The sequence below is a fragment of the Melanotaenia boesemani genome, chromosome 13 (genome assembly GCF_017639745.1).
Source record: "Melanotaenia boesemani isolate fMelBoe1 chromosome 13, fMelBoe1.pri, whole genome shotgun sequence".
NCBI lineage: Eukaryota > Metazoa > Chordata > Actinopteri > Atheriniformes > Melanotaeniidae > Melanotaenia > Melanotaenia boesemani.
The window spans coordinates 13,347,548-13,419,636 of NC_055694.1; the positions used below are offsets into that span (position 1 = coordinate 13,347,548).

General features: G+C 39.2%; 1 long non-coding RNA gene across 1 annotated transcript; it reads left to right on the forward strand.

Moving 5' to 3' along the window:
- The first annotated feature begins 13,688 nt into the window (after nt 1-13,688).
- On the forward strand, nt 13,689-41,125 carry LOC121652063. The gene is made up of 2 exons (XR_006012555.1): nt 13,689-13,797; nt 40,977-41,125. It is a non-coding gene; the product is annotated as an uncharacterized LOC121652063 (long non-coding RNA).
- Nucleotides 41,126-72,089: the final 30,964 nt, after the last annotated feature.

Genomic DNA, 72,089 nt, shown 5'->3' on the forward strand with positions numbered 1-72,089 from the left:
AAATAAACAGCCCAGTATCTGCCCTGCTGTGGGAACGGTCCGAGCAATCTGGGAGTATGTGTGTCGCTCGGCACACCTCCACTAATGCTGGAGAGAGCCACGGCCCACAGGCTGCATGACTCCATTGTGGGTTGATAGACGAAGACAGACAAGGAGAGACAGACAGAAAGGGAGATGGTGAGACAGATCTCTTAGTCACTGTTGAAAGACTCCTTAACCATTTCTCATCCAGTTCCCCTTCTTCACAATCCTGAAGATGACAAAAGGAACAGTGACTCAAGCAACCGTCTCTGGTTCCTCCTTCGCTTTTACCATCCCCTCATAATCTCTTGGTTCATTCTGAAGAATTAAAAACAAAATCTACACGTGACTGGGGTACAGTTGTATTATCAACTGGTGCAAAAGCTTATTTGGCAAAGACAGAAGATTTTCACAAACTGATTTTTTTTTTTAATTTGGCATGAAGTTAGCAAGCTCAGACCATTTTAAAAAGAAGGTCCACTCATCAAAGTGAAAAGAGCTGATTGCTTTTAATATAATGCAGCAATTTAAAGTAATAGAAAACATTGACAAATTACATAAAGTTTTAATTTGTAAGACTTATAAAAATATACATATTTGTTTTTATTTATTTATTTATTTATTTGTTTGGTTTTAGTAGTGAGTTAGGGTACAATAGCGGGATACCCCACATGAGGGTGGTGTCTGTTGCTGTTTGGCCTTGATGCCATCCAAACCATACTACTGGGGGTCACCAGGACCATCCCCTGCTGCTAGTGAGCAGCATAGATGCATATGATTACAGCATGGCCAACTTAAAATGTGCAATGCCAGGCTGGTGAAGAGAGCAATTATTATTATCCTGCTAGCTCTAACTAATTATATACAAGAGTCTACACTACTAAACCCCTATACAATCATAATCATCACCAGTACATGTACATGTATCAGTGCACAATAACCGAGGTGTAAAAGTTTTTTTTAGTTGCATTTAACTTTCACTGTTTTCCTGGAGATAATTTAATGATATACTTATTTGTAAAAGGAAACACAAAGACGGGGAGTGAAGACAGACAGGGACTGAGAGACACAGAGATAAGTAGGCCATGACTCTGAATGGTGGCAGTGTCATGTCTTTGATGTCAGTTTGTGTCCATATCCCACACGCCTGATTGGACAGCTCCAAACAAACTGGCAGGAGCCCAGTTCAATGCTCTGAGCACGCAATGACAGAGAATACCTCAGAGGCACAAGTCGGTGCTTTTCGTAAATGGCTGTGAGTGGACTGAACAGCTTTCACTGATCTGAAGGGATTTACTCTGTCCAGAAATGTTGACCTGTACGTGAAAAGATTAGAAGTTAGGAGTAATCCTTTACAAACCAAGTTAGCATGTTTCTTCAATATCACAAGTCCCAGATTGTCCCAGAGTGTTTGGTGTTTAAAAATCAAAGCCTGTATGATAACTTTAATCTGTTTATTTTATACACATTTAGCTTTAAGGCAGTAAAACCACTCTGTATTCACCCAACGTATGCAGACGATACTTTTACTGTATGTTGTGAGAAAGAGAAAAACAAACTGAGTGAAATTACCTCTTGAGACTTCATGTTTAAATGAGAGCACATAAACACGCATGATGCAGGCCTCTCCAGGCATGTTTACAAATGTGACTCCCCAGTGACTGGGCTTACTGGGGGAAAAGGGCCTAAACAAAACAGTGGTCTACAGGGATATAACACACATACACGGAAATATCAATATGAATCATAACATACACACTTTTACGGCTCTATATGCATGCAAACCACCCATTTAAATCTTATGCTTACAGTTTTAGACCGAGGCATGTGTGTGTTTCTTCTTTTGTCTTCCTTTAAAACACACAAGCCCTACGGATGATGTCATTACTGGGAGTCCAGCAGTGAGCACACCATTTATAAGCATGTAAAGACATATGTTTAAAGTCATGATTCTGCACTGCAAATAAGATATGTCCTTTATAAAATATTGTTCTTTGTTGTTGTTATGTTGTTCTTTTTTGGTTTGTTTTATTATTTCATGATAAGATTGAAAATATTCTCTCAAAATATGTAAACTATAGGATCGTGTAAGCTTAAACTCTTTTTGTTTCAGCTCATGCATTCAAGGGAAATGTTTGTTTAACATACAGTAATTTATAGTAAATGTATTTTATTTCAAGTAGTTTTGTCATGAAGCAAAGTGAAACTGGCTTCCTCCTCAGTGTGGACATTGGAAGAGGAGCAATCTGTGAAATAATGTAAGACATAAAGGGTGGGAAATTAAACACACTGACTGGATCATCCAACCAAATGGACATTTACCTATATGCATTTTAACAAATCTTCAAAGGGTGCACATTTGTAGTTTCCAGAAATTACATTTAAATTTAAAACAGTATGAAGTAAAGGACCGATCTCCCAGTCTGCCCAGGCCTGAACTTTTCCCAAAAGACCATTTTAACTCAGAACAAACAGAAAAGTTTCTCACTTTTCTTTTCTTCAAATAAGTGTAGCATATATAAATGCCTTCCAGCAGAGACTGTATACGATGTTACCCTCATATGTAAATTATTATTAGATTTAATCCCCCCTCAGTGAGTGTTTTACCATGCCTTCCAGTGTTGTGGCTTAGACTTGCCATAAACATTTTCACTTTGTGGCATGTTATAAGAATTATTCAGCGCAAGCTTAGTCTGACTGTTGGGAGAATCAATCACCTAACAACAAATTTTATTCAAAGACTTTTAAGCCTTATTTTTCCACAAAATTCAGAAACAATGCAACCCTTAGAAAGAAGAATTCAACCCAGTCTATAATGAGTGCAAGGAGCAAATTATGTCACACCAATAAAATGATTAATGCACAGTTAAACTACTGATGATGTGTATTAATTCAGCTAATGGGTCTTCAACCAAACTATAAATAGAGACACAAAAACACAAGTTTCCATTCTCTGTCATTTCACTATGGCTTAAATTGCATATATGCACAGCAGAGTTATACATCCAAAATCAATACTCCACGTGCCCTGTCTTTTTGTGCTGAGACAGATGACAGGATGTATATAAATGGCAAAGTTACCTCTGTAGTAGTGATTTAAATCCCTCCCTGGGTGAATGCATAAAGAACATGCATGAGCTTTAACAGTGATGCCTATGAGTGCATGCATATACACAGACAAGTACAAGTGGTAGCAGCATGACAAATACGTAAATGCTATTTAGAGAGAGTGCTTAGCCAGCACAGCGTAGCACATTCCCTATGTCAGTCGTCCTGATGAAAATAGGTTTATAGAGGGGTGTGGTACAACAAGGTGAGGCCCAGAACAATGATTGTTTGTTTGTTCTAGTTTTATTGGCAGTGATAATTGCTCCCCCTTCTCTTAAGGATGCCTCCGTATACGAAAGCAAGATGCCAGCGCACACATGCACACACTTACATACCCACAGGAATGCATCCACACTTCTGCAGACACACACGCAGGCACATGCAATTAACAACAATAATAACACATGCATTATCATATGATTTGTAATGATCTCCAAAACCAACTGTTAAAGACATGAGAGAGCTGTTCTTAAAAAGATGAGCTGTATTAGAAGTCTTCATCTCATTTCCCTGGAAAATATAACAGCAAAGACGAAGCAGATTTTTCTTACTTTATTCTTATTGCAGTGACTAGATGAACATCTTAGCTTAACTATCCTTAACTATCCTAAATTTCCCATAACTAGTTTACTGTACAGGACCCACTGCAACCAAAGATGATTTTGTTTAAACCCACAAATTCTCCTGTGTTTAAAACAGCATCATATTTACTTCATTAATCCCTGTTACAGCACACAAACACTGACACACATGCAGAGAGGCTCGCTGTGTTTTCCTATGAGGTGTAAGTAAAGACAGGCAGGCTCCAGAGCATAATTGAACATGTAGCTACACCACCACGGGGAGTTGGCAGTGCCTGGGGAGAAGATTTGGCTCCCCCAGAGAGGCCTGGAGCCTAACTAGACCAAGCTGTGCCAGGTACTGAAACAGACACACAGTGCCTCCTCGCCTTTCAACCACCACCCACCCCTTCCAACATTACCCTTCTGCTGTATGCCATGTACACATAACTTTAGATCTCGCTCCGCTCATCACACCTTAAACTATCTTCACTCAACTTCCTCTGAAAACAGGGTCAGGGATTGACACACAACAAAATTATATCAAGAGCCATTCTCAAAGTTCTTTGGAGAAAAAAAAAAAAAAAAACTTCCCGGGGGCTTTGCCAGAACCCTGTCAGTCAGATGTGTGAGTATAAGAGTTGGAGCCTTGTTCTGTCTTGTCTGATCAGCAGCACACACATTAGAAAGCACATTTTTTCTATAAAATGGTTACAAGTAAAAATTAAATAAAGGCTTACAACAACATTCATTTAACTTGTTAATAAGTTTCACACTCACCTGTGTCTAAGGGTCTATGCATTTCTGCTCATACAGCAGAAATGCAAATAAACTAAGGTCAGTAGAACTACAAAAAGAAAAAAATGAGGGGAGGGTATTGGTCATTTAGAATAACACACTTAACCATTACAACAAGTCAAACATCATATCTACACCAGAACACACTGAGTTTCTAGGAATTTAGAGTTTGCAACTGGGTTTTTAGAAAGCACCTGAATAAGGCCGATTTTCAGCCATGCAGGTTAGTAGCAAATGGCAAAAGAATCTGCCATCTTTGTTTGTATGATGAGGTGTCAAAAATATGCAGGCATATTGGTTAGATTTTGTGCAACCTAGATTTAACTGATGTATGGTGCGCGAGCATGTCTTATGCTAGCAACGGCCAGATATTTATACTTCCTTTTCCTTGTACAGTGCACTCTTTCACTGGCTCTCTTTGAAGAGGGTTACATAAACAGGCTTCTCTGGCAGGAACCCAACTTCACCCAACCCTGGCCACTCCAGAGGCCACGGGGTCGAAAAAGGAAAGTGCGTGTATATGTGTGAGTGATGTTTAGTTGCAATAATATTTGAATGTGACATGCGGTGAGAAGGAACCGCTATGTACTAGATAAAAGTATGCTAGAAAATTAGTTCAAACAGGAAGAACAGAGGCCAAAGAGAAGCCTGTTTGAACCTGTTACGTTTCCATGATAGGACAGTATGTGGCTTGCAGTGTGCCACCCGGTCACTCCCTGATAGTCAACTTAAATAAACATGTACAGTCTAAATGTTGTTCTTTGTTCCATCTATACTCTCTTTCTTTGTTTTGAGTGGTCTAGTATTTCTCACTCTGTTCAGCAACACTGTGTAATGAGGGCCAGACTGTAATTGGGCCAGTTGTGTTATTTTAGGGTAGGAGCACAAAGTAATTACCCACCCTCTGCTGTACGGTACTCTCAAGATGATATTAGACAAACAGAATAAGAGAAGAAAAACAGATCAAAAAGGAGAGGGAAGAGCGCAAAGATCTAAATTCAATATTATTACTGTATTTCCAAGATAGCTCGCGCTGCCTCATTGACCACTCTCCTCTCTCCTTTTGTGTGCTCAGATGGGAAATGATCCAGTAACTCAAAGATTGCGAAACACTTTTCCTTCTTAACTTCTGCATCAGCTGCATCCTGTTGATGAACTTTCAAAAACCAATGTGACTATGACTCGGGCTCACTGAAGCTCTAAATAACATAAAAAAGGGGAAAGCAGGATATGGAAGTTTTAAATTCAGATTGATTCAGCACATCGAAACCATTACACAGTGGAAAAGCTACTGTACACGTGCACTCCCTCAGATCATGACACAGCTAAAGTCTTGGATGCTGATTAATGTTCTAGAGTTCAAAAAGAAGACCATGACTAAAGGATTTTTGTTGACATCAGTAGATAAAGTGTTGTTTAAAAAAATAAGATTTTTTTTCTAGCTTAAGCAGACACTATGTCAGAGTATCTGTTTACAATGCAGCCAAATAAAGTTACACAAATTAAGGGCAAATGAGGTCTTAGTCTGATAACCTCAAGGACAAATTCATAGTTTTTTCTATGACCATTTCATTACAAAACCTACATGTGAGTCATTTGGTTCACCTTGAATGTCATGAGCTAGCAAAAAGAAATGTTTTCATTTAAAATATTAGCAGTCTGTTTTGTAGATTACTTGCACCAAAGAGTACCATGAATAAAATAAAATAAAATAAAATAAAATAAAATAAAATAAAATAAAACAAAATAAATTAAAATAAAATAAAATAAAAACTTCTGAAAATCAAACAGATACTGTCTTTATTTGTTCCACATTCTTTATTTCAAAAAGTCTGTCTTCTACATTACCCACAATGCAACACTGGAAGCTGTGTTATGCTGGTAGCTAGAACTGGAGGAGCTTATTCTGAGAGCATATAACTAACTTTTTTATTCTCCATGTAAAGACAGTTTGCAAAGCATGTCAAATATTTTATAAAATGTGTCAAATTTCTGTTTCCATCGGTATGGTTCTGATATGGCTGTAGAGAATAATGTGGTAATGGCACTGATTTACTATTTCAAGATTTCTTGTCCCTGTGGAGCTGAGAGGTGATGTCTTCAGTGATATGAGTGCAGCATGCATTCAGACACTTGTGAGTCTTTTACAAGCAGTTGTGTGAGCTTCACTCCATGCGCATGGTTGTAACAGAGACTAATCCATCGTCTGATAAGATTGAACTGTGGTAAGTGGTCATAAATATGTGAGCACATTCATCCAAAGAAATGCATAAGCACAGATTTAATGTAAAAGTGTTCACAAACCTGTAAAGAAATACCTTAGTATTGTAGATTAAGGATTCATGATCAGCTTTTTGATTACATGTTAATTCCAACCCTTAAAGGTTAAAAACAGTGACCACATATTCTCTAAATTGATCTGAGGTTAGCCTGAGACTGATGCGATGATTAATTTAGTCCCCCCCCCCCCCCTCTTCTTTCTTTCCATTGTCTTTTTCAGTTTTATTTTCTTTTTTCATTAATTTTCTCATGAACCAAATGATTGGTTAACCTAAAAACTGGTGTGAGTGACTACCATTTATTGGAACCATCTTAATTTGTCCTCTTTCTCATTTGTCTTTTTTTCCTTCTTCCTCATTCTGACTCTGACTCACTTCAAGACAAGGGGACAGTTAAAGACATTTATTACAACATCGAAACTCAATGCTGGTGGCCCTCACATCATGGTTTCAGTGGAAAAATCTAAAGAAATTCACTCAGCACATTTGCTGCAGCAGGGCGTGTAGTCACGCTGCCAGAACCAGGACAGAAAAAAAAATCATGTGCACTAATGGAAAGAATGAACAAGCACTAATAGTGTGATGAGTGAAGGACTGATGAGAGCTGGTGGACAGGCCATCAGACTGACCAGGTTATAAATGAGCAGCAGGAAAAGATGTCTCAGGGCAAACTGGACTCAACTGGTTTAAGTTACTGGCAGGCGTTTTTGCAGGGTGGCATGAATACCTACAGCTCTTGTGAAGTTTGTGGCATGAGCAGGAGGATGCCTATGCATTGTAAATCATTATATGGGATTTTGCTGATGCAAATGCTGCAGTGTAAAAATAAACAAATGGGGACATCAAATCACATCTGGCTGTACATCATCAGGAAAATCTAAAATAGAACCAAGAAACAAAAACAATCACAACATGCAGACAGGACTGCTGTGCCATCACAGGATGCAGTGTAGGTGTACTTTTGTTACTTTTGTTACAAAAACTGAACTAATAATAATATATACTAATTTTTTTTTTAATCTGATGTTGCCAAAATCACTGAAAAATGTATATCTAAAAATTATTTTAGATATTTATAGAGATTATCTCTAAAGATAGAAGAATCACAGCAAAAAAGGAATAAATAAATAAATAAAAAATAATTTGTAACATACTATAAAAAATTTTTTATACATTTAAGTAAGCTGTCAGATGTCAAGATGTTTCAGTATTTGAGTACAAAAATTTGGTATTTTTAAGTATATATTTAACAAGGCTGAAGATTGTTAGGGAACTTTTGCACACATGCATGCAAGGCTTCCCCCACAGAGAGAAAGAAGAGAAAAGATGAGGAAGGCCTTCTTTCAGTTCCCTCAAATAAACAGGGCTCTTATAATATGCATGTCTATATGTGTGCATGCAAAAGTCAGTCTGCAAAGCTATTAGGGTGGGTGTGGGTGATGACTGTGGTTTTCAAAGGAATTTTAGGCTGCGCCTGCCCGCAAGTAAATGTGAACGTGCATATATATGAGAAACAGGGACAGATAAAAGGCAGACAGCCTGACAGACACACAGACAGGCAGACAGAAAGACAGAGGGAGATGTGCTCTGATTCACGGTTCCTCCTCGTAAACTGAAGTTTCAGCCGCTGTTGATGTTGCAAGCCCTTCTCACAGTTGTGTGAGGATGACAGAGGATGGAAGTCACACTCAACCCCAGATATAACCAGACAGACCTGGTTCCAAGCTGCGACCGACCTCATGACTGCATGCAGAAGTCAAGTAAACAGACAAGTTGTTTTAGGGAGCCCTGATCCTCTAAATGGGCCATAATGAGGGGGTCAAAATGTTTTACTAGCAGGCTCCAGGCACAAACGCCTCACAGGCTCCATAACTTTGAGGACCTTAGCTTACACTGCTCCTCACTTACTGTCATTCATTCAGCTACTTCCCTGCTGGCTTATAAATACGCTAATTACGTCAAGACACATGATCTGGCCTCCCTGACCTCACAGCTGGAAAACATATAAACAGAGATGTACTGTAGTTATTCTGAGGAAAAGGCTTTGAGTTATAGACACTGCTCTGAAGAAGAAGGAAAAATATGTTAATTTATCAGCATGGGTTACAATGCAGCTAGCTCTCCACCAAGCTAAATATGTTAAGTGTATGTCTCTGCAGAACTGGGCTCTGGCTCTTGTGTGGTTAAGAAAGAGTAAATACTAACAGAAAAGGTTTAGAGACACAGATATATAATAGAGTATGTTGGAGCAATTACAAAATTGATGGTGAAAAATAAACAACATTATTAGACAAGACAAGAAAAGCTCCATTCTTACCAGTTTAGTCAGAATGTAACAATGGTGAGAAATGGAATTGAGTGGGTGAGGGGGAACTTTCTGTAGCCCTGAGTACATCTGAGTCTGCACATGTATTTGAGCATACAAGCATGCACTGAGGTAGACATATTGACTCAAGAGGTCTCCACTATAATCCCTGCAAGAGTCAAGTGGAGCAGGAGTGGCGAGGTTCTTGCATCAAGTTCCTCAATGGAAGGCTTCAGAGCTCAAGAGTACGGGAAACAGACGATGCAGACAGGAAATGCACAGAGACGAAGGGTATGCAAAGTGTGTTTAGAGGAGACAGGACCTTATGCGGCAAGAGCAAAGTCAGGGGTCAGTACCATGGCTGATGAGAGGTCATACAGAACAGCTGGAAAGTGGACAAAAAAAAAGCTGAAATCCAACAGCTTTCAAATACTCTGTGTATGTCGTTGTTGGAGGTTGAACAGTAAATGAAATATGAGCTGTAGTAAGAATGTAATTATTTCAAGACAGTAACTGGACATTGCTGAAGTGAGACGAAAACCTTTTTGCTTTGACAACTCATTTTTAATATAAAGGCAACTTGTGACAAAAACATATAGAATATAAAGAATATAAAACTATGAGACAACTCCTTGCACACAGTACATTAAGTATTCCTGACTAACTGTCAGAGTAAAACAGAACAGTCACGTCAGGCCGGTGTGTCGTGAGATTAGCACATGTCTCAGGAGGCAGAGTGTCTGTGTGTGTGGGTAGGCTTGGTCATCTCTGCTCTGACTGCCATTTAGTTGAGCAGAATTAGGCGTGAGGACGTCTGTCCGGTACTGAAGAATGACATCAGCTAGTTGGCAGAGGAGGTGTGGGAGCAGGTGCTGTATGGGAACGAGGGAGGGATGGAGACATGCAGGGAGTGGGTGGACTTGGGGAAGGACAGGAGAGGATAGAGGGAGGATGGAGGTGTGGGACAGCAGAGCAGAGGGTGGTGCAGGAGAATGGGGCAAGAGCCAAGATGAGAGTCCAAGTGAAGCTATTTATAGCTCTCCATCATGGGCCACTCCACCAGACTCTGATCACCACCAGTATTATCCTTCTATTTCCCCTCTGCTCATAATCAGGTGGAGGCAGAGCCACAATTACCTTGAAATCATGACACTTCAGTCTATTCTTGGGCAGAGCCATTTAACATTATTCATAATTTATTTTAAAGATTAGACTTTTGGCATGATGCTTTTCTCTCTTGCAGACATCACATGTTCAACATAACCGATTTTATGTTATTTTTAAATATCCGTTCAGGTGATTTTAATCAGTGGTAGAAAACACCTATTTTAAATCCCCAGTTCAATATGCAACTGTACAACCTGTGTGTTTTTATACACAGCTGATTGAGCTATATTTGTCACTTATCCCAGTATTTTAGAGATACTTGCGATGTTTCACAAGTTGATGAGCATAATGGATAATTCCTCACCACAACACGATGAGAAAACAACAGCATGTGTTTAGTGAGAGGCTTCTTTATGTCTGCTCTGAGCGAAAGCCATAGGAGGTCATTCCTGCCAACAGCTATGACCCTCTGACAGCTATGAAGAGGAATTTAAATGAATAAAGAGAGAGAGAGAGACAGAGAGAGAGACTACTTCAACTTTATGACTTACCTTAATAATAAAGTAATTAATAAAGTATTTGTCATTTCAAATTGATTTATTATATGAGTAGCTTGTTAGTAATGTGGATTTTTCAGATGAGATGTCTAACAATAAGAAGCCTTGTCTGCTAATATCAATATGCTGTAAAGAATTAGCTGCTTCCCGCATGCTCAGGAAGCTATTATCTATATCTCTTCCATTTCAGCAGAAACCTTCCCTTTATGCACCTGCGAAGAAAGGTCTGGACTTCTGTTAAAAATTACGTGTGAAATATGTATACTGTCTAGTCCCTTTCTTCAGTTTTGCAAGATTACTGTATATTATCTGTAATAAACAAAGGTTCCACTGAGCTGTGTACGGCTTAGACAGACACAGAGTGGCAATGATTCGCTCTTGAGAAGCCAGATAGTTTGCCAACCCATCTCTGTTTTCTTTTTCATTAAGCAAGGTAATATTGGTTCTAAATTCTGTAAATAAAAATGAGATATCTTCATTTTGTGTTGGCTTGGGTGACATAACATGAAGCTATTTATCAGATCTCACACACCCACAAAATTATGTAAAAACATTTTTTCCAACAGTCCCAAAAACATATATATTGGTTTTTGAATGCAAAATCAGTGGTTTCCCTTTTAACTTACCCAAAGTCTTTTGATCATATTGAAGGGATAAAATAACATATTATCAGTGTTTAAACTCACAATGTTTACATTCAGTTTACCTAAAATGTTTCCTTTTAACCAGAGAAATAAATCCACAATTATCAAAATATTGCTACAAATCATGCAGTAATATCAGTGACACATAAAGTTGCTGGACATAGATCTGTGAATAAACCTTCTCCAGGCCCTTTGCTAGAGCAGGCTGAAGCAGAAAGCCATTTTGATGAGTTGTAATGTCTTTGGGCCACGTGTTACAGTATAATAGTGTCTTTGTCTACCACTTATCTGGCTGCAGCTCAGGCTGTGGAGCAGAGTGTTTCAACAGCTACTGTCTATCAGAGCTAAGGACACAATCTAACTCTCTGTGTGAAAGCTTATTGTCAACCAGTCCACACGGACAAAGTAATCATTTGAGCTGAGACAGATAAGTAGATTTTTACAAGCCCACACAGACTCCTTTATAGGAAGCTGGAGTTGGCAGAGGTTACGCATTTTCTTCCTCAGCATGTATCAAAAAGCCCTGTGCCACTAGCACTCATGCAAACATATTTCCTATTCATACTGATGAACATTAGAGTGTATGTACAAAGAAAAAACAGTAATATTATTCCATATCACTTAACATACAAGTACAATAAAGTGTACTTAAATATATACATGCATACTGCACATATTAACAGGCCTGAACTGTGTGGTGTGAACTCCAACTTAGGAAATGTCCTTGGCTTTTTGGTTGTTTGCACGGTGAATCCCAGAGTCCACCCACACAGGCAAGCCCTGCAGAGACCTTCTGTTCCTCAACACAGGACACAAACCTGCACAGAATGCACACACACACACACACACACACACACACACACACACAAATAACAGAGACACAGTCACAGAGAAACAAAAACAACAACAGAGAATTGAGTTATGGTTTCAATCTGACTTGGCATCTCACATTCTCTCACTTCCACAACAAAGCATTTTTATTTGTCATTTCATGGTTAGCTAAAAGTGTGACATTCATTACAGATTGGCTGACTAAATAATGTGCCAAGGGTAACCTCTGGAAAGAAGAATGACAGTTGAGAATGAGAAGAAATTAAAAGAGTGATTTCTCAGCTCAATAAGAAAGTAAAATACACAAATCAAATTCAATCTTGACATCTGCTAATGATCTGCATGGATTGTTTTTCTAACTTTGCTCAGATTCACTCTCCGTGGACAAGAATGAGTTAAATTAGATTTAATTGCACACATTGACACCAGCAAAACAGTTGGGCTTGTGTGTTTTATGGAGCCAGGAGAGAGTGGAGTACATATGGACGCCTCACTTAATGGCACGTATCACTATAATGTGTGTGGTAATGGCCGTGAAACCACATGTCACTGTGGATGGAAGAGAGACTCCAGAGCAGAGGCAAGGCCCACAGCCAGACCAGCACCGCATTTCACCTTCAGCCGCTGTCTACCTCTGATTTGCTCTTTCTGTTTATGTCATTTCTCTCCTTTTTTCCCCTTCCTCGATTCTTGCTCTTACTTTCCGATTCCACTCTGAAGCTCTCACCACTTTTCAAATATCTGTTCCTTTCGTGTGCTCCCTCTGTCTTTCTCATTTTTCCAGACTTCTCTACTTTGACCTGAGGGTTTCTGCCTCTGAAAGAATGTCCTGCACAGGCCAAGGCAATATTGTGGTTATTCTTTGAAAGAGTCTATTTCATGCCACTCTATAACATCAAATCAGGGTAAAACCAATGACAATCCCAGGAGCTGAACTTCTGCTAAGATTTCTGACTGCATTATGTATCAAATCTGTTTTGCTTCAGCAAAAAGTCTCTTTAATTATGCTAAAAGAAAAAAAAAAAACGGTTTAATGCCCTTTGCTCCTATACATGAGACAGCCTGTGAAGCCATACTCCACTGACAGTACAACTTGATATACATGCTTATTTCTTGTAATAAGAGATAAATGTCATTATTTTTATCATTGATTTTCTTTCTGTCCATTTCACCTTCACTTGTCCCTCTGCAATGATGCTGACAGAGCTGCACGTGCCACACCTGCCACACCTTTATCATTTCTCAGTATGACTGTTGCATGAGGTGAGAGTGTTTCTCATTGTGAGCAGGCAGACAGGCTTTGACTCTTTGTAATGTTTGTCTCCCAGTGGAAATGGCGTGGCAAAGTCCAGGGAAGCTATTGACAGTGGACTTTGGAGGGTGGTTAGAGATGAAGGCGCACGTGCCAACATACATGCACACAGAAGCATGCACTTCCAAACTCACACTTGGATCATGGGCTGGTATTCCCCTTAGCTACTACAGGATAATAAAGTTATTCAGAGGAAAATACAAGAGGAAATGACAGGAATATAAACATGCAGGTCTTACAGCTGCTCCTCTAATCGAACATATGCTTTTAATGCAGTGAGTTTCATTTTCATCTTATTTGAAATTCCTTAATAATAGCCACCAGATACGGTTTAAGGTACATATATGTTACTGCCAATAAAAAGTACTGCACTGGTTAGATGTGTTTATCATTAGTTAGTGTGAAACCGTGTTGTTGTGGGAGCCCTTCACAATCAGCCCATGGGTGGGCGACTGCTTTTTCTCCACCTTGTGCCACTGTGGCTTACCCCTCTGGAAACTCTGGTTCTGTCATTGGCACAAAATGGCAACCAGATGTAAGGTGCTGGTGTCAGTTAAGGTTGGTCACAGAAAAAACTTATTTCGAAAAGCTTTTTCACTGATAAAGTCAGTAAGTCAGATAAAGATTTATATATATATATATATATATATATATATATATATATATATATATATATATATAAAATCTAATTTAAACTGTTCTCTGAGATTTTTATAACCCACAACATGAAAAAAATCAAGATGAGACTTTAGGTGTATCAGCTACTGATTCCTTTAATCTGTGCTCACCTCAGTGTACAGTGGCTCGGCTCTTTTTCAGCTTTCATAAACATACAAGTCATTGAGACATAAAAAGACATATGCGCACACACACATGCAGCCAATACACACATGCTCACATACACACACATAAGCACAAACTGCTCATCTAGAGATCATCTACAGTGAGGGATGTTATTATAGGTCCCTCCCAGACATGATGTCAGTCAGCTCATAAGAGGTGTCTTTAAAGCTGACACATGCTGAGACTTGTGACGTACAACTTTTCATTATATACAGTATATAGAGTTGTCCTCTATAAATTTATAGGAAAGACTGTTGTGTACTGAATCAGGTTCAATGTCCGCTGGTGTCTGTTGATGTTACAGATGGCTGTGAGTCTTTTTTTTTTTTTTTTTTTTGGTTTAGCAGTTAAGTGCATATTCTCCAGAAGTGGAGTGTCCTCACAGAGAGGCAATGGAGCTGGATAATTATGGGTTTTGTGTGTGCAAGAAAGAGGTAGAGAGAGTGAGTGTGTGTTTGTGAGGTTTAGAGGACTGAGGGGAAAAAAAGAGAAAAAAAAGATGTTGTAATTTTTACAGTGAATTCCAGCTTGATAACCAGAACCAGCTGGCTTTTGTCTCTTAAGCACACACACAATCATTTGAATGAAAAAATATTGTGGAAAGTTTGATATTGAGTTGTGAATGAATATGTATTGACAGTGCTGAGATATTGCAAAACAACATGTCTGTTCTTTTTAAGAACACTTTACAGATTAAAAAAATAATGTTCAAAACACTATTAAAAGAAGACTTTGCTGTAGGAACAGTTACTACAACAACAATAACTGCATGATAATATAACTCACTTGTAGCTTTGCAACAAACTGCCAAATTATTATGACTTGGTAAAGAAGTAGAAATTGATCGCCTTCTTTGACTGCATTTCCTTGAGTTGCAATATTTAAAAAATATTTCTGTAATGATTTCTGCCAAGTGAAAAATGCTGCATTTCAAAAGATAACTAACCACCATGCACACTTCTGTCTGCCACACCCTAATGTGTGTTCTTCTGAATCACCCCGTACAGCACACAGATAAACCACAGTACGTTTCTGTGAAATTTGACAAAAATGAGAGCCACTCACATGTACATTCAAAGCACATGGAGTACAAATTGCTGGAGGCATCTTCCTCAGTCCTCATCAGTTTTAAGTAGTTTTCAGCCTTATATGCTTCACCCTTCAACAAACACAAAAGACTGCTCAGCAGATGACATCTCAACTAAGCTGCCTTCTTGACCCCAGTTGCCCTGGGCAACCCCTTGTTGTGGCAGTGTTTAAAAAGATGTGAGGTGTACAGACTCCCACTAGGATGACTCTGAAGCAAACACAGATAAAGGTCTGATTTTCTCAGAGTGGGAGCCTTCAAGGCTACACACAGAAGAACAACTGAGCATGCACGTGAGAGAGTGTGTGTGTGTGTGTGTGTGTGTGTGTGTGTGTGTGTGTGTGAGACTGCGTGTGTGTGTGTGCCAGTGAGCTCTGAGATTCTGTGATTTTGAGTTTGCACATTTGATGTGTGTTTGTAAGCAGATGCTGCTCCATTTCCACATGTGTAAATTCCTGCTTCAATCTTCCAGCTCCAACATGTATAGCCTTTAATTTTGAATGGAGACAAATGCTGTGCAAGGTCATTCCGAGGCAATGAAAAGAACCATTTCTCTCTACCTACAGATCAATGGGTTCCCATTCAATTAGAAAGTCTGAAACCATTAGCACCCAGCTAATGACTCCGTTCTGGGGAGCTGGGAACGTTTGGCCTCAGGGTAGGATGATGGCGGGTGGGGGAGCCAGAAAAAGCATCAAGACTGGGTGGGAGATTTCTTTAACTGCATGCATTATGAGTGCATTACACTTCTTTAGTGTCTTATAGTACAAGTGGTACACTTTGCAAATAGCTTATTGCAGCAGGGTGTTGACTACTTTGTCCTTTGGTTGTTTTAGCAAACACATGTAAAAATAAAACTCACTTATGTCACCATGACATGGTCTCCTTGTACACAATTTAAATTTTCTCTTTTTTTCCAATACTTACTGCTTTGTTTATTATGCTATCTTTGTCTGATTCAACTTTATGTAACTCTAAAACGAAGGGTTAACCTGCAGGTCCTCCCACTGTTGCTGTAATGATGACAGCTGTTCATTAGTCTATTATGGAGGAAGTGCTTTGGGGTGCATTGAAACTCCTACACATCCAGTTTTCCTTTTTCATCTTCAGCAGCTTTCTTCTGCAATCACTCAATCCCTTCATCCTATCAAATGAACATTCAAAGAAAGGAAGATAGAAAGAAGGAAGAGGAAACAAAAAGAGAAAAGAAAAGAAAAGAAAAGAAAAGAAAAGAAAAGAAAAGAAAAGAAAGGAGCAGACAGCTTGTAAGCGCTGAAAGTAGGCATGCAGCCAGGCAGACAGAAAAATGGGTGCATAAAGGAGGGTTTACAGGTAGGAACCATGTGGCTACAGGCAAAGGTAGGACGCCATGGTCAGAGTCCATATCCTGTGTCTTAATGATGTGTGTTGCGGCCTCAGGGGAATGGTAGCTTTAATAGGGAGGCAGTCTGCCACTGGTAAACACATGCTGGTGCTCAGTGAAAACACTGCTGGCAAGGAATTAGGTCATTTGTGATAAGCATTAGAGCAGCATAGCCTTGAAATATTTGGCTTTATGTGTGTGTTTGCATGTTATGTGGAAACTCTCCCTTTTCAAAGATTTCTTCAACTTGACATGAATTTACCTCAGCGGTCAGTAAACTTTGACAAGTCTAAGATAAATCTTCTGTTTGTTGCAGTGTAACTAAAATCACATTAGTTTCAGAACTAATTCAACACAAACAACCTGTTGCATTAAATAGATGAAATAAGAAAGAAAGAAAAAAAAATCTTGCTAACACTAAGACCCCCAGTTGCTCATGCTTGAGATTTAGACCCTATAATGGATATAATGACATTTCACAGGAGCATTTGTATGCAGTGAACGAGCCGTGACACCAGCTACATGAGGTAAGGAGTTGGCCCGGTACAGAGGTTGCTGAGGTTAAACAGAAAAGCAGGAGATGTGTCATTACTCTGTAAAAACATTTGTCATGATTCTGGTCACACTGTAATGAGGATCAAGTGTTAACATAATCACTTCTCCAGATCTTAAAGATCGTCATTCTTAGAAGTAGTGTTTAGAAGATAATATGTAGAGAAGACGAAAGAGGAGAACAGCTTTCCTCCAGTTTGATTGCTCTTGCCTGATTCCTCTCACACAGGAAGAGTTGGGAAAAGTACTCATGGCCATTTACACTCGACTAGCTAGGCCTGCTCTACTTTCATCCGGGGGCCGTCGATGAGGTGTTGTTGGGGGAGTTCACGCGGGACAGTGAAGGGGTAGGGGGTGGGGACTAGGTGAAGAAGGATGCAGTAGTGGATGGAAGGAAGGGTGGGAAGGGTGCATGGTTCTCTCCCTATGAAGTGCTAACTTGGACAGTGGGAGGAATTTTCTGTGGTTTATCCAACGAGAGCTGCTCCATCTGTATAAACTGACGCCTGCCAAAATGTAGGCTCCCTCTTTTTTCAAACACACATTCAAAGGAGAGACCATGCACACACATACACACTCACCAATAGCTTTCCGAATGTCGACTCCCACTGTCCAAAACAGAGGGAAACTCAGGGAAATCATCACTCAGTAAAAAAAAAAATACATATGTAATATATACAATTTTTAAAAAAAATTTAATTCAATGATTTGCATCTAACTCATGCACGATGTGTAGCCTAACCATCACTGGTAATTTTGAGGTTAATGTTTGGCCCAAGGACACTTTGACACATAAACACAGCCCACTCTTCCTCCTGTGCAACATCCGCCACATGTTATAAGAAGCACTGAAGAGAACACACAGAGTAGAAATAAGTGTGTATGCGTACTTATAAACATAAACACAATCCATTGAGAAGGTGAGTCCTGCGGCTCTCTTGGCTGCAGAGTACTTAAAAGAATTGTTTTTGCCCGTTCTGCTGAGCTGCTCTAATGACAGTGGTGTGGAGACAGAGGTTATGTAAGTGTGAGCTGCAATCACACTCCACGCCATTTAGACGTGACTCAGCTGGCCCCATGCCTGTTTGCGTAGGTGTGTGTGTGTGTGTGTAAGGACAGGGAAAAGTAAGACAGAGGGAGTCAGTATGTGCAAAAGAGAAATACACTGGATACAGACTAAAGAAGACAAAAAAGAAAAGCAGTACAGAATTAGAGAGCGTGTGCATGCTTTTTCTTTTTCCCGTAGTGTATGTTCAAGTTAGCAATCAGGGATATAAACAAATTTGTTCATGACTGTCATATCTTTTATTGTGTCAACTACCAACATGATAAGAAGTTAACTGCATATGCTCCTAACTGCTTTTTAACATACACTTTTTGAGTCTATGACCCACACTGTCCCCTTAGCTTCCCAACAGACCTTCTAGTAGCAGGCTGACATCTTTCCACAGGATATGAGCACTGTGTGATCATCTTTCTGAACTCCAAGCTAAGAGGAAAAACATACACTCTACAGCGCCTCCTTTCGTGGCTCAGTCTCTACTACTGTGTTCGTTTTTTTTTTGTTTTTTTTTACAATTGTACATGTCTCTTTAAAACTTTGCTCTTCTTTTGCCAAGGGGGCAGGGTTGTACTCTGAGTCACTGGGCTGTCCCTGGCACAGACAGACACATGCACATAAATGCAGGCACACATACATACACACATTTGAACCTCTCCATGTTTATGAGTGGAGTTGGCCTTATGCCCAGCTTTAGGGCTGCATGGCCCCAGCACTGTGCAGCTTAACCCTTCAGGAGCACATACTGTTCAGATTTAACCCCAAACAGAAGCAGCAGCTCAGTACATCAACACCTAACTCCTCAGGTGAAGCCACATACAGCCTACTATCTAAATATTTTCAAATAAATGTCTCATACAATTGCTCCCAAATAGGCCTGATTGATAATCTCCATTTTTAGGAAGCTGCCCCTTTAAAATTCACTACAGTTGACTGTTTAACTCTTGAGAAGGTCTCTCAAAGAAAAACTTAAAAAAAAAGTGAAATAAATTTCTGTAATTAATGACAACATTTTGTGTCCAAAATCACAACTTGTTTTTTTAACTGATGCTTTAACCTTAAAAATATTTAACCTCAGTGACACTTATACCTTTAGAAAGAGTCCACTCTCTACTGATAAACTGATACTAGTACTTCTATAACACTCCATCTGTTTTTGTGTCTTTCCCACAAAAAGGAGATCTGTACACATGTCTCCTTTTAATGAGTATGCAGAGAAGAAGACAGTCAGTATTTGAACTACGGTGTCATTGTGCTCTCCAGTAGCACACTTTGAGCTGCTGAGCAAATAGAAAAAAACTTGCTATCATAGCATGAGTACACACACAGAGACACTTTTGCCATCAGACAGACCAAAGACCAAACAGCAGGATGGAACGTGACTGAAGTGGCATGGACAGATATGGGTTGCAAGGGCATTGAGAGCTGGTGTTAAGTGTATTTAGTATGATGGGTGCAGTGACAGATGATTCAGCTGTGAGATCTCTGTGAAAGAGGCTAAACTTCTCCTTGCTGCTTCCTGCAAGACAGATCCCCATGGGGCTATAGCCGCTTCAATAACCATGTTAGCTTTAAGGCAGGGCTATTGCCCTCCCACCTTTACCAAAGGGTAACCTCTTGAGTAACCCCTGCAGGGTCCAGACTAATAACAGTAGATGGATATGATCCCACTGAAATGATGGTCTAGCACAGAATTAAATGACAGTCAAATGTATGTTAAACAATGGATGCTGATATATGTACATAAGTGTGACTAGTATGAAGTAAATGTATTGAGTTTGGGTTTGGGAGTGTCAACTACAGCTGCTGGCAGCTCCCAAAATATACTGTAATGTGAACAAAAAAAAAAACCTGAAATACAAAAATAAATATATTTATACATATAAGAGGACATGTACATACAGTTGCTGAGGAGGGTTTTGTAATTCTAGTGTGTGTTAATGAATCTCACAGGCACACTGGAGAGGATGATAAAAACTCTGGCTGTGATTTACTGTGGAGCAACGCAAGCTGGGACACGACCCAGAGATCCACACTGTGGTACACACACACACATGCACACAAACACAGCCACAGTAGGTATCATTTAAAAATGAAAGAAGGAGGAGGGTGCAAAAAAACAAGCAGCTAAAAATGTAAATTAAATATGTTTTCATGTGAGTCAGATCACAAAGCTGTATTTTACAAACCACCAATTAGCTCTTCATTGTAAGTCCTTATATTAAGGAGCTAATTGGGGAAGAGAATTGGTAAAATAGCATAACATTGTCTGCTGTATTCTGTTTGAATTGCATATTTTAATTCTCTTTATAAGGGTCACTGAGCTGTATTACAGTCACACATCCATCATGGTCAAGTCACTTAGCAGCCATTAAACCATAACGCAGTTTGTGTATACAGCTCGGTTCAGACGGAAAACAAAAACATATGTCCTAATTTCCCCACCACAATCTCATTACGGTCAAACAAACAAGTCATTTTAAATCTACCAATTGGAGACGAGAAAAAGGAGGAAGAAATCAGCGAGACAATCAATCACAAGTTTGTGGCCGGCAATTGCTGCTAAATGTATCACCACAATGTCGCACTGGACGACTTGCAATCTTCCAAATTTCTTTTGATGAACTGAAAGTAATACTAAGGGCATGAAGGACGACAGCCTGCTAACCACTGCGGAACAATGGGTGGATAGGTTTTGTTTCTTAAGAAGAAACTGTATACTTCTGCTTTGGCCTGAGCCAGACACCTGCTCTGGGTTAACTCAGAAAATGCTGGCCCTCATGGACACACAGGCCTTAACCTAAGTCACCTGTATTTACCTTGGATTTACTGAACTTCTACAGCACAGTGGTTTGATTTGTATGGGATAATATACTGAGATGAAGATTGTGCCATAACTTGGATAATATCACCACTGTAGAGTGATAGAAGACTGATGAGGTTTTCTTTGGAGAATTTTACTCCCCCACCACAGAAAGGTTTAAGTCCTGTTCCCACAGAGTACAGCTCCATGCCCTACTTCTGTCTGCTACCAAGAATAACATGTACCTGGACAACACTGACCATTTAGTCAGTGAGTGAGAAGGGAGGGGCTGAAGCCAGGAGCAAAGGATGAGGGACAAAAACCAAGAGAAATGGAAGACTAAAGGTATTCATATAGAAAGCAATGAGTCAAACGAGAAAGGAGAAAGAAAAAGAATAGGAAGATCCCATAAAGTTCTAGCAAATGAAAGAGACAGAGATATGCCCCAATCCTTTTAAAAGTTAGTTGAATCTCCGGAGGTTTAATTGAATTTGAAATGAGTTGGGAGCCAGAAAGTTAGAAGAAGCTCTGGAAGGCTTAGCAATGAAGATGAAGAGCTGGTGAATGACAGAAGAGAAGAATGAGGAGGAGAGGACTCCATAACAGTCACATACAGAAGAAGCCCATGTAAGGAAAAAGTATCGGCCACCCACAGGTAAATTGATCTCACGGGAGAATGACTAACAGTGGCACAAAAGCAATAAAGGAAGGCACTGACGAAGTGCTAAAGGTTGAAGAAAAAAATGAACAGAGACAAATCAAAGGAATAAGTAGTTTTTACCGTAAAAGTCAGAAAAAAAAAAGTTGAACGGTGAAGTTACAGAGAAGTGGACAGAGGTAGAGCTTCCGAGGAAATAGAGAAGGAGATTTATTGTGGGCCTGAGCTTCGGAGGGCGCTCTGCAGAGCAAACATTGGCTAACAGAGGAGCTGTTGTCTGGGTCAGTGTGGACCAGAGGAGGGGACAGAAACACTGAGATGTGAAATGTGACAGATCTATTTTAGGGCTTCAGCACAGGAGCCCTTCTCTGCTCTAAACCAGGTGTCGGGGGCAATGGGTCAAGGGTAGGACAGCAGAATCTAAAGTATTATTTGAACTGGATTTGCTTAACTGAGGAGGTCCTGTAATTTAATTTTTATGAGCTATGTGCAATTTAGCCCTGATTCCACAAGAGATTCAAGCAAGGAGAAAGAGCTTTGTGATTTCATGCAAATTACTGCTCACAGCCTGAAAGGAAAATGTCATGATCTATAAAAAATGTAAATCATTGTGGAGATGCCAACTTAAACTAAATTGCCTCAATAAAAACTCAGTGCAAACACAGCAATACAAACTGTAAATTTGCTATATAAACTTAATATATAAATCATATAAAATATAAAATTTTCCCATAAAAATGTTTTTCCTAAGCATACTTCAAAAATCAATTTGTCACCATATAACATCAGTCATTGCAACTCCTCATTACTCAGTTTTCCTGTCTTTAAGTGGTTTCAGTTGTTATTTTTCTATAGAAACCCCAAAAGCAGAAACATACTTCCTGTTCCTCTAATCTGCTGGTTAATTTCCCAAACTAACTCACCATGATTCTGAAGGTGTGGTCAGAAAAATGCTGTTTTCATCATTTGTAAACATCTTACATCCTCACTAATTGCCCTTTCATTGTCAGACATCCCTTAGAGTCCCTGAACTTACATCTCTCCCAGTTTTTATTCTTCATATGCATCTTTGAAATAAGCCCATACTACAATTGTAATGCAACCACCCCTCCCCGTTTCTGGTCTACCTGGGCCTATCAGGATCCAGGCAGAGCAGTTGATTATGCAGGCAGCTGTCAGCCCTTTCAGGTGAGGCCCCCCAGGCGACAGTTCAACTGCTTCAGACTGAGGCTGTGCCACTGAGCCTGACAGTAGCACGAACAACACAGAGAAAAGAATGCTAATGGATCAAATCAGATGAGTGCTGAGATGAGAGGTGGGAGTGCTGAGGCGAAGAGGAGGGCGCTAGCAGGCACTGCTGATCGGCTGTCATTCAGACAAGGCCTCATGTGTGCACTAGTGTGTATTTGTTGTGCATGTTTAAGTGAGAAGAACTGGCCGCCCAAGATTACGCCCCCAGTTACTGACATGTTTTACCTCCACCGTGCCTTGAAGTTTGAGATGAAGGAAGGGTGTGAACAGAAGGAAGGAGGGGCTGACGAAGGGATAGATGGATGGGTGTGGGAGGCTATATAGAGTACACTGCTCTGTTCCTTTATTCTTCCATCTAACATGCCTATCCCGTCTTCCATCTACGTGGGTAACACCACCTCTGTCTTTGACTATCTGTTTGCCTGCAAGCCATAACTTACTGTGGAAAAGGCAACATATCAAAACTTAACAGCATTTTCTTTTTTGAATAATGCTGAGTTCAATATTATTTTGTTTTGAACTTCACTCATGCGCTTGCGTCTTCCTCCTGCAGGGCAACCCCTTCATAAGTAGAGACGGGATGCTTTAGTACCTTCACTTACGGGCAGTCAAACAGCCTCCTGTGTGTGGGAGCTCCTGATTGAAACATAGCTAGAAGAAGACTTACATTCCTCTCTATTTTTCCCCAATCTCTAAATGCCTAATTCCCTTCACCTCCGCAGGACTACACAGATAGAAAGTTAAAGCCTACACATGCATGTGTTCATGCCATGAATGAATAATATACTCTGACAGCAGAGACAGATGGATATATGATCACCAGCTAAAGAGGATTTCTGTGACACTGAACCAGGAAGTGCCTGTCAAGTCACGTTACAACTCCCAGCAGCAACTCGCTCTAAATCTCCCTTTGTGATGCCTGAATCAACACACAAAATGAGAGTACTGGAAAGTTTAAAGTTTCAGCAAAGCACAAAATTACCTAAAATAGTTAACTGACATCTTGCTTGAACATCAAGTTGGATGACTTGGAAGCCCAGTACACCATCCACCCCTTAGCCCCACCCTCACCCCTGTCCCTGGCAGATGGCTTTAATTAATATAGACATGATAACAAGATTCCCTGTGATTAATACACACAGCAGATATGGATTTAAGTGCTAGGGATTCCAGATAATATGATTAACAGGAGTTGAAGTGGGGGCATTTGGCATTTTGCACATAGGTTTGTGCTTGTATTATGTTTGCAACTGTCCATATGAGGCATAAAAACTATAAGAATGCTAGGAGCCTGACATTATGTGATCTTATTTTTTTAATCCTCTTTTTTTTGTCTGACCAGCTGTCACTGCTGCAATGACACAAACTAAATATTTGGCCATCTCACAACAGATAAATATGCATGGGATTTCACCATAGCCTACATGTGCATGTATTGAATCCTTTCTACCTTGCAACATTTATGTGGACATTTTTAACTTTAAATTACTGTAAATGTAAGCTTTGACCATAACTTAAAATATTCTACTTTTCTTTTAAATAACTATTTGCATCAGATTACAATCATCTTCATAATAAATGTAAAACAGCATGGCACTTGTTTCTGGAATAAGAGTGACTTTTTGCTACAGACAAATGGGAAAAAAGACAGATGCAACAAATACATTCAGGGCAACTCCTAGGTCCTCTTTTTAAAATGATCAACTTTCTTTTCATTTGACTCTCAGCTGTTGACCAGTTCCTGGACACATAAATACAGAGAAAAAAGGCACAAATTACTTTAAGGAAGTTGAGAATCTATTTCGATTCTTCCTCTCTGAAGAAATCTTCCCCATTCCAAATGTACAGTTAATTTTGTTTTCGCCCGCATTCACATCTTTAATTCCTGTGTTTACCATATGATTTTATATTCAGACATGTTGCCTGTACAAAGACACTAAGCTGGATAAACTACAGCCATATGGTGCAGTCTAAAGTCCTCTTTCCCTGCCTTTTGTCTCTTGTTTACGCTGATGGCTGCGTGGATATTTGTGTTTGCATTTAGAAATGTATTGTCACGAAGAAGACTTGCACAAACAAAAGTAACAAAGTACACAAGTACTATGCCTTTTAGGGTTAACGGTGAAGGGTTATCATGTCAATCTCTGGCTTGTTCGAACTGTATGAAGTGTGTCTCCATGCATCAGTCACACTCCAGAGGATCTGTCCCATCTCCACACATACACACAAAGTAAGATGCACCCTGCAGATTAACTTAGAAGAACGCCAAGGCCAGAATTGTGTTTGGAATACTGTTTATACATCACTATATCAACACACTACTGTAGCAATAACAATTTCTTTCTTTTTGGAAATCAGGTTCCTGAATGTGTTCTTGTGTACTGTGGAAGTGGAAAGCAAAAATAAGGTCTCTCTTTGAAGATAAACAGAAACTTTATAAGAAACAGCTGCAGGATTTACCATTTGTTTTTATTTTTATATCTTATTTCAATTAAGATTTACTTTGTGAGGTGCTTGCCCTAGTGTCTCATTTCCTCCTATTTGAGATAGACATTTTCAGTTTTTCCACAGCAGCATGGTAGCTGCAAGAAAGTTAGGTTTATATATATATATATATATATATATATATATATATATATATGCTAATTTGACAGTTGAAGATATCACATTGAACTTATTTTTGCCACTTTCAAAACAAAACAATAAATTGATAAATTGATTTAAAAAGATTAAAGGTTGAATATTAACTGAAAATTATTGTTGGCTGCAAATTTCAATATGTGAATATTAAATCTCACAGTGAAGTGATATAGTTGCCACTTACCACCAAGTCCTGCTTAGCTTCCATGGTTAAGCAGACAATGGCCCTTTACACACAATTTTGAAAATCAAAAGTTTGGTTGCTTCTTCCTGCACAAATGGATAACAATCCATCTCTATACATCAAAGCAATACTACATAATGGCCGATGCATCAAAGATACACTAGAAGACATCATTAGAGGAAACAAAGAAGAGAGAGAAAGTAGAGTCAAGAGTCAACATTGGACTGACTTTTACTGGCTGGAGAGAGCTCAGAGAAAAGACAGGAAGCAAGACAGATGCCGAATTAGCCGTTCTTAGGAAGCGTCAAAGTGCAGTAGCACCACTTTAAAAGTGATTATTTATTTAAGTGATATGATTGAGCGGAAGGTCAGTTTCAAATGCCAGTTTAACAAAATTGATTTCAATTAAATGATCATCACTTGAACCTTAACTTTGGCTCAACTTGATCTGCTTATCTATCTGAATATCCCACACTCAGCAAGGGAGAAGAGGCCTGTGCTACAAACATGTTCATACAGTCATTCTTTGTAATAGTATTGGGTGTTTAATGTGTCTTATGACACATCTTCACGAAGTATACCAGTCATTTTATTCATAATCTGGAAAAGAAACAGCTTATATAGATTGGAAGGTGTGAAAAAAAATTATTAAGGACAAAATTAAGTTGCTGCCATTAAAGCAGGTATGCTGCCACAAACTGTTCTGCACATCAGTAAGTAAATGCATGCCTGTTATTTAAGTCATCACAGCTGCATAAAAAAGCTCTGGAAAAAAAAAATGCTTTCAGCTCTGACACCATATCCTAATTACTTTAGTCATTGACCAAATCAAAGTTAATTTTTGTTAGGTCCTGTATCAGAAGAAAAGATCAAACTTTTATTCAATCCAGTTTTGCCCATTCTGCATCAGCAACTAATACGTAGCTTTCTGTTCGTTATTTGACAGTCTAAAGTTTAGTCAGCATCATTTAGGTATTTTTTAAGTATGTTACGGTGTTAGACATCAACTCATTCCTTCTGCTTGAGAGTATTTAAATTTAGCTTAGTGGTGGCACTGATGTCAGTGATGTCAGTAATGACCCATATCCTCCAGATCCTCAGATAGAGATGGTAGTGATTACATTACCAAGAGGCCAAAGAAAAGTTTCAGGCTAATTGGCTCATAATATATCTGTGGCGTGAACATAATAGTGGCAACATATGCTGCTCAGTTTGTTAATTGTACAGTGTCATACCTTTAACCAACTTTGAATCACCACTCAGATGCATTTCTCACATGGGTGTCATACGGCCTATTTTAGGGGGTCTAGAGCCACATTACTAAAATGTTCTTAAGCTCCTGCTAAAAAATTGATGATTGATGAATTCATTGTTTTCATTACTGGCTTTAATGATTGTGAAGTTAGTGATCACTTGAGCTGTGTTCATCCATGTCTGGAACACAGCACAGTGAAGTTCCCAGCAGCAAAATTAAATCCGTTTATCACATTTTCATTCATGATGTTGAGTTCTGTTATTGCTATTGTTAGTTAGCCCTGAAAATAGAGTGAGCTCAGCTTGTTCCCTAGCTGTTATCAGTGAAAAATAAAAAATCTTAATAATTATTACTCCATCACTTCTGTCATCTGTATACAGACTGAGACAGGACAGGGACAAAGAGGACAGAGACATCTGCTGAGGATGTGAGTCTAAAGGCTTTAACAGGAAGTCTGCCCCTCAGAAATGTGGAGTTCTACTATTCAAGTAATTTAAACAGATGTTAACCTGCCCATTAGAGAGGACATGGAGACCTAGAGACAGAGAAGGTGAAGCAGATGTATGGAGAAAGAGACACAATCTGAAAACGAAAGACAAAGAAAACCCTAATCCAAAGTATACAAGAGAAATACTACTCTAGCACTGATTAACAGCAAACAACAAATGAGAGCTTTTAAGTCTGCCGAGCTAACATAAGGCTTTCCCAGCCTTCAATAAAACAGTTCAGCCTAGTTAACAGTTTAGCAAAACATGCAACCACAAGTCTGCATACTTCACAAATGGCATGCTGCCTTGAAAAACCACAGCTGCCCTGAATGACTATCAGACGTGTGCTTAAGTAGTGGAGCCCAAGGTGGACAGTAGATGAGTGAGCCAATCACAGGCAGGTGATGACACAGCCCGCCAATCACAGACTAGAGGTGGCACAGCCAGGTATGTGCTGCGGGGTTCCATATAGCCGGCCAGACACCTGGTTGTAACCAAACACAGTAATTTAAATACATTCACAAAGGTCAAGGATTGGGGCCATGCTATATATTTTGCATTTACATCATTGTTTCCAGAAGAACTCAGCAAGAGCATGAGATCATGGTAACTTTCTTCATGTCCCACACAGCTTTGTGTCTCAAATAACATCACAGTACCTCAAAATGATTACATTACCTGCTCTTCAACATAGCTTTTAACTAATCATTGTCATGATTTCGTTACTGGCTTAAAAGAGCAACTTTGGATGTCATCTCCTGAGGACTAAGCCCCCCATCTTTAAATCCTAATGCTAAATTTTCTCATTTGTTTAAATTATTAAAAGAGATGGATTATCCTTCTTTTAAAGCTTTACAAAAAAAAACACCAAAAAATGGTAGCTACATTAATGAAAAGGACTGTTAGAAATGCGCCAAGTCATTACAAGTACACTTGTGGAAGAAACTGACAAAGTTCTGCTAAAAGTCCTGCGTTTTCCTTAATAATGGATGAATCCATCATAGGTAACACCAAGTGACTCAGTAAGATACACAGAAAATAACAAGATCAGAACTAAACTGTTAAGGGACTCTAAAACCATGTGAACGTGGAATCAGACCACAAATAAGGATTTAGAAAAAATCAGAAATTCACTGAATAACACAGACCTCGCCAATCTAATGCTCATTTCAGAGCTTGGCCCTCCCAAGAGCTTTTTACAAAAAAAAAAAAAAAAAAAAGAGATTTTAACAAAACTGTTATCAAATTAATAGAGATTAAGTAGAGAAGTCAGAGAACAGAAAATGGCTCACCATCTGACATGGAGGAACACGATATATGTTCTGATAGAAACACGGTCAACCCAAGACTGCTAAGAGCTGATGCAGCTCCATGTTGTTTCTCCTTGTGTGGATGCATTTTAAGGAAGCAGAAAGAGACAACAAAGCTGCATATTAATATTAGGTACAAGCAGAACACTTCAAGACCTCTAATTAACTTCACCAGTAATATCCACCACAAAGTTTATAAATCCCACACACACACTTTTGAGCAATGATTTTTAGGCCCTGAATCTGATTTTGCTTTCTGAGATCACCAGAAGAAGAACTGATAAATGGATGGTGCTTTCTTTCAGATACTCAATTTAAAACTGAATAAAACTGTTTCAGTTATGTATTTAGCTGAAGTTATCATGTCCACCTGGACACGTTATAAGACAGCCACCTTGGTGACTCTGAAAATAGTTTTCTTATTCATTTTTCCTGCTTTATATTACCTCCTAGTAAGTTCAACCCAACATTAAGCCATCACTTAACAACATTCATTGTTGTACTTAGTTGTAAAAAAATAAATAAAACTTTAGAAATTAGTTAAAGTCACATTTGCCATTCAGTTGCTGGCTAACATGCTTTCCTGTCCCTAGCCTCTTTTTGCAGTCAAGCAGACATAGTAAAGAGAGTAAGGGAGGGTAATTTGACAAAGAAAGGGAAGAAGTTGGCACTAAAAGTGAATCAAGGGAGCAAAAGCAAACAGAGGAAGGAAGGAGTGGGAATGGGGGAGGAGGGAGAATATGGAGGAGGGAATTTGGCGGGGGATGGAAAGGGAATAGGAGAGGAGATGAGGGGTGAAACTGTAAGCAGAGTGCAGACAAACTCCAAGAAAAACAGAGTGTCAGATGTATCCGTTTGTACAGAACTGGAATCACTTATAACGTCTCACATCCAGTTATTGACCACGAGTGATAGGGCAATGGTTCATGACCTCAGTCACAAAGGTAGAGTTTAAAGAGCAAAAACAGAGCAGAGCCCTTGATCAATTAAATATTATTAACATCAACATATCAAAAATTAAGATACAGCTCTGACGCACAAACTGACCCACTATCACATGCTATTTTTCCCTAAACGGAACCACACAAACACAAACAAAAACCCAAATACGCAATCATTATTTCATACGCTACACACAAGAACATCAATGCACACCCAGGGTCACGTTAACTATAGCCGCTGGGACAGAAGTGCAAGACAACCATCTCTGCTTCCTGTTTTTCTGGAAATGAAACTATGTCAAAGGCAATAATGTTGGCAGTATGAAATACTGGCAGTTAGAAACTGATCCCTAAAGCTCATACAAATCCAAATCCGTCCACACATAAAGACACAGAGATGGTGCAAACTCACACACAACATTTAAAACAGGGGCAGTGCACAATAGGGGCTCTGCTAACCGTGCTCCAGCATCCCAATTTGATCCCTGGCAGTGACTACAAACAGGACATGCAAATAATGATTTTATCTACCAATTCTCTCTTCTCCAAGCTTGCTGATGATTACTGGAATATTTTCAGCAACAGCTTGCCTTCAACCCCCTTCCACTTCCCATCAAGGTGGTAGAGGAGCTATAATGGAGCAAGTGTGAAAGGTTTATAACAGAACTAACAGACCTCGTTCAGGCTCCTTTTGGAAACAGCACTCAAGTGCCCCAAACTTAAAAACATAGCTGATGATAATCTCTTGAGAAAAATAACAAACGTGATGCAATAAAGACGTCAGTGCAAGCTTTAAAAAGTTGTCAACAAAACATGACTGATAAACAAATGCTGATTTAATTCTGTCAACAGTAGTGATTTGTAGAGCTAGACTGATCAATAATTTGATTGACAGAAGATAGCAATTAACAATTTTTTATTATTGATTAATAAGCTATTCTGCTCATAAGCATAAAATTGTAAACCTTTGCTGGTTTTCTTTATTGTGTGTGTGTGTGTGTGTGTGTGTGTGTGTGTGTGTGTGTGTGTGTGTGTGTGTGTGTGTGTGTGTGTGTGTGTGTGTGTGTGTGTGTGTGTGTTGGGGGTGGGTTGGGAAGTTTTGAGTTGTTGCTGGCCTTCAGCATTAAACCTTATCCATGCTTCAGGTGCAGGGAGACGTGCAAGCAAATCTGAGTCATTGCCCTGGACATCTGTTGGTTTTTTTTTTGTTTTTTTGCAAACTTCTACTCTCCTCTGATTCACACCTACATACACTCAGCTGCTGCCTTTGGACACTTATACACCCCAACCCACTCATGGCAGCTGCCAGCAATGAACACAAATTAGAACTTGCACCAAGAGTTAAAGCATGCACAGAACTTGACATGCAGCTCATAATAAGCCTGTTACTGCTACTCTATTCATACCAAGTAGAAAAGTTTGATGCTATTTCTAGGAAGGTGTCCCATCAGCCCTCATATGTATATCCCTTTCCACCATTCACTTCTAAGACCCCCGTGGGGCTCGCTCTGTTTTGGCCTCTAGCAGCCCTTAGCTCATTGACCCCTACACGTATCACATGGCCCTTATAGGTAGTGAGGGATTGTGCTGAAGACAGGGGTGCAAGTGTGAAGATAGAGGGGGGTCAGCAGCAATAGAGAGGAGCACTTATTCAGGAAAAGCATTAAAGAGGCAGGTATTGATTTGGGATTTTAAATGTTTTTCACAGTGATATATCCAATTAGCCTCTGAACCCTCTATGGGTGTAGAGCGGGCTCCCCTGAGGCTGAGGAGAGGCCTACTATTACATTTTTCCTTAGGCTGCTTCAAATGATAAGAAATAGATAGTACCTGTTAGAGTTCAGGCTCATAAGGCACAGTGCTCAGGGGCTTTTGGAGGAAAGTGAAATAATGCCATCTATATAGTGTACATTAATTCACTGTAGGAATATTTAGAATTAAAGTTCTTTCTGACTTGAATCTCCCTTCTGTACGGGACATGGTGACTTGTTTAGTCAGTGCGGACAGCTCAGAAATATTGGTGGGCTTTAATTCTCTCAGCACATCCATGTCTCCCTCCTCCTCCTCTTACTCCTCCTCCACCTCCTCCTTCCCCCTGTTCAATCGATGGTAAGTTATTTAGCAGATAAAAGAGTTGGATCAATCCACCAGCACATATCAGAGTGCCAGCAACTTGTGTATATTATCTGGCACGTGTGTGACAGAGAGCATGAGGCTGAACACATATGTGTCAATGTGCATGTTTGTGTATGTGTGGCCTAAAAAAAAGAAAAATAAAAGCAGTTCACTCTTCTGTGTGTGTGTGTGGGTGCTAGCACGTGTATACCTGCATGTCTCTGCCAATACGTCAGAGCCGTATAGATACAGAGAGGAGAAGAAGAGAGAGTGTCCTTGGCTGTTGAAAAACAGTCACCTCTTTTCTTTGTGCATGTACAGACTACTTGCTGGGGTGTTCTGCCTATTGTAAATATTTAATTTATTCCATTTATCAACGCGCCAGTGAATCAAGGCAGTTGAATTGAATAAGTGAAAATGGCTCAGACCTGTGTGAGAACACACCTCCCACTTACAGATAAGCAAAGTGCTGCTTATAATGAAAAAGGACTGTGAGAGCGAGAGACCAAGTTTGTGTTAGAAAAGTAAGGAGCTTAAATACAGGTTGTAATGGGACAGGACAATTCTGAAGAGGTGTGAGGAACAAGCTGTTAATTTTAATAATATGAAAGTAAGATGGAAGAAAAAATTCATAATTTGTGACTGATAATTAGAAGCTAATGTAGATACATCAGAGAAGAAGCAGAAGAGTTTTACTTAAAACAGAGAAGTAGTCTTACAGGACCCGTGAGATAATATTAATAAGGTCATTTGGAAAACAACTGTAAATGTCAAAGGTTATCATTTGAAACAGAAAAACCAGCACAGCATCACCACATATGCAGATCTGCTCTTGCACACAAAGCCCATTTTTTTCATGAGACATATTTCAGAGTGATCAAATGTTTTATTGTGTCTTCACTAATTAAAACTAATCATTTTAGGGAAAATACATTTAAAAATAAAACACATCTTCTTAAACAAGCACATCCAAATTTAGACTAAGCACTTATGTGCTTAAAACCCAAGTATGAAGACACTATTTGCACCAGTCCACACTCACACACACTCAGTTGAAATTATGAGTGAGTCATTGGATTGCACAGCAGGGCCTGGGGAGTTGGGGATTTCCACACAGAGAAAAACAGGTGACATCTGCCCTGTTCCCAAACAAATCTATGTACAGTACTGCTATGGACAGCTGCTTTGTGTGCTGTAACACCTCTAGATTCAGGCCAGGTAAAAAGAGCCTTTATATTTTTCGTGTCAGTGAGAAACAAAGAGGAAAAAGAGAAATGAGGTGAGAGAAGTCAGAGGCCATGCAAGTGGTCAAAGGGTGCTGACCGCAAACTAAATCGCTTCAACAGCTGAGACACACCTGCTAATGTGATTACACACACAGAATATTGCCTCTGAAGCTTCAGCCTTCTGCTTATCCATATACACACTTAAGATGGCTATGCATGGCCTGTTTTCACCTCAAATAAAGTTCACAGAGACTGTACACAGATCAACAAACAATGCCCAAGCTTAGCACCAAACATAGCTTGGCCCTTCTTCCTGTACCACTGCTTGGGTTTTATACATGCCATGCTTCACTCTTCCTTTCAAGAACAGTTTCTAGGCAGTTCTACTGCCTTGTCTGCCTCTCAGCTCATCTGTTTTCTAGTAGAACAGGATAGAGATATGCTGAATGAATGTCAGGCCATACAGCAGCATATTTGGCAAAGCCCCGCTGATGACTCGGATGGGAAATTCCACTCATCAAATTGTTCAGGCTGCAAATTATTAGGACTGAACTTTAACTGCACCCGTTATATTGAAACGAAAATTACACAGATTTGGACACTACAAGATGTATCAAAATGAGGTTATAGTGAGGTAAAGTGAACCAACTGTAATGCATTATGATTGGCAAAGCAAAGAAAAAAAAAAAAAAACTGTGATTTATCATTTTCTAAAAGCTGCGTTTTTGTCAACTTTACAACAATTAGGAAGAAACTTATGTGATCAACACCTGTACTAATTTTATAATTTCATATAATCTGAATTGGTGAATGATCATTTTTATTGCATAAAAGAACATTGTGGAAATTGCAAAGAAATCACTTGAAAACAATTTCTCACGTTTCAGCGCACAACCGTGTGTGGTTTATTGAACAATCCAGCAACACACTGATTACAACATGGCCGAGTCCCTGGAAAAACCTTTTCTTGGAAACCCTGCATTTCAAGTAATAATGCTCCTTGGGAACCCCATAAGGGTACACCGGGGTCCCGAGAGAGGGTGAACATTCTTGTTACCACCTAATGTTAGGTGCTAATCTGTCTGGTGAATTTTGTACCTGCCCAACTACTACAACATCAAGAAATATTTTTAATAAGTTTCAGGATGATCAGAAAAAGACTGAAGTGCAAATTCATGCATCAGAAAACTAGGTAAGAATAATATCAAGGCATTGGTCTTCAGGCAGGTCAACAACCTGAAGAATACAACACTGAACAAAACACAAACAGAGAGGATAAACAGTTTGAAACTGGCCAGAAATTCCAACTAAAAACCCTCAGAAGAAGAAGAAATCTGTCATTATAAAAAAAAAAGACTCCAGCAAACTTGAAAAAGGTGGAACATGTAACAGTGAAAAAGTGACTCAAAGTACCAGCAGAAGAGCCTGTCATTGTTCTCCAAAGCTGCTCGACTATGTGGAAGCTATATTTTAATTGAAAAGATATTCTGAGTTTACAAAACTGGTTCATTTACATGTACTTCTGAAAATATTCTAAATCCTGTGGTTAAAAATGTAGAAATGGCAATAATCCCGATGAGTTTAGGGAATTTTTTGGGGTCATGTGAATTTCAATTTATTTAATGGGATGCAGGCTTATAAAGCCTGTATATAAAGCCTTCAATATACAACAATGTTCTGCAAAAAAAAAAAAAAAAAAGACAAAACAAACACTGAAAATTTAAAAAATGAGCTTCTTAACATCAATTTACCTTCAGACCACCAGCCTCAGAGAGACAATGTTCATTTCTCTCCGCCAAGCTCCCATCAGCTTTTTAACCGCATTACTTTGCTAGTTTCTGAGATATAATGTGTCCTTATTATTTTAGCTCTTTTAAGTTACAGTAAAAGGCAAAGCATTTGCATTTTTTAAAGCTTTTTTTTTTTGTCATTGTGTATACATCACTGCTTCACAGCTTTTTTGACTATACACTTTGTATGTGATAGTGGGAGCCTGCTGAACACTAATAATGCTAATCTATGAATTCTTTCAGACCTTTTGTTCATTCCTCCACTTGTGTCCAGGAGAAACTGAAAGGCTTAGGATTGATTTGAGTGTCAGTGGTGGACAGAAAGATTTGCTACCTGGGAATATTTGACACAGACCAATATTTTCATCTTGAACAATATCCTAAGATGATTAATTATGCAGACCAATTAGTGGCCTAATTGAACAATTATCTACTCAGGTGATTTATTGGCGGGAGAAAATCGATGCAGTTAACAGATAGCTGCAGTGAATGGGATACTCTTTTTATTATCCAATGCACTCACCTGCACTGCAAACAGAGCTAAGACACCCTGTGGGTTATAATCCAAAAACAAAACTTAATCATTTAATTTAAAGATTTCCAACATGTGCCTCTCTATTTGGCAGTTTTACTGGATTGTAATTTGAGTGTTTCCTAAGGGCATGTGTGTGTACAGCAGGCATGGAGGAGAAAGGTGATAGCAGATTTGTAGGTTTCTAAGTCAGTTTTGTCCCTGAAACAAATGTACAGTTAAATACACACACACACACACAAACAAGCACACAAAGCTCTTCTTCCATGTGCACAACACTGGCACCTAGTCAAAGCAACGCTAAATTGTATTAAAATAGTGCAGCGCTCGTTGCAAATTTACATGGGAATTAGGGAGAGTAGAAGTAATTACTCCAGGCTAGTGCCACTAATTGAATAAGGGTGCAGCCTTTTCTCTCCTCTCTCCTTCTCTCTTCTTTCATTGTATATAGAGAAGGCTCTGTGATTCTCTTCAATGTCATTGTGCCACAGCTTTGCCCTTTCAAGGGGCCAACATCATACATGAAGGTAAAAGAAACCAGTGGGGGTTGATGTGAATATGTGTGTCACTGTCTCTGCATTCATTTATGAATGTAAGCAAAGATGTGAATATGATGGCCTGTTGTATTGGACGTGGGATGGCCAGTGTGGTTCTGTATACCTGAGCCATGTGGGAAATCAGATGGATAAAATGTATGCACATTAAGATGTTGAAGTGTTTTTGGGTGGGTAGTGTCTTTCCTGGGGGAGGCAAATCAGAATGATGAATATAAGAAAATAGGTAGACATGACCAGAGCACAAACAGACAGCTATGTTTGAAGTAGGCCTCTGAGAGAACACGTTCCCTTTGAGGTGTGGTGAATATATGAATAACTGTCACACTGGCACATACAGACTTTTTCCCATTGGAGCATTTGCATGGCATTGTGCCTGCTGGCTAATTCCCAGGTCTGTTTAATTTTGTAATTGTAGTAAATGTTATACTAGAAAACTGCCGATGCATGAGCAGATCCCACGCAGTGGCTCAAAAGTAGTTTTTGCACGCCTATGGAAACAAACAAAAACGATTTAACTCTGTTTTTTATTCTTCAAACCATTTCAAAAAGAGAGACATAAATCTTATTTCTTTCTGTAGGTCTGTGTGTCAGCCATGCAGTGTGAAGAGAGGAGTCTGGCTGCTCTCAGGAATATCAACCTGTGGCTGTCAGCCTTATCAGATCTAACTCACTCAGGGAGAACTAACACACCCTCCCTCTCAGCCAGCCTCTTTCTCACACATACACTCAGCACAGCATACATGAAAACACAAACACACTCGCTATATGCACATGCATGCTCATGTACAAAGACTTTTTCAAGACTAGAATTCATGTATGAGAAACTTTACCAGACATGCACATACATTCCTTTCAAGTTTATTTTTTTATCATTGAGCATGTGCATGTTTAGATCAGAGCAACAAATGTCTGGAAGAATGTCCACATGCACAAAAGATTTCACTTCGTTTTCGCATATATTCTTCAAAACAGACAGAAAGTTATTTGACAGTCATTTATCTCATTAAGGACCAATACATCTGGGCTAAATCAGTCCTGAGACAACCAGAGCTATTCAGGTAGATCATGTTATTGATTGTTGTCTTGAACTGTGCATCTGTACAGTCTTTTTTTTTCTCTCATTTTGAGTTTATTTATTACCATCTTAGTCTTCTTCATGGTCACTTTGCATCCTGCCATCTGCTGTTTTGGCAGATTTAATAATTTGGTTAATTTTGTCAACTGAGTGGTTTATGCTTTTCATGCAATTTGTGTTTCTTTTCAGAACCAAGCCTTATTGGAGGCTTGGTTCAAATAGGTGATGCTCAGGCTCCTCTTGGTCATCTTTTGTCACTATAAGATAACTTTAAATGTCACCTTTTAATTTGTTTATGGATAATTGTATTTAATTTTTGTCTATTTTTCTTAATTTAGCACCATAGTGAAACCATGATGTGCCTCTTGGAGACAGTTTTATTACTTTTGACTGACTTCTGTTCTATTTTGGTTGTTGCACTTCACACTTGGGGCACTTTGTCTTGGTTTGTTGTTTTTTTTTTCCACTTTTTCAATTCTTTTTGGTTGCTGGCGCTCAATTTAATCAATCAATAAATGAAATGACTCATATTTAACACAATAAAAGAAGAGATTATTGTAGATTTCAGGAGGTGTACATTTTTGCCTTGGGAGAAGAGGTGAAGATGGTGGAGGAATACAATTTCCTTGGCGTTCTATTGCACAAAAGACTAGACTGGAAATCAAACACAGTATTTTTGTATCTTTATTTCAATATTTTCCCCACCATCTACAAGAAGGGATAATAGAGTAGATTCTACTTCGGAAGCTGAGATGCTTTTATGTCTGCATGTTTGCACCAAGATGTTGCAAATCTTCCATAAGTCTGCTGTGGACATTGCAGTCTGTTTTGAGGCCATCTGCTGGGACAGCAGCATCAGAGCCGGAATTAAAGAAATTGAACAATCTGATCAATAAGGCTGGTTCTGTTCTGGGGACTGATCTGGAGCCACTGGAGATGAATGTACAGAGAAGAATGGTGTACAAGCTGCTGGACATAATGGGCAATTCCTCACATCCTCTGTACAACACACGGTAGAAACAAGTGTGTGTTCAGTGAGAGGCTTCTTCAAGTTCACTGCCAGACAGAGAGGTACAGGAGATCATTCCTTCCAGAAGCCATCACCCTCCAGAACACGTCATTTATTTATTATCCTTTTTTAGAAAGAAAAAAAAAAGAAATTTGTGTTTCTGTGTTTTGTATCTTTATTTCAATATTTTCCCTTCATGTGGACAATAAATGCACCAGGGGCAATATTAAGTTCACTATCTTACATAAAGACAACCCCAAAACTGGTGATACCACACCTTTCTACTGGCTGATTACCATACACCTCCAGAGTCAAAGTTGTCTCAAACTTTCTGACACAACAAATAAAACAAAATCTGTCTATGAACACGATCAATCTGAACTAACATACATACACTAACATACTTATTTTGATTTTAAAAAATTTCATCTCCTCCTTTTTCAGCCCATTCCTTTTTAGATGCCATGCCATGTTCATTTGTGTACACCTCAGTGTGGTTGAGTGTGTGTGTGTTCCCTGTTGGCAATATTATGAGTGAAAATATCTGCTGACGCACAACAGCCAGACGCAGAGGTCAAACACTTCAGAGTTTGCTTTCATTGATTCATAGCCCCAGGTAGTGAAACCGCCATGTAACCAAGTGTGTGTGTGTGAGACAGAGCAACAGACGTAAAGGCGGAAGGTTTACGTGTCTACATCTTAATGTTTCGATGTTGGCATGTTTGTCTGCATCCAGTGCTATTCCCTTAAACAGAGCTTCGGGCCAGCCTGTGTTTCCTGGCTAAGGGCAAAGTAACTGCAGTTAGGGTGTTAACACAAAGGATACAGAAGGGAAGAACAAAAGATGTGCCTGGAGCTGATGCTGAAATACCTTTGAGAAACAGGAAAAAAAAAACTCTACTGGGATAAGGTGGGATGGAGTGTAAGAAAGAATGCAGGGGGACAAAGGAGTCAGAAAGATATGTTTAATATGGGAGACAGCAATGTGGGAGTCCTTGACAAAAAGGTTTGTCTCCCATTTTTTTCTCATGCACAAACTCCAGAAAAGAGAAAGATGTGTTCTGAATGTGCTTTAGAGTAAACAGAGTCCTCAGAGCTCCCCTATCAAACTAATCCTTCCAAACACAAAGAGGAGGAGAGTAGGAGATAAAGAGATAAAGGGTGAAAAACAAAGGTGAACAACAAGGGGAGGAGTTAAGGATACAGAAGTTTGGACTCTGTTCAAGGCTTCGTGATTACAGCAACAAGTCACATAAATGGGTTGAAGGATTTTGTGTTTTTTGGCTTAACAGCATCAAAACCCTTTTGTTTAGCATAATTTGCCCAAGAAAATCCAGGAGAGCTGTTCTAACACATAAAGATGCTGCTGCAGCTAGTAACTACTCAAGACTTGTAACAGGCCTGCACTCATAATGTACAGAGAGCGCATCTTATTCTCTGATGTATGACGTTTGACCATGTGCACATCTGGTGTCCACACATCCTAAAAGTTGTGATATTTGCACACATCAACATAACCCTGAATATCAAATCAAAAACAAAAACATTAGTCTGGCACATAATGGTTATATTTCTTTTTTTCTTTTCATGAACATACGAGATTCCTTCTTTGGTCATATCTATTTAGAATGGAGCCAGATATTTTTCGCTGAAATGTAAAAGTAAACACTGGTGTGGAAGTCCCTCCATTTCCTGCTGACTTCCTGTCATGGGTATTTATGCACACACGCAGACACACGCAACACACACACACATAGAACAGGGAGGGGAATGCTCTTTTGCATTTCCCAGCAAAGCTTGCCTGTCAGCACTAGTTTTTCTACACTGACCTGTCATAACCGCTACACAAACAGGTGGATCAGGGTTGAATCTGAAGTCAAAAGAAATGGGCAGAAATCTTTTACTCTGGAATGGCACAGCCACTGATTAACCATTGATATCAGAATAATTCATTTAAAGCGGCTCAATCAAAGTTTGTTTTAAGTTATGAAGTTAACCATGCTTACGGTTTCATTTAGTGTTTCATGTCCCATCAAGGCTGCCAAGCCTCAACTAGATTGCACATCTTTTCAATATTAAAGAAATCCATTCATACTTTAGCCAGCTTTAGATTAATCACAGGTCCTTGCATGATTTATCATCTGGTGTAGTCTTACAACAAAGCTGCTAAATTCATGAAGCTTATTGAAACAACTCAACTGAACTATTTTATTTTTGCACTGCTGCTGTGAAATGCGGGCTACATACTTCTCAGTATTTAGTTTAGAAGCAAAGAATTCTGCAATACACAAAAGTAACTAAATGCAGACACCCATTCCTTACAACACTCCCTAATTCACAGCATTCAGTAAAGAGCCTGCATAAGTTACAAGGATAAGATTTCATTTATCTAGTTATACTGACTATCTGCACTAGAAAAAAAGAATAATAAAAAAAAGTATTTCTGGTAAGAACAGGATGGTTAGATGTGTGAAGCTTTGAATTATGATTGGATCAGAAGGTATATGAAATATTCATCTGTGGTCTCCTGCAGGGACGGTTTGCCGTTAAAAAGGCATTGATTTGACAAGCCAAACAAACGCTGATGAGGCTTGATAATCAATGGCAGCATTGATGACAGTGTGTGGTGGCCCTGGGCTCTGAGCGATTGGATGGGCTCAGTGTGAATAATGAATGAGGAGATTCCTGATTGATCAGTGAGGTTGTCTCTTTCAGACGCTCGGCTGGCATTTCAATGGGGCCTCCAGCACCGGAGACAATGTGGCATCAACGCCTTGACACCAACTGTCCTGCAGGACTGGTCGCATCACTGCTTTCCAACAAGACGAAGGACAAGATGCGAATCAATACAGTCCATCGTGATGTAAAAAAGTAGCTTTTGAACATATGAATGATCAGGGACTCTTGAACAAATGCTGTCTGTGATCGTAAGAGACAACAAGCATGGGCTACAAGTACAACTGGAAGAGCGTATAAAAACAAAAAACCTTTAGGTCTTTATCGAGTTTGTCCTTGAGTACAAAATGTCTGGACTGTTTGTTTGGTAACCAAGGGTGCACAAACACATACACACAAACAGGCATAAAAACACCCCCACACAGGTGACAGCAGTGGTAGGCTGTGTTATGTTTTGTCATTCTGGCTTCTCCACACCAGTGCTGAATGTCAACTCTCTTTTTCTTTTGTACTTGGAGGAGGTGGGGGAATGATGAGGGGAACAAAAACACCCAACAACAAAACAGGTCCCCAACAATGCCACTATCTTTACAGCATCTACTGCTGCTGTCTCCTCTTCACCCTCCTCTTCTTCTCTCACTTCCTTTGTGCTCCCCCCGCCACATTCGCACTCCCTTACAGAATATCACTTAGCGCTGCCCTTGAATCCTCCTCCATGAGTGCACACACTGAGGTACACTCTGAAAAGGCTTGAAGATCCAAAGTGGGTAGGATGCCGTTGCAGTAATGACTCTCTCATTGACTGTAGTTTGTTGTTGTCTCAAGGTAACAGCAACAAGTTTCATGTCATTTTCATGAATGCTTTTGTGTTATTGTATGTGGGAGGTAATTAGAATACACCAATACGGATGCATGGACAACACTGCTAACCCTTTGTTTGCTTTGCGTAATTGTTCCAGTAATCTTTCTCTGTGAACTCAGAGTTTCTCTCCCACAGTGAGTATTTATTTTCGATGATAAAAATGAATATGCAAATGAGTGAAAGTGCATCAATCTGTCTAGCCAATAATAACCTGACTAATAAGCCAATTTATCTTTTTTTTTTTCTTCAGCATAAAGACGACACCTCAGCTGCTATTTTTTTCACTTGACGCTCCTTTTTTGTGCCATTTTGAAATACAAATGCAATTCTCTCACTCTTTCCTCACTAATGTCTCTGTTTTAGTCTCTTAGTCTTCTTCACACAGTCTTTAATTGCTCATCTTTGCACCCATCACTGACTCTCACAATATCCTGCATACACCTGAAGCTGTAGTAATTGCTCTACAAACCCTAAAAACAGAAGATAATTGCTGAATTTTGGTTTCAGTTGGAATTCATCATTATTGTCTGGATCTAATGTTACTTTTTCCAAAATCAGTTCATGATAACAACAACTGATGAAGTTTCTCTCCACTTCTGGAAATATGGTTTCAGGTTTTTCACCGTGTCTTAGCTTCAGTAGATGGACTCTCTTTCATCTCTTCTGTATCTGATTCAGCACTAACTTACCCACCACGTCACATCTCCCCATATAGCCTCACTGCAAATCGAGAGTCTCAATGCAAATCTATAGCGGTTCTCTACACAGGTCAGGATCACCACAGCTACTGTATGTCACTATTAAAAAATGTGGGACAGTGTGTTGCCCTGGTTCATCATATGCCCAGCAGTTAACAGCCTTTGGCAAAGACCCAGTTTCCTCCTCACTGCTCCCAAGAACCAGCCTCGTCTCTGGATTTAAGCCAACTAAATTCTCCCTCCATGGACTGCTGAAAACCTAAGCAGTCTATGCTGTAAGACAAAGCACAGAAGAGCAATGGTGAGTGAGAATAGCGAATACCAATGTTTGTTCCTCTCAATTACAGTTTTAAATGGAAATCAATGTTGCAGAGGGAATGAGCATCGCCCCAAACGTTGGGGTGATAATCACATTAAGACAGGGCTTAAATCAACACCAGACCTTGGCCTCTGGAGGGGAAAAAACAACAGAGAAAGAGTGGAGACTATTCAATTTTCTCGCTCTCTCTCGTAATCTATCCATCACTCTCATACAACAGTCGTCTCCAGCTCCCAAACCGCTGTCTGGTTGCCAGGATACCACCCATAAGTTTCACCATGGTAACATCTGGAATAAAGGTGGGTGGGCAAGCTGCCAGGACAGGCCTGGAGTTTCACTGTGACTATAAAACTAACAAAAATAAATCTTTTTTTCAACTCCTTTCCCCAGCACGACACAACTTTATGCATCCAAGCCTGTACACACACAGTCATACACATCTCAGCTAATTTAATCTAACTTAAATGTTTTTAAGCTCAACAACAGACATATAGTGAGGTCCTCTTGCTCCCTAGCTCTTCTTCTAGCCAAATTAAATCAATGAACATGGTGCTAAACTTGCAATTGAGAGGACCCCAGTAAAGTGACTTTTTCTGTAGGCATATTGAGCTTTTAATGAAGCACCTAAGTGCTACAGAACCAGTGATGACAACAGGCGGGTGCATCTGCCTTGCCAAATTTGCAGTGAATGGTACAGTTTTAGTGCACATCTGTTTTCACCAAGTAGAAACATGTAAATTACAAACATATTTAGTCTGTAGCAATATTTTCAACAAGCCACTGTTACCAGGATCCTGAATACACAGCAGCTCAAATGTATTGATCTTAATTAACTCCCTGTACTGCCATCTGAAGGTGGCAGGTGCAGCATGTCCTCCATCTGCTCTCTCATTTGAGTGATGCATATTTTTAAATGATGATTACACATCCCAGACCCACTGATTAAGTGTCAAATATTGTGTATGTAAATTCACTCTAATCTACATCACTCTACCATATTAAATTGCAAACTGGACAGCAAAAAAAAGGAATTTCAAGGTTCAAGTCATTGGCCGGCATCAAGCAGACAAAACATCTAATAAGATTACAAAAACTACTAAAACTGAGTTAAGACCTGTCCAACATATTTTTAAAAACTGGAAGGATAGTGGGGAACCATCATCTTTCCAGGAAGAAATATGTTTGGAAAAAAATCACTTAAACGTATGGTAAAATCAAATTAAAGAAAAACAACAGTAGAACTCAGGGCTGCGTTTAATAGTGAAAATAAAAGCATTTCCACACGCACAATGTGAAGGGAACTCAAATGATTGGGACTAAACAGCTGTGTAGCCATAACAAAATTCCTAATCTGGACAAAAATGCTTAACTTGCTAAGGAGCATAAATATTGGACTCAGGAGCAATGGAAGATTGTTTGGGGTGTGAAGCTATACTAATATAGGTAACATAACATTCTCTTTCTGTGCTTTGGTGTTATATAATCTATAGTATGTACTCAGGTCTGACAGGGAAAAGTAAAGCCATTAACCATGACAGTGATCTTTTCTTCTGTTTACTAAAACATACTGAAACATAATTCAACTGAAGTAAAAGGAAATGCTTATGTCTTTTGCATAGAACAAACAATAGACTGGTTTTTGCACCTGTATTAGTATCAAGTTTAATCTTTCACATCATTTTGCACCTTGTGGTGGCAATAGTGCCCAGCAATTAGCTAAATCTCAATCTCCCTCTTCTCTTTGATTTCTAATTTCACCCTCCTCTTGTGTTTTTAATTATTGTCATTACAATCCCACCTTCCCTTTGCCCATACAGTGTAGCAAATTCTAGACCCTAGTGCCAGAGGGCAGAAAAGACACACACATACACACACACACACACAAACACACAGGTCCCCCTCCTGTGCACATCCTCTATGCTTGGAGGGTGAAGATATGCAAAGCGTCATCATCATCAAAACAAAAACTGCAAGGGAATATAGGGCAGTTGAGTGAATTAAAATGCATCCCTGGAGATATGTCTTTCTTTCTTTCTTTCTTTCTTTCTTTCTTTCTTTCTTTCTTTCTTTCTTTCTTTTCCCTTTGCTCATTTCCCCACTGCTCATGCTGGAGAAAGAGACTTTTCTTCTCTATTTAATTCAGATTACATGGCTCTTTTCTGGCCAGATGCCAGTTCAAGTTATAGTAACTTGAAAGGCATCTGTGATTATTTTGGATTTGAAAATTAAAAACAGAGAAAGTTAAAGTTTTAGTAATTTATCACTCTCTTTCACCGACGTGCTGACAACCATTTTGATGTGATATCAGTTCAACTGAGGACACATAATGCAAAAACCATATTTGTAATAAAACTGACTAAAATATTGCATGGGAGGAGTGGGAAGGAGAGTGTTCAAGGCCAAGACCATGGTTCAGTCCCACAACAATAAAACCAAATTTGCATGGAAATATGAAAATAAAACGAACAATAAAAATATAAACCACAGGATGTGACAAGCTCTTGTCTTGCCCAGAAATTCTATACTGATCATAGCTGTACTAAGCGACTTAGTGGCTCATTCCTTCATTCTTTACTTTGCTTGTGCTGTGCAGAGTTGACAAGAATTTCTGAAGCAACTGTTAAGTCACCAGCAAGGCAAATCACATTTTACACTGAATCGGTACAACACTTGTTCCCCACCAAAACTTTGGGCAGACTTAACACCAAGTGAGTAATAATAACCTAATGTACATTTTTAATGTTTGAATTGATTACTGTCAATAAATGTACCTGATCATTTCATAATGCTGAAACAGATTCTGTCTCCACATCGTTTTGATTCCCCTTAATAAGTATTGTGATCACAGCAAGACGTATGCAGTACTAGAAAGAAACAAAAGGGAAACGACACATTCTTGTAAAGGGCAGAAGGTGTTGGGTAAATCACGGTAATAGCATGTGGTGCATGTCCAGCCGATGTCTAGTCAATAAACCAATGAAGAGGTCATACAACCAGGTGGTGTTGGTAACCGCTGCAAGTTAACCCTCATCCGATCAGCTGGACTAGCACTGGGTTCAAAGAACACTGCTGTCCATATTTTCTCAGTAAGTTTTCTTTGCTCTCTGGTGAAATACCTATAAGCTACGCCGCTAGCACAAAACCTTTGCTGAAACTGAGACAACACTGAAATACACTACAGCAAATGTACAGAAATCTTTCAGGGATTCAGATGTTTGTTTATTTTTGTTATTGTTTGATTTTTTTAACCAAACTTGGGTGTGAATGGAGATAGGACTCCAAGACACTTGGGTTGTTTTGAAGTAAATCGCTACTGTAAATGTTTTTGTTTGAGCTATAATAGCGATTTGATTCATCTTCACTGGGGAGAAAGAAAAGCAACCACCCGCATGTTCTGCTTTAATCCACAGTACTTAATCTTTGTGGAAAAGGCTCCGCTTATCGTGTTTCCCGCATGTAAGTCTGTTTTTATCTGCTCCTCTCCTCCTTCGACACACCCGCACACACATACATGCACTTATGAAAACACTCACACATGTATGGATAAGACAAAGGCGCACACCGTGAGTAAAGCAAGTGCATGTAATTACCTCAGTACAGCGGTGCTACAAAATGCCAGACAGTGTTTGCATCAGCGTGTATGTGTTTAGAGTTTTGTAATTAGCAGAATACATTTAAATACATTTGGCTGAAACACTCCTGGGAGAGTTTCTGTTTGCTGTGTCTGCCTCAATCTCTTGCTCCCTTTATTCTCCCTCCTTCTATCTCACTGTGCCTGCAGTGCTGATTTCCTTTCAAATTTACTGATCAAACTCTTCACTTTATGCACTTTTCTTCTGTTCTCTGGTTCATGTTGCACTTAAACAGATCCCAGTTGGTCAATGTGCAAAACTACCCTGCTGTGGTCTTTGTAGAAAAAGTAAACTACTATCAGCTGAGCTGCCATCTGTAATATACTGTGCAAATACTGGAGAACTTGACTCCCTTGAGGTCAGGTGACCATATAATCTGGATTCATCATGAGGTCTGACTCACAGTTTTGTAATATATTGTCTACAAGTAATCAGAAAATTTATTTTAAATGGTGAATACCACACAAGTACACATTTATTTACCCAAGGTTGCACATTTAATATCACTGGACTCATTTAGCTAGCAAGGAGTTACATTCAGCCTTCCCCTGGAGCTCCACCCTGCTCATCAAACCAGTCTTAATTATTCAGCAGGCAGCCTGGTGTCTTTCATCTCTGTTAATTGCTGCGGTCGACTTCTCACTGGGACCATTGCTCCCAATGAAAGCTTCCACTCGTGCTGCACTGAACCACCAGAGGATGCATGCAGAGCAGTTTTATGTGTGTATGTGTGTGTGCTGGCTGAAACTGAGAATCAGGTACAAAAGGTTAAATTATAAATTTAATCACAGAAAGTGACTTAAAGAAATATCATGGATAACAGCACCTTTAGGTTTTTATGAGCAAAAATGTCACAACTGTTTTTCTTACTGCTAATACTGTCCTGTACATGTCTAGAGCTGAGCAGTGTTGCAGCTTTTTTTTTGTAATCGAAAATTAAATTGGCTACTACTAATGCTACACTTCTATGACAATTAAAGATAGTTTGCAAAGAAAGCATCTAAACCTGAGGTTTTAACCCTTTAGGCACAGTATATAGTCATATAACTATATATGATGACTGGCCCTCAACCACATCCAGAAATTCTCATTAATATTGGAATTATGCCTCCCCGACCTCGGTTAGGTAAAGCCGCAGAGTTGTCATCGCACACGTGCTGCTTCAGGTACATTATTATTATGGACGGATGCACCATGATTTCCAACAGAAGCATTGCTTTCACTGTTGCTAGATGACCAATCATCATCCTTAGGAGGCAAATGTTCCCCTCCAGAGTCAGAAATGGCTAATAACCTAGAAAGTACTTAAATAGTGAAAAGTGTTGTAATATGTTGTGTGCACGCTCTGTAATCCACTCTGCCTCGCCAAGTATGTGTGCTTCCTCATTGGCTCTGTATGATGTCTTTCAGTTGAGATTTCCTCATGAACTTTGAATAACCCCCCTCCCTTACCTCCTCCACCCTCTCCTCCCTACCAATTGTGTTACATTGACGATTCACATGTCTGCTATGTCACGGTGAAAAGTGGTTTAAACAGGTTTAAGTTCTCTTTCTGGCCTGGTGCTTGTTGCAATTTTGCAACTTTGGCACTTAGAGGGTTAAAAGAATAAAAACAAAACATGAGGGGGGGGGGGGAGGGGGGTCTTTAAGTTACATTTTTAAATGATTTAATGGTGTCCATGACTTGTTTCATTGTAGAGTATCTGGATCACTATGTTAAGAAAATATCTTTTTGGAGAATGGACACTATAGTTCTGATTTGGCTCCAAAAGTTAGCAACACAGCTTTAGCTTGCATGATGTTCCTATAGTTGGCAGCTACTAGGTGTTTTTCATTCTCCCCAAGCTGGGAATATGTGAAGAGGTTTCTCATGTTTCCATAATACTTTAGTTTCATTCATGAAAGCTAATGTACTTTCATAAACCAGTATCTAATGCTTAAGGGTACCAGTCGGATTCCTCTCTCAGCTATCTTGTACATGCTACCGACTGGCTGGGTGCTTCACTTCCACTTTTCCAATTACTCTTAGTGCATCAGTTAACATGTAGAAAAACTAATCTTGACATTTGTGAACTGATTTAGAATCGTCCATGTCTGGCTCTTGATGCATCTACAATTTTAGTACCATCTCCAATCCCTATTTTGTATCTTAAGTGAATGTAGCTGTATGGTATAGCATGGTGACTATATAATTAACATGGCACACCCTAAACTAAGAGAGTGCTTGTATTCACTTCTCTGATTTTCACATTAATGCACTACTGAGGAGGGTCAATGCAAGAAAGGATTCTTTAAAAGTGCTTTTAAAGGCTCTAAAAAGTTGCTAACTTTAGCAACAAAAAGCTAAGTGGGCAACAGTATATCCCAAAACTTCTTACTGCCCCGCACGATTCTGATCATGCTGTAATTTAGTGTGGTGGTGGTAATTTCCATTTTGTCAATGAAAATGTGATCACAAACAGGGAATGCCAAATACACTTGTTCAGCTGGTATACCAGAACAGTCTCTGTGTGGGAAAACACTGCTTGCAAATCTGTTGACAGATCTGTAGCTGTCTTTTTAATTTGAACGTTGAAATAAATCAGTTTGATGCGTTTACTTGATGGCAAGAGATTACATAACAAAGGGGGCAAGGGTCAGTAACTGTCAACACCTCATTTTCAATCAAAGCTCCCAAATAAAATAATTCATCCATTATGTTAGATAATGTGTGCAACGTCTTTGACCACACTGATGACATTTCAACTGTTAATTTTAAGCATGTGTGCTTGACTTTGTTTTTCAAACACTGACTGCATTTTAATTACTATACACTGACAATCATCTGCCACAGCAACAAACAATGATTTGACATATAAATTAGCAGAAATTAGAAAAATAAATATAGATAACTTTCAGAGAAGAAAAACATTCCTGAAATTGTAGTTTACAGATGAATCTCAGTTGGCCCATCAGCTCGGTAATCTGCGAACAGACATTCTGGCACAGGAGCACGCAGAGGAGGAAAGGGAGTGCTGGTTTGAAAAGTGATGGATAAAGAGGGAGAAGAGTTGGGCAGCTATGGCCGATAGCACAGGGATAAATGTGTTATACCTTTGGTCTAAGATATACTGTTTGAAAGATGACTGCCTTGGAGGACAGGCTGCAAGAAGGACATGCATAAAATGGAAGATGGAAATAGTAAGGACAGCTTAAACTAGCTCAAATATGTGGTTTATTCAAAAGGGTCAGAGAGACAAAGAAAGAAAGATGGAAAGGGGGGAAAAGGGAGTTAAGAAAGTCAAATTTAGAGAGAGAAAGCAACTCCTGTAAAGGAGATAGTCCATTCTGAGAGGACCTTCGCAGAATTACACACAGCACATGTGCACACAAACTCACACAGTTACTGCAACATACATCAGTGGGCTGGAAACAGCACATGATAAATTCTGAACACAATACATTTTGTCGAAAAGATTTAACATCTAATTCAGCTCTGACAGCTCGTTCCATCTCAACGCCAGACTGGTTGCATTGATCCCCACACCACACAGAGACGGCCTTGGACTTCAGAGATAGACTAACACACACACAAACACGGGGCAAAAAGAAGTACACAAACTGTCTTGCAGATCAACAAAACCAGCCAGCACTTAAAGTACAGAAGTACGGAGGAAAAGAAGTTAGCAGAAGTATTCCAGGTATAAACTGTTAAGACATTGCTGTATGTTGATAATGATTCCAAATTACAGAGAGTTTATCCATCTGCATCAGGGACTTGATTTCCCCCACTCTGCTGTTTTCTTTAACTACTTCAAGCCTTCCTTGTGCTCCCTCGGGAGTGTTCAGGTCTCCTCTGCTCGGAAGACTATTTGGAAAAGTAATCAATGTAATGTGTGTTTGTGTGTGTGTGTGTGTGTGTGTGTGTGTCAGCACCAAATGTGTTTGTAGTGTTGTAGACAGGTCAATGAGGAAGCTTTCATATGCAATGAGCGACAAAGAAAACACACACACAAAAAAAAACACACCCACAAACAAGAACGATAGATAAGCAAGAACATAGAATGTGTCACTTAAAATATGACTGGCAGCGATGAGAGCTTAGTATGATGTACCAAAAACGTGAACTTTGACCAGTGATTCTGATGGAGAAACACACTGTATTGACTGCAGAGAGGATAAGGGGGATGGGATGTCTCCGTGAGGTCCATAGGTTCACAGTTGTCACAGTTTGTGCTTTCTCAAGCTAATGAATTGCAGCGTCTTACATTATGAGTTGGCTAGATGCCACGTTGCCAGTTTAGCTACATTTTCCTCCTGAAGTTCTAGACTTCCAGTTCTAGGACTACACCCCAACGGTGCAGAGGCCAGAGCAAACAATGACATATTTAAGTCAGCACTGAGGGGGTACAGGCAAGAAAACCGTGTAGATGTGAATGCTTGTTGACTGGAGAGAAAAATAGGTGTACCTTTAGGAGGAGATGCAGTATTCTTTATTAGAAACTAAATTATGGCAGTAGCACCGACAATCTAAAACATGCTCGTCACAGTAGATAGCAGCAGTAGACAAAGAGGTCGGACTCAAATGAAGAGAACACAGGTAAAAGTAGGGGATATTTTAAAACTACAACAAGCAGGAAGGTCCAGAGCTAAACATAAAGGCTACTGGGAATAAAAGGACTGAGTGGCAGACTCAAGATTAACACAAGCTGACATAACAAACTAGCTATGAATAAAGGAAAACCTAGAGCATAAATACTGAGGGACTAATTACAAAACAAGAAGCAGATGTGATAATTAACCAGAATCAGGAAGCAGAAAGTAAACTAAACAGAATAAACAAGGGGATATATTCTACAAAATGAATTAAGAAACACAGAGAACCTGAAAGACAGGACCAGAAACTAAAGGGCAACTGAAATCCACAAGAACTCAACCAAATCCCACAGACCAGTGGTTCCAAAACCTTTTCTAAAGGATGACATTTTCATTGAAGACACAAAGTCAACCCCCCATCCCACCACATGCACCCCAACATGTACAATGTAACATATGAAAACATGTGCTTTATTATGGTTTGGCAGAGAAATAGTCTGGTATCTTTAGTTTATTGGTTGCTAGTTCATTATAGTTAATTCCTTCTGCCACTGATATGGTTTTAACCAATTTCTCCACTATAATATGAGGCTTTTTAGACCTGGAAACAGTGCTCACTACTTTATATGAGGTAAGCAGAGTGTTGTAACTTGTTGCTTTCATACTGTCAGATGCAGATATTTTGAGACTTTTGACACACATTAGAGGGGGGGGGGGGGGGGGGGGGGGGGTTCTTGAAATGTCTGATTCATCATTGTTTGCCTATTGGTATTTTCACAAAGTTTAATTTATTTTGCCTTTCTGGGCCAACCCCTGTGCTTTGACATGATTCTAATCATTCTGTTGTCCTACTGTTTCAATATCATAAAACAGTGTACACAAGACTTGTATTTCAACATTTAAATGGAAAAATTCCACACTAGTGAAAAATGGGAAAAAGATAGTGTCAGAAAGCCGAGCACAGATGAAGAAAAACAAATCTACGGGTTCATTATGACATGTATAAAGGAGACTTGACTCTCAATATTTATAACTGAGACATGCAAGGAAGTCCTATTTCTCCGACATTATTAGCAAAAACTATCACCTTAGGGACTTATTTACTACTGTTGACAGGTTAACAAAACTTCCTGTGTCAGTAGCATCAGAATTTGATTCAACCAAGACCTGCAATGATTTTGCTAAATTCTTCACAGACAAAACCCAGAATATCAGACAAGCAGTTGGTTCATCAACAGCATGTTCAAGAGACCTACTGTGTCCATTGAAAACCAGTTTAAACACCATGACAGTTTAATCCCAATAACAGCAAAGATCTGGGGGACATCTTATGTCAGCTGAACTCCTCTTGCTGTTTGGAAATCCTGCCCACAGGTTTTTGTAAAAAGTTCTCAAAGACTCTGAAGTCAGATCTGTTACAGATTGTGAACTTGTCTTTAATTTCGGGCATCTTCCCAGAGCTCCTAAAAACAGCTGTAATCAAGCCTCTGCTAAAAAAAAGGACAATCTAGACACGACAGAAATGAACAACTGCAGGCTAATCAAAATTTTCTGTCCCTAAGTAAGATCATCGAAAAAGCTGTTTTTCATCAGCAAAATAATTTTTTAACACAAGACAACTGCTATGATGTCTCCCAGTCTAGTTTAGGCAGCACCACAGTACTGAGACTGCTCTGACCAAAGTGATTTATGACATACAGTATGTTTGAATACAGACAATGGAAAAATGCCAGTCTTAGTCTTACTGGACCTTAATGCTGCATTTGATATAGTTGACTACAATATATTACTCAAACGACTAGAGAACTGGGTGGGCCACTCTGGCACTGCACTGCACTGGTTTAAACTTATTTAGAAAACAGAAAGTACTCAATTGGTAACTTTACATCTGAGCAGACAAGAATTACATGTGGAGTTCCCCAAGGTTCCATCCTGGGTCCTCTTCTGTTTAACATCTACATGCTCCCACTGGCACAGGTCATAAAGAAAAACAAAATTAGTTACCATAGCTACGCAGATGACACACAGGTATATATTACAATGTCACCGGGAGACCAAGGCCCCGTACAGGCTCTTGGTAAAAGCACTGAGGAGATTAATGACTGGATGTGATTTAACTTTTTTAAATGAAATAAAATAAAAAAAAAAAAACAAAACTGAGGCGATGGTCTTTGAAGCTAAAGAGAAACGATTAAAGGTCACCACAGAGCTTCAGTCTATACACCTAAAAACCAACAACCAAGCTAGAAATCTGGGTATATGGATGGATTCAGACCTAAACATGAAAAACATTAAGGGAATCACAAAGTCAGTTTACTATCACCTTAAGAACATATTAATGGTAAAAGATCTGATGGCTCAACAAGATCTTGACAAACTAGTCCATGCTTTTATCTTTAGTTGGCTTGATTATTATAACAGTGTTTTTACAGGTTCTACCTAAAAGATCAATTATACATTTGCAACTTATTTAGAACTCTGCTGCTTGAGACCTTACTAAGACCAAGAAAGTGGACCACATCAGTGCAGCTCTGAGGTCTTTACACTAGCTGCCTGTTCATCAGAGAATAGACTTTAAAGTTCTGCTGCTGAATGGTTTCAGACCTCTTCACCCAGTATGAACCTACCAGACCCCTCAGGTCACTTAGATCTAGTTTTTTATCAGTTCCCAGAGTCAGAACCAGACATGGAGAAGCTGCATTCAGCTTCTATGCTTCACACGTCTGGAACAAACTCCCAGAAAGCCTCAGATCAGCTGAAACACTCAGTTTATTTAAATCCAAGTTAAAGACCCACCTGTTCTCTGTTGCATTTGAATAGTTATTTTTAAAAGTCCAAATCTGCATCTGTTTCTTTTAAACTTGATTGTTTAAACATGATCATTTTTTTAATATGGTTTTCATCCAATGTTCTTTCTTTTTCCTTTTTCTTATAATGTTAAATCATCCTTGTATTCTGTAAAGCACTTTAAATCATCCTGTAGTTGAATTGTGCTATACAAATAAACTTGTCTTGCCTTTAAAAAATAACTTTGGGTGTTTAATTTGACACTGATTAAAAATCTGTACTTTTAAGAGAGTAATGAAGATACAACGGGTGTGAAAGGGATTATCTAACTATGCATTTCCCTTGACAACATACACAACTGTTTATTTGTTTTCACCATCCTAATGCTGTTTTTCTTATCCTCTTCTCTCCTTTAGTAATTCGGTCACGAAATGCAGTGGGACTATAATACTATATACAATTTTTGCAGTGAAACCATTCTTTAAGATTGAGATTTATAAATACATGTCAAGTTAAAGTAGGTTTGTCACTGGTTTGTTTCCAAATCTTAAAACCATAAAGACCATTGTTATGAGGAGTCTTCATGGACACCACCATTAAAAAATTTTACACCTTTACAAGTCCTAGTGATATATGTGTAGTTGTAGACATACACACATTTCTCCCCAGGTCTTGGGGGACCATGTCAGAACATGTTACTGACAGCACCCCACACTCAACTAAAGCAAGGTAACACCAGCCCAATTTGTTTCCCTAATGGCTGGTATATTATTCACCTAGTCATTCATTCTCCCACCTACCTACAACCACGCACACATACACGTTTGGCTTATTATTATACAGGTATACCCTTGAACAAGACTCAAGTTCATCTACTGGGGGTGTAGAGAGAGCCTGGCTGATATTAGGAGAGAGGTCACATTGCACTGTAAACACGCTTTGTCTGCTTATTCATTTATTTACTATGCTCTCCCATCACACCACTCAGCTTGTCAGCAATAGGGGGCTGGGTGAGTTTGGTGGGATGGACTGGACATGGGCAATATTTGTGTCTGCGGTTCAGAAACACTATGCGTGATGGATAAATCATGGTCAACGTCATTTTCAGGGACAAAATATTCATTACAAGAGTCAGTTACTTTGTTTGACCACCAGTTTTAATTTCTGGAAATCCTGCAAGAATATGTATTAAATGCACCCACCCATGCACCAACCCACCATCGTGTCCCTATGTTGACTATAGCAGCACTGTCCCCTGTATCGACCCCATATGCTGTTTAATATTCATAAAGTCTATTTCAGCAGCTTCAGTCGCTGTAGTGGTGCGACGCACCCACCCTTCTGCTAAATCCATTCTCATTGATCACCATTGGCTTTCCCAAACGCGCATCGATCCTGTTCAAACTCACGCTCAAGGTCCCCTCAAAACACATTCACTTCACAATCCACTTACAAATGAAGTCCTTCCCCCCCTGGCGTTTCATCAAAGAGATTATTTTTTTATCTTTTTACCATTGTGCAATTACAATTCTCACTGAAACCAATAAAACTTGATGTCTGCGCTTGAGTCTGGATGTGCTATGAGATGTGTCACTTTTTGATATTAGTTTCAGATGTTTGGGATGATCAGGAGATATTTTGTATTGGAGTGACCCAGTCTAAGTTCAGCACAAGAAATAAATAAAAGAAACAATTTCTCCTTTTAAAATGTTATCCCTCCATTTCCCTCTGTCTCTTTAGGGTGCCTGTGGCCACTGGTCTGCATCGCTAATCTTACCATTGTGCTAATTATCCCTTCATAGCTAGCCCTAAGGAAAGACATATACAACATCATACATACATAAACACACACTCCTCCACTCTTTTTTTTTTTTCTCCACATACTCACTGTATCATCCTTGGCTATTGCCCAAACTCAGATTTATTTTGTCTAGGAATCTATTTGCTAAACTCAATTACACACCTGTATTTTACCTTTTTGAGCAAGCTGTGTTCACTTAAACCAAGCATTATGAAAACACACACACACACACACGTTGAGGGTTGCATTATTCATTCCTCTAAATTGGGAACACCAGTTGTGTGCTCACACACAATAAATAGAGATGAATTCATCAGAAATCTCCCAAGTGCTGAAAATATGAAAAATTTAATCATTCCACAGAATAAAAATTCATAAGGAAATGTACAAAATCAATATTTTATGCTACTTACTGTACCTATTCTTTATTACAAACCTATTCAGGAACAAGCATTAAAAATTAAAGCTGGCAGTAAAGACAGGAGGGAGGAGAAATGATGGGTTGAGAGAGAGAGAGAGAGAGAGAGAGAGAGAGAAAGGGAGGAGGGTACTGCAAGGGACCTGCAAGTTCAAAAGCAATACAGTTTCATTCATGTTTAAAGGCACTTTTTGTTTCTGTAAGAGCCACTGAAGCAGTTTTTTGAAAAAGGCAGAAATGCTTTGATAGATTGAATGTTCTAAGCCACTGAGATGCTGTCAACATAAGTAGCAATGAAAAAAAAAAAAGTGAGGAAAATGTTTTCAACTGGAGTTTTCAAGGGCATGGCCCATGGCGATGACTTGAAGGCGCCGCTTGCTCCGCAGCATTAGTAGTTATGCATGGACAGTTGGGTGTCTGTCCACAACGACTTAATGAAAACAGTCAAGTGTGCATATTCATGCAGCTGGACTCTTATGTTTTGCAGAAAGCATTGTTTGAAGCGTAAGCACTTATGAGGGACATGTGCAGGCTCACTTAAACTAATGCAGGACACATGCTGTGTATGTTATTGGTAGCTAATGTCTATTACTTCATATTATTTATGTTTGCCTGTTTTAACAGCACTTAAGATGGCAAATGCTGTCTCTGGCATTAAATCCTTTACTTTTACAATACATCCAACTCCTGCTCTTAACCAAATCATAAGTCATCTGGAGGTCACAGTAATAACATGTTATTACTCTAAGCCTACCCCCTCCCTTTTTTTTGAAAAAAATGAAAAAAAGAAAAAGAAAACAGCAGTCGACAGAATCTGTGGCCAAATATTAATATAAGAATTGGATCTGTAAGGGAATGATTAGCTATGTTGTTCCTCTCGTTATTTGTAATTGCACTGTAAGGTCATATAAGGTGACAGTGGAGGATGGTGAGGCCAGACACTTGAATGTGAAGAGAAAATCATTCCATACTCTCACCAAATAACAGCTTCATTTTTACAAAAATTGAGGAAATATTTGATATTGCCAATATATCCTTTACAGACCTAAATATATAGCTTTTTAAGGGGGTTTCTCTCTTCTGATAAAAACTGACAAACAAGGATTTGTGCTTCAAATTTAGACTTCATTTCAGTAAAAAGTTGTTGTTGATTAATCATTAACCTAATATAGAGCTTCATAGGTAGATTAAAGCCATTAAAATTTATTGATTAAAGTTATCTGTATCGGAACCAACAAATACATAAATAATTATTTCAATTTCCTTCTGGACAGGACAATCTTGGTAGCCTACTGTTTTAAATTCAACACTTTATATACCTTTACGGCATGAGTCCAGTAACTCCAGAAATTTTGTCATGCTTCTTAAGTCTGATAATTTCCTTTGATAGGAAGTGCATTGGATGGGAGCATAATCCTGATGACCACATAAAAGTGTCAGTCATATATATGTTTAAAGTCTATAATGGAGGTATGAAAGGTCATTTTTTTATGGTGTTCAATCAATAAATAAATTAAGTCTGATTGATTTATTGATTATGACTAAGCTTGGTTTGATTGTTTAGTTTGTTGCAATAATTTTCTAGACACAAATGAGGTCCTTAAACATCAGCCAGTTGAGGTCACTTCGTAAGTGTTCCTTTGAAGTTATTTCAGGTATGATACAAAGACAAAAGCAAGCTAAATGTATTCCATCTGAAAATTGTTCTGCTTTTTTTTGTCTTCATCTGTGTTTGGTTTTCTTGCAGATAACTTTAGAAAATCCTGTGAAAGCTTAAACAGGTGAGCACTTGGGTTTGTGGTTGCTGGGTGCCCAGTGCTGGCATTTCCTTGTGGTGCATTTAGTGTTTTACATGACTGTTCAGTGTGGGTTACATGGATAAAAACGGCTATAAATATACATACATATTCAAATAAACATATACAAACATACACACTATCATAGATAGAATATATATATATATATATATATATAACAGACTAATTTAACAGAAACAGAAAAGCAGAGATGTTCCACCTCCTGTGGACTTTAATTGAAGAAAGCTGTTTTGCCCCACAGAGATCACCTTTAGACTGTCAACTCACAACTGCACCTGTGTTCACCTGGATTCATGATTTAAATTATCCATTAATAATGGCCCTACAGACATTAGATAACAAGCACCTCTCAAACATGCAGAAAAATATGGATTCATTATCCAAAGAATGCAGCTGTTGTGTGTCAGCATGACATCATGTGACAGTAACTGTGACCAAGTAGTACCAAACAGTGTCATTTTTCCCAACGCTACACCAGTGGGAGTAAAGTAAAAATGTGCAAAAAAATCTGGGCAATAAGATTTGGAAAAGAAGAACTCAAGGTCTGTCAGGTAGTAGGCAGTGTTATGCTAGCTACCAAATACCTCATACAGTCTAATAAGGCATTTTTGACCTTGTAAACAGAAACAACTGTCAAAACCTTTGTGTCACAAAGATCAATAATCGGCAGGGTTGGGACTTGTGTAGAAAATGTTATCAAAACAGGAATGGTGATTTGGAATGAAGAAAGGAAAACAAAGAACCAGTACCTTTTTGGAGGCTTCTTGCGAAATTGCTAGTTATTGTATAATGGAAATGGAAATTCAGGTAAGTCAAAAGAAACAAACAGATATTAAGGACTGACTGTGACTAGCTTTTTACAGACGTACAATGCAGCCTCTTGACAGATCCTGTGACAGCTACATTTTCTATTTTGGTTTCAGACAATGCAACAAATCTGAAATATTGACTGAAATTAAGACTACGAAAGCAATACTTCAGTATCATTTATCTGACTACACTGTTATGTAAAAATCCTTGTAGACAGTGGCGGTGCTTGGATTTTGTCTATTGAATTCTTGTCACCTAACAAATTTACCTTACTAATGACAGAAACAAAAAGAAAAAAATCTTTATATTAAGTTTCATTCATTTTTCTCCCAGATTACAGGCCTTCTTGGCAAATATGCACAAAGATGCAAACATTCAGTACTGTGCCCCTCCTCTTGTCCCTCTGGTTGCCTCATCTCTTCCTCCACTCCTCCCCTCTTTTGTCTCCCTCTCTCCCAGTGGAAGTGTAGTGCCAGGCCTAGGGCCCCTGCCTCTAATTGCTAGTGAATGGAGTGTTTTCATGGGGTGTTAGGCAGGGCCCTCCCCTGGATTAGCATGCTTACATACACATGCAGACACACACACAACATGTACTCAGATACACAAATGGATTAGTGTGTTCACTCATGGGGAGAGGAGGCTGATTTGAGCCGACAGCAGCAGCCCTTTGGAGAAAGCCTGGGCAAGCCTGGTGGATTTTCAAGCACATACACACACGCACGCACACAAGTGTGCGCAGAAACAAAAATATAGAGAGAATGAGACAGAAGACACATCAAAGTTGCACTCACTCATGTGAACATACACACACATATGCACAAGCTGAGCTCCCCAGTGGAGGCCTGGTGCTGTAGAAGACATATGGGGTGAATCATGTGTTAACAGGGACTACTGATTAACACATCTGGAGGGAGCCGGTGGGGGCAAAAGAAGGATTGGAGGTAAAAAAAATAAAGGAGGGGGGGGTTATAACTAAATAAAAAAAAAAAAATGGGGAGCAGCAAAAGAGGGTGGAAACTAGCATAATCTTGATTCATTGACCATGATTAACACTAATAGGAAAGACAGACCAAACAAGAAAACAACAACCCTTGAGTTGGTAAACTCAGGGAGGAATGTGGGACTCTCCACTCAGATCCCTCAGGCGCCATCCTGTGTGTCCTGTCAGAGGCAGTCAGCTGTACCACACCACCATGCTCCCCATATGTCCATCAGTCAGACTGTCTGGCCAAAACACAAAGCACACATGAACAAAACATGGTTAAATATAGTATTCTGCTGAAAATAGTGATGAATTAATGGAGTTTGATAGACATTGTATGTTGTCTCTAAGACTTAATAAACACTGTCTATTTAGAAGTTGGAAAAAGTAAATCCAAGACTTTATTCTCACCCTTGACCTCCCTTTATTTATGTTGTGAGAGAGATAAAGTTGAGTGCATTATCACCATATCATGGGCTGGGAAAGATTATGTGCTGCTTCATACTGATTCCTATCTATTTATTTTCCATGACCACAATTTCTCCACAGCAAGTCAGTCCACCAAGTTTTTATTCAGAGAAATGCTAGAAAAAGAGGGACCCGCATGGAATTCTGTTGCCTCTTTGTGTGACTGCAAAAGGGCAGTTATCTTACAACATTCTTAATCTCTGCTGGTATCGGTGTTCATAAATTGTTTTACTTCCAACCCCACTGAATAGCTGTGTTCAAACAACTGTGAAGTAACATAAATAGACATATCTACGGTCATGGTCATTTTAGCACAGAATCCAGTCATCACACTGGCACTGGGCCAACTGCTTATGTACAAATTTAGCACTGTCAACTTGCATAAAACATGTGCAATATGTAGTTAGCACATGCTCAGGGCAATATGTTTGCATTGTTGTGTGTGATACTGCTGCTATTTTACACTTAGCTAATTGAGGCTACATGAGGCATGGTTAGGTGAAAAGGTTGACAGAAGAAGCTGTCATTGTGTGCAAAAAGAAAAAAAAAATAAAACAATGTTCTTAAATCTTACAGATTTAATTAAGACTCTTTAACAGCTTAAATCGACTTGTGTTTGAACATGTTTTGTATAAATATCGTATGTGTGAGAAAATATGCAGTTTCTCATGCAAACATAAGGAAGAAAGAATGAGGGAATATTTCTAATCGTGAAATGAGGGCTGGCAACATTGACACTGCTTCTGATTTAATGTGAATGTCTTCGGAAAGACATTAGTAAAAGTAAGCCCATTTCATGAGCTGTAGGAAGAAACAATCACACTGGTAATAAAAAAAGCAATCACAAGGAAGAGGCAATAATACCTCATAACTTGTGCAAAAACTGCAGAAAAATGACATTTAAGTTGTTTCATCTTAATCCATATAAACATAATCAATTAATCCTCTTGTGTATGGTTTGTCTGAGGTTGTCTGTTCATTTGCCAGTAGAGTCACATGTATTATGAGATGATGTCAAAATAAAAAAAGTTTCTCTCAACTAAAATTAAGGAACCAAAGATGAAATTGTATATTTATATTAGGTTAACAAGAAAACTTTAGTTAACTTCATTGAATTCCTGCCTGTCTTATGATGTGTTTATGCTGTCAAAACACATGTGACTGCATTTACTAGCTGTGGCATTAGAAGACTAAAAGACTGTTGATATGTTAACTGACACTGTTGACTGAGTGTAAAACAACCCTTAGCTGTAAAGTGCAGCCACTCTCATTCACATGTCTGCTCTGTGCAGTGCTAATGATGCAGGTTGACAACTCACCAGAACAGGCCAGTAAATGTGTTAATCTTTTCATCAGTGTGACCATCCGTTTATAGCTTCTGTTTTTGGGTGGGTGGGTGTGCGGGGTTACATGACTTGAGTTGCATGTAACACATCCCCCTCCTACATTGTCTCATAATGTACGATGTGCTTCTATGGAATGACAGATATTTAGTGGTTAATATTACCTGTCCGCTTGCTGCAGCACTGATTTAGAAACAGCCATCATCCCTTCCTCTCACCCAAGCAAGCCAATCAATACCTCTACATTATTCAAACTCCTCCCCACTTAATTAGATATTTAATTGACTACCTGTTGACAGATGACTGACCCACCTGCTGGCATAAATTAATGCAAATGACATCCCACATGACCTCCCCTCAAGGTAGATTTAATGGTCTAGTCTGCTGAGGACAGAGTTCAAGGAGAGGGTGTGAGGGTCAAGCCTTGTCTCTGATCACTGACTAGTGACTTGATCAGTAGATTAGCTCTGAATTCAAGTCAAAATGTGCCTTTATATGTGTATCAACAAGCAAGCAGGCACAGAAAAGCCACTAGTTGATCCCATGTCTGAAATCTCACTGTTCCTGGTTCAGCTTCCTCTGATGAAAGCAGTAAGGCATCCCAGAAATCCCATCGTAGGTGTCTGGGTACACTGTATGCTAATGGGAAGGATCAGACGCTCTTCTCACATAATAGGGTTTGACAAAGTGAAAATTAACACAACCCCACTCCTGCTGTTACTGTTAGAGGGGGTGGTTGATATTGCTTTGTCTCAGACTACACCTCACACACACACACACACACACACACTTTCCAACAGATACCACACCAGCCGTCATTCTCATTCTCACCCAGACATTTATGTTGTAGTCCCCCCTCCCCTGCTTCCACCCATCCCTTCCTCTCACCCTCCTCCTACACCACTACCCCTATCTAGGTGTTTGTGTCCTCGGCATAAACATCCCTCCATCCCTCCTCCTTCCCTCTTCTCTCTTCTTCTCCAGCGACTCTGTTTGCTTCAATGGACTTTCATGACAACTCATTCCGTAAGGGTCCTTTTTTCTCTCCCTCTCTTTCTCCTTCACTCTCCCCAGGTGAAATATTGATGGATTTTTTATGAATAGCTATGAAAAATTCATTCAAATTCCAAAATGAAAAAGCGTAAACATTCCGCATCTGCCTATGCCTCCCGCATTCATTATCCTTCACAACATCCTCAGTCTCTCACTCTACTTCTGTTTCCCCATCTGTACCCCTTCCCCTACTCCACCTCCTTCACCCCCCCAACTACCTGAAAAAGACATGGTCTGTCTCTTTTTCCGCCACTTGGCCTAATTGCTTAATTTGACCTGCTCTCTCATCAATTAAAAGTCTGTCAGTGGTAGACAGATGGAGGATGGATCAGAGGGCCAGTCGATGGACAGATCAATGACAGAACAGCTCAATAAGTAAATGGAGATGGCCACTGATGGAAAAAGGAAATGAAGGAGGAGAAGAAGTAGAAGAGGAGAACAAATTGAACAGGCTGTCATGACAAAAAGGTCCAGCGCCTCACTTGGATGCTCTGGCTCTTTTTCTTAATCTCACTTTGATTCTCTGACTCCACCTTTTTGCAACAAACCCAACTTTTTTGTTGGTTATATTATTTTATAATGAACTAATAAGTGTAGGAATAAACAAATAAACCACATACACTAATTATTAAGATATATGGCACAAGCATTTTTTTATTGAATGCCTCAAGTTTTACTCAAGAATCTTAACGCAGTCCTCTTTTCCACGGATTATCTATGCCCAAGGTACTCCACCAGGAGTCTAAGCAAATCTGGAACCAACATCTAAAGATACACATTTTGCCAAATACTGCACAAGACTAGAGCGAAAGTGAAGTGGTTTAGAGACAAGGCAGTGACTTTCAGAAAGTGAAAAGAAAGTGCTAAAAGAAAACAGTATTAACTTTTTGGAGCAACTCAAGTCCAGATTTGAGTCAAATTCAGAATATGTGAAATGATATCCAAAGACCAGAAGGACTGCAAGGAAGTCTTCAATCTCTATGAGGGCTCAGACACCAAACTGTCGGAAAAAAAAACCATTTGAGCAAAATGTCCTGCTGCTAGACAGGACATTTAATCTATACCTGCACAACAGAACATAACTCTCTAGTGCAGAAGGGGCTATTGTGAGCATGTTAACCAGTTAGAGATACCAGGAGACTTTATAAATAAGAATCATAGTAGCTTTTCAATTTTCAGTAATGCCACAGTGAAAAATCATCATTGGCATGAGAAACCATTGTGTAGCATGCTGATTTAATCATTTATTTGTGTCATCACTATCATCTCCCTTCTTGTACAAACATTTTGCAATGTTGAACAGCCACAAAAATAAACAAATAGACATCATTCAGTTCAAACAGTGCAGAAGGTACATGATACACTGAAAAGACAAGAGAAACAGATGTTCAACAATACAAACAGCCAATTTTCAGCAGAGAGTTTTAGTGTGGATATAATGTTTTCCCATTTATTACTGAAAAGGGTTATGAATGATTCTGGACATGGTGTTTTCCTTAAAAAAAAAGAAAAGAAAAAGTTAAATGAAAACAAGACTAAAATGCTGTGAAAATTTATCACTTTGCAGACTCTATACCAGTGTGTCTTCATGAAGGAGCTGAGACAAAAAGCCAGTAAAAGCCAAAAAGACAGTAGGACAGTAGATTGACAATTTACCTGTCGATCTACTGTCCCACCCGCACCTATGGTCATAAGCTGTGGGTAGAGACCAAAAGAATGAGCTTACTTACACAAGTGGCCGAAATGAGTTTCCTCCACATGGTGACCGGGCTCACCGTCAGAGATAGGGTGGGAGGCTCAGTCACCTTCATCCGGGAGGGCTCAAAGTAGGGGCTCACCCACAAAAGTTTATCAGTTGTGAGTTACCATGCCCCTCCCCCCTCCAAGATACAGTTGCATTTTCAAATACAAACACAGAAATTTATAAGAAACACATGGTCATGTTTCCATAAACGAATACAACTTGAGTGAAACATAGCTTCACATGAACTTAACCAGATATTGGCGTGAGAATTCACACACAACTATAAAAGTACAGAACCACAATTATTTTGTTATTTTCCCTTTCAACACCTTGTTTTAATTAGCGTTCTCAGGAGAGTGCAAGTCAGACCAATTAGAGAAGATTATCAAAGGGGGTCTTGAACAGGGTGCATGCCCACCACGACTCCTGTCCCCAGGGACAGGCCAGGATAAAAGAAACCTAATTCGCATTCGCATGCTGACAGAAAACATAACGTCCTGTAACTCTCTAAAGCAAATAAGATGAACCCTGTGTAGTACATGGGAAGATTGAACCTTATTTTATGCTTTAAGACATTTGGAAACAGACCTACAGATCACAGAAACATTTATGTACTACAAATACACAGTCAATCATTCCGTATTGACCAGTTCCAGATGGATTGCTGAGGAGATACAGAATGGGGTCCTTCCACTTTGTCCCTCAAGGGGAACTAAAACCAGTTCAGTTGATGCAATCATTAATAGAGACACCTCAGAACATTGAGAGAGATTACTGAGTCAGAAATAGGCAATAAAAACACACATTAGGTGTTTAGGATGAACACGGGAAAGGTATTATGTCTGTGAAGCTAACACTTATGTTCTTTTGCTCTCAAAGAAAATCAATGGAAGCATTTTTTTGGAGTTATGTTGAGAGATCTTGATGAATATAATCAAGACTCTTGCCCCCGAGGAAAGCGTAAGGTGGTATAATTTATTTTGTTTCACCCTCTCCCTTTGTTTCTCCATTAAATCAGCAAAAATATCTACCCAAAAGTAGTCTGAATATCGTGTTTATGTTCATCTCTCAATGATACATCAATACAACACTGTATGTGTGTGTGTTGTCACAAATAACCCATACCCTGATGGTAAGTTAATAGCACTGAGTGGTATTATGTGTACCAGTGATTAGATTAGGAGAGGCTGATGGCAGATATTGGTTTGGTCCCTTTGGTGCATCTAGAAGAGTCAGAGATCAGGGGTCAATCACCATGGGATCAATGTCGCCACTCAAAAGAGGTGTGCACACATTCAGCTATATGTGACAGTTTATATGAGCCTGTTGTTCCAAAAAAGTAAAAAAAAAAAAGGGGGGGGGGGGTTAAAAGGCCTCAAAAGAAGAATGACTTATAGCACTTGCCAGATACATTGCATAGTGGATGTATTGGGAAGTCCAGAGAGAAAGTGTGGAGCGGAGAGACATCTAAAAGGAAAGTGACTTCCTTGGGACTTCATTAAGCTAATCTGGCCACCGATACTAACTACGTTTAGAGGAGGAGGTGAGGAGAAAGCTCAGAAATGAAATGAACACTTATTAGATCAGACCAAGGCAATTGTCTTTAGGTGCTCATACAGAATTCATACTCAAACACATACACATGCTACTCTGCAACAAGCTGAGACAAAGACAAAACACAGCATAGGACTGACAAAAATCATATGATCATACATATGGACAGACAAATGCTCAATATATTATCATGCACAGATTAAATCAAATAAAAATAAACACTGACAAACAGAATAGAGAAAGAACAAACAAAAGTAGAGATGACAAACTGTAACTTTCTCTGAGACTAAATGTAAACTCACATCACCATCAAGAGGTGGCAGCAAAATTAGAGTACATAAAGTAACAAGGTCAGGTCTGTGTAAAGCAAATAAAATATAAGCATTAACAAGCACATATTTCAAAGCAGGTTTGTTTGCCTTACCTTTGCCTTATAACTTCTCTATCAACCAGTCTCTAATGGGCTGATCAGCCATATCAATAAAACCACCTGCCTAAAATCTCCTGTTGTTCTGCAAGATGATGTCAGACTGGTTTGGAATCTGTGAATTTTGAAGTTCTGCATTAAGGCTTGAGCTGTGTGTCATATTTCTTGTTTATTACCAACAGCTTTTTGCAGCACAGTGGGTTGTATTGTCCTGCTGGGTAGGCCACTGCTTTTGGTAAGAAGAATGTGTCATGAGTATTATTGAAATGAATGCCAAGACATAAAATTTCCCAGAAGAACATTTCATGAAAGCTTCTCAAGGATTCTCAGAGGAGCATTTGTAAATGCATCATACACAATGAAAAATGCGGCAAATGTGAAAATACAGCGACATACCCTGTGATGTTTCTGACAGTCACTGATAAAAGAAATAGAAGGTTTTATGTACTGCTTGCAACTGAGGAGAGAGAGCCAAAATGGCATTATCACCCACAATATATCATGTAATATATGGAGGAAAGTCCCACACTGCAGCAGTTTTTTTTTTTTTTTTTTTTTTTTTTTTGGTCAATGTGTGTGTTATGCTTGGATCTCACCCTTTAGTGAAGCACCAACAGGTGGTACTTCCATTCTTACAAAATATGACTGCAACGACTGATGGTCACTCTAAAATACTTTCAGGCTCACACAAATATCACACATACATCATATTTAGAGAGAGGATGTGAAGATGAGTTACATGCACTACATGTAGAACACTGTCAGACTGGGCTTTAGAGAGGTGGCAGTGTTTTTGTTTTCTCCGATTTACTTTAACAGATCAGGTCACCATTTACATGTTTGAAAAGAGGCTGTCTGGGAAAGTAAGAAAATGTGAAAATCAGGGCTTCATATTTTATCTTGTCAACACACATGCTGTCCTCTTCCATTCTGTAGTTGCTCCTGGTGAGAGGAGTTGAGCAGGTGTGGGCATAGTTATTGCCCTCAAATTGATTCCTGTGCATTGGGGTTTGCCCTGGTGGATGAGAAGGCAGACTTCCTCCACGGTTCCCTAACTGTTGTTTGTGCTTTATACTGAACAGTTCAGAGTACCCACCTTTTATGAAGTCTTTGGATTGAGTGTTAGAGCACTCCTTCCAGGGACTTCCGGACCATGATCCTCAGCTAGAAAAAGGGTGAAGTTTTCTCTCAGGGTCGGGAATGAGATCCTGCACCAAGTGGAGTTCAAGTATCTCGAGGTCTTGCTTACGAGATGGGAAAGAATAGAACAGGTGATCGACAGGTGGATTGGTGAGGCATTTGCAATGACGTGGACTCTATTTGAGTCTTTTGTGGTGAAGAAGGAGCTGAGCCACAAGGCAAAGCTCTCAATCTACCGGTTGATCTACTTTCCTAAAAGGACAAGATCATGAATACAAGCGGCAGAAATGAGTTTCCTCTGCATGGTGCCCAGGCTTTCCTTTAGAGATACTGTGAGAAGCTCGGTCATCTGGGAGGGGCTCAGAATAGGGCTCATGCTTCTCCATATCAAGAGGAGCCAGATGAGATGGTTCGGGCACCTCATTAGGATGCCTCTTTGAGGCCTCCCTGGTAAGGTGTTTTAGACATATTCCACTGGGATGAGAGTACAAGGAGGACCCAGGATGCACTATAGGGACTTTATTTTGGGCCTGGAAACAGTCCCCCCAGATGAGCTGAAAAAAAGTGGCCAGGGAGAGGGAAGTCTGGGTTTCTTTGTTTAGGCAGCTGCCCCCACAATCAATCCCAAAAGAGCGACAGGAGGGGTGGATGGATGGATGGATGGATGGATGGATGGATGGATGGATGGATGGATGGATGGATGGATGGAAATTTAACACTTGGTGCACACTGTACTCTCAGCAAATGAATATTCAACGTATGTACTAACTTAATTCCATTAATAGTAAAGTAAGTCAGTCAGTGGTGCAGTCACAATGCAAATACATGGGTCAAATGTGACAACCACGGCAAGGCACAAAGAGCAGAAACTCACACCATCCATCCAAATAAAGCAGTGTGTGGCTTTGAGTGGCCTAAAACCTGAGTGGTTCAAGATAAAAGAAGCACCCTTACATTGAATGGGCTCATTTTGACTGGCTGGATACATGCAAATTTTGTTGGGAAGACACACAAAAATGAGTAAAGATGAGCTGCAGATTGTCATTAGGGGGCAAAGCCTGTGAGACATAGAAGAAGACACTCAGCAAAAAGGAATGAAGGAGAGAGAACAAAGTAGACAGAGAGGAAGAGAGGGTAGACGAAGGAAGGCTGGGAGTGCCACGTCGTTCTTAATCTAGTTTCTCTGTCGTAATCGTGTCAATGTCACTCTCAATCAGGCAGCCACAACTAGGGCTATACAACTTCAGTTTGATTGGCCCAAACCTTGTCTTTAAAATGACCTCTACAGGGAAGATATGCGTATGTGCAGCGGCTACAGACACAGAGAAATAGAAGGAAAAAATAGAAAGTGAGGGTGTATGTGATAAAGTGGCAGAGAGCATTGCACAGACAATAGGGGAAAGAGGGAGCACAAATTACCTTTAAACCTGTTACTCCCCAACCTGTCTGTCAGTTTCACTTTGGCCCCTTTCTTTGTTCTGATTTTTCACTGTGACAGTATTGATTGCCCTCTCTTATTACACAAGAGAATACAGATATAATGTATCTGCGTGTCTGAGTGGTTTGCAAGTGCTTCTGTAAACTTCTGCCATATTCCTGCCAACATTTAAGATGGCCTTGCGCACAAAGTACTAAAACATCCATTTAAAATGTTGGTCTTTCTTACCAGTAACAGACAAGGAAGCATTTTTTTTAATGGGATGACATAAACAATAAATAAAAAATTGTGTGTGTATTTACTTATGGGATTAGGTAGGCATGTGAATAAATACTGTTTATTATCACAGCAGCTAGCCACAGAAATGTGGTTACAGTATAAACAAGGAATTTAGCTAAATTTTCATGTGTCAGCATATCCGCTTCCTTAAAAATGTGTTTAAGCAGTTAAACATCTGTGATCAATAATTAGAGTTTTATTACTCAGAAAATATGGATATATACTTCAAACAGGTTTACTTTGATTAAGCACAATCATATCCTACTTACTGCTGCATGCATGGGTTCTCAGAGTAGATTTTTCTTCTTGCTGCTAAATCAAATCTCTGTTTCAACAATGTGTTATAAGAATAATCTTACCACAATCTTTACTGAGACCCACTAACACCACTGTGGCATTAAGTTTGTTTTTACTGTACTTGTCTCTGGATTTGTGCATGTTGCCATTACACACAGGCAAATCAGTGCAAAAATGTTTGTATATTTAAGGTTTGTTGCCAACTCATCCTTGTGCACTCCATACTTGGGTATAGCTTGTGCAGCTTGATATCAAACTTATATTATTTGTTTTTGGGGCTTTGGTCTGATGTCTCTGCCATGAAGGCAGAAGGGGTTTGGTTCAACAGCAGGATTCATTGTTGTTTTCTTTCACATCACTTGCTGTGCCATAGCATTGGTTGAATATGTTGAATTTGTCAGCTACCTACTTCCACAACATGTGAGTGCCAAAAGTTGCTGTTGTACTCTTCAATTGTGCAATGCAAAAAGTGTAGTCATTGGTAATATTCTTCATGTTTTACAAGTAATCTTAAAAAAAATAAAAATAAAGATAAAGCAAATTCACTATTCAACATTGTTGAGGTGACACTAGTAGTCTTTTAGCACTGGGAGTCAAGAACCATTTAGAGTGACAAAAAGGTGGACATCATTATTTGCCATTTTCCACCTCTGTGGAGACAAATTCTTTAGTCAGGACAGTCGGTGTGTGGTTTTGTGGCTGATTGACAAAACATGGGATAACTAAATTACATTTTTTTTTATATTAGAGTATAATTGTCTAATTGTTTTTTTATGGCAGCATCTCCCTGAATGTGAAATTTTGTTTTTAATTGGGAAGCTGTACAAATCCAAATATCTGTGTAGATGTTTCAAAAATAGTTACTTATAGCTGTGTACTCCCCTGTATTTATTTGTGTGACTATGTCTTTGTTGGCTTGGTATTTGAGAAAAGATGCAAATTCTCATTTTATACTCCAGTGGAGCTATTATGACTTTTGAAAAAAAATAAATCTGGTGTGGAGCCTTAAATGGTTTTTATCAGTTTTGGACAGTTGTCATAATAAAATGTTGTTATTAAACATAATAACTTTGATTATCTGACAGCTACTATATGGAAGCATTTAACTGCCACAACTATGAAATAAATACTGGAGCAATATCATGTATAATGAGAAACTTTATCGTTTTTACGAAAAACATGTCTCATTAAAACGAGAATATTTCTAGTTATAACGAGATTTAAATCTCATATTCCAAAATATCTTATCGTTTAAACGAGAACGGTAACCCCTTTTTAACATGAAAGGTTGAACGTCACCTTCTTGCGGGATGTTTGACTCCTGTCTTGAAGGTACGGAGTGAGAAGATGTAGCGGGATGTGGAGCTTTTTTATGCCTCTTTAAGAAGTCAAATATATTTGATGTATTTACCGAGCAGTGGTGTGGTTTATAAGTTAGATCTAATTTAAATAGGTTGTGTACTATATGGTAAAATATACAATGCAAAAGTGAAATTCAAATATTTCCCTCCAATTGTAGACTTAATTTTGTATTATTTAGAATTTACATTTCTAAACATGTTACAAAATTCAGGGGAATGTTCAAATACTGTGAATATCTCAGCAAACATTTTCAGTCATACACAACAAAAATCATACACAGCATAAAGCCAAACAGCAAAATTTTCAAAGGTCTGTACTTAAGGATAATAAATAAAGGGGCAAGCAAGGACGCAATATCAAGTGCATAGAAGTTGATAAAAAGCAGGCAACTCTGTTTTTTAAAAGTCAGTGTCACATGTCTGAAAGGTTCGAAAATGTGCAAGCTCTTAAAAACAAGTACAGTTCAACTGCTGAATTTGGTGTGGATGGTGCATGTAGAAAGTTGTCTGTCATTAGAAGGGTTAGAGAACACTGTTTCATCACATGTGTATGCTCTTCTCTGAAGACATGGTGCTTTGCAAGTTTCCTCCTCTTGCTCAGAAACTTGTTTCAGATGATCTTGTCCACCAAAAACCTGCAGAAGGGTACACGTCATTTAGGGTCGGCCACTTGGAGCAATAGCATTTCTGCTCTGACAAAATATGTAGGTGTTCCTGAAAGGCAAGAAAACATGTTCCCTATACTACATATTCTATATTTAAAAGCACATCCTTACCATGAATTATTTTCTCTCCTTTAAATACACCCACATACCTCAATGATCTTCAAAAGAACCAGCTGCTTATCCAGGAAGTCCCCTGTAAATTTATCTGAATCCTTCAGTTTTTGAAAAAGGTTGATCCAGGTTGATTATGATCAAGATGAAAAATCTTTGAATGTCTTCCGATGTACCATTCTCTGTCCCCATGTCTGCACGAATTCTAGCTGCAGTACCCCCTCTTTTCTCAACTTCTGAAATGAAATATTTAGCAATAACTTCAAGATTACTGTTTGTGGAGTATGCATGAAGCCAGATAACCATCCTGGAAAACCTATCCACAGAGACATTCACACAAATTCCATATGGCTTCAGCTTATCATAGAGTCCACATGCCAAACAAAGTTCAGTCCAGGATTGTGATATAGTCTACGTCTGAGACGATTATGCTGTCTTAGCTCAACACCATTGGGATCCAGAACTTTTAATAAATGTCTTGTTTCCTGGGTGACAACAAATCTTTCCTGTATGCATCTAAGACGTTGCATCTTGTATCCATGAAGTTTGCCATATGTTTGCAGCTCTTCCA